The sequence below is a fragment of the Martes martes genome (genome assembly GCF_963455335.1).
Source record: "Martes martes genome assembly, chromosome: 17".
NCBI lineage: Eukaryota > Metazoa > Chordata > Mammalia > Carnivora > Mustelidae > Martes > Martes martes.
Window position 1 is genome coordinate 24,469,525 of NC_137905.1, and position 72,089 is coordinate 24,541,613.

The 72,089-nt window shown below is 37.0% G+C and overlaps 1 pseudogene across 1 annotated transcript; it reads right to left on the reverse strand.

Moving 5' to 3' along the window:
* Nucleotides 1–23,118: 23,118 nt before the first annotated feature.
* Nucleotides 23,119–23,576, reverse strand: LOC308357999 (small ribosomal subunit protein uS19-like; annotated as a pseudogene). Its single transcript has one exon. The product of its transcript is annotated as a small ribosomal subunit protein uS19-like (transcript).
* Nucleotides 23,577–72,089: the final 48,513 nt, after the last annotated feature.

The following is a 72,089-nucleotide window of genomic DNA, read 5'->3' on the forward strand; positions in this document are numbered from 1 at the left end:
CAGAGACTATTAAAAATAACAACAATTCGCATGTTAACAACATACTGAACACTTCCTAGATGCCTCTAGTAAGTATTGTAGTAACTGGGTTAACAACTCTATAAAGCAAGTCCCATAGTTTGATCTCTCTTTTTACAGAGAAGCAGTATAAGTGCATGGAGGTAAGTTTCTTTCCCAGGGTCCCAGAACTATCATGGCAGAGCTAGGACTTCAAGCCAATCAGTTCAACCTCAAAGCCTAACACAGCTCAACCCTGACTGCTAATAAGAGGGTGAGGAGATAGAAACTACAACTTATTAGGAATCAATAAAATAACTCATGTCTGCTGATCTCCAGGCATCAGGAGAGCATCTGAGCTGGTAAGGGTTATGGCTAAAACATTTAAATATTTAAACAGAACAAAGTATTTTTCCCACAAAGACATTTATGTGATTCTAGACAGTAAAGGTAAGAATAAAATATCAAAGTTGTAAGAAGTAGAACTGGCCTAATAAAAGGGATGCATTGATTCAACAAATAAAAGTCTTCTCTTTTAGGAGGAAGTAAATAAAATCAGATAACCAGAATTTTCAACTGTAAGCCTTCTATCACAATCATATGATTGACCTAAATTAATAGCTTCTAGGGTAATAGTGCTTAAGAAATAGAAAAAGGTATAATTACATTTCAACTAAGGTTTAAAAAGCTTCACCTGAAGTAAAAACTAACTACAAAAGTGACTTAAATATTTCTAGCCCCACTATGACCTAGAGCCACTGATAGAAGAATATGTCAGTGGAGTATGGTCTTGGGTATCCTCCAGGAAAAAAAAAAAAGAATATTGAAAATGATCTCATACAAATTTTAATAGGTCAAGTAGTACTTCTTACAAGTTACGTAAGTCTCTGAATCTGTTTCTTCACCTAAAATACAGAAATCATGCCAATCTTGCAGAAATACCATGTGGTTTCAAGTTAATTTACATGCAACACCTTTCAGTTTCTGGTCTATAGGATATCCTAAATATTGTCATGTTCTATATGAAAATGAATAGCATAGCACTGACTTAATGACAGTTTCTAAAGTTGATAAATGAAAGGAAGGTACACTTACTGGCACAGAGCACCATTAATTTTGTTAGCTTGTTTTTAATTAACTTTATTATTTTTGTAAATTTGTAATAGAAAGTTACATTGAAAAATGTATCAGATATAGAAATATGTAATCACTGGTCCCACGAAAGCAACCAGTATATATAAGCAGTATATATATATATATATGTGTGTGTGTGTGTGTGTGTATGTATATATAAGTACATATACATATATATAAGTATATATACGTATATATACATATATATACTGCTTAATATATATAATATATATAAGTATATATATACTTACATATAAGTATATATATACACACTGCTTATACGTATATATACATATGTGTGTATATATATACATATACTTATATATAAGTATATATACGTATATAAGTATATGTATATATATACACACATATGTATATATACGTATAAGCAGTGTGTATATATATACTTATATGTAAGTATATATATACTTATATATATTATATATATTAAGCAGTATATATATGTGTGTGTGTGTGTGTGTAATATTGTAATAGAAAGTTACATTGAAAAATGTATCAGATACAGAAATATGTAATCACTGGTCCCACGAAAGCAACCAGTATATATAAGCAGTGTATATATATATATATACGTATATATACGTACATATACATATATACGTATATATACGTATATATATATATAAGCAGTATATATATATACTTATATGTAAATATATATATATCAGCAGTATATGTGTGTGTGTGTGTGTGTGTGTGTGTGTGTGTGTGTATATATTTCTTCACATTTTATAATGGATTGATCTCTTTTTCAAATACAAAGAATTGCGGCACCTGGGTGGCTCAGTGGGTTAAGCCTCTGCCTTTGGCTCAGGTCATGATCTCAGGGTCCTGGGATCGAGCCCCACATTGGCCTCTCTGCTTGGTGGGAGCCTGCTTCCCCCTCTCTCTTTGCCTGCCTCTCTGCCTACTTGTGATCTCTGTCTGTCAAATAAAAATAAATAAAATCTTAAAAAAAAAAGAATCATTAATTACAAAGAATTATTTCTGGTCAGCTAAGTGCCATAAAGCATGGACTTGCTTTAAGGATTCAGGTGTCTTCATGTTAGATCAAACTGGAACTGACCAGTATTGGAAATGACCTGTGTTTTGCCAAAGCCAAAAATTATAGGTGTGCATTTAATTTAATTTTATAAATTTATGGAATCTAAGGAGGATATAAATAACCTACAGAAAAGTTGGTTCACGATACATGAAGACTTTGCTTTTTATGCAGGATGAGGAACACTGGTGAAGTAGAGGGAAAAGAAGGAACCCCTTTTGTAAGCTGGGAGGTCCAGACTTTTTTTTTTTTGAGATGTTTTATCTTCAGGTGGGAAATGTCTAGGCACCAACTATTAACTGACTTGAGGATTTCTCTAGTAAATCATAGGAGTCCTTTCTTTCTATCTTATGCATCTCTTAACATTCCTGAATAGGTTCTTCAAAATTAGAATCATATGTCCTAGCTATCTGCATTCACATTAAATGTTTCAAGGGCGAAGAGGAGACTCTGTCCATACTACTTTACATCACATATTACTGAGGTGCTAATTTCTCCATCACTGTAAAAGATCATAATTATCTCTGGATTTTTTTACTGCTATATGATTCACAGATACAAGCCCGGACACTGATGTCATGTATATTTTATTAATACCTCACCAAGCATCAGCAAAGATAACTGTTCATACCTCCAGAATTTTTTATTCATGTTTATCCACAATGGGTGAAAGCAGCATGCAAAATAAATGAAGAATGATACCACAAATGTCTTTAGAGAGATATTAGGAGAGAATCAGCAGAGAGGCCTTATGAAAGTTGTATGAGCCATGTATTATCTATGCATATGCTACAACGGTCCGAACATTTCGTATGTCATGCTCCATACCAGCCCCAAATAATATATTTGACACATAATGAAGTTTTAACGTGGGATGGGGAACTAAATTCTGCCTTTATTGTTATTTTTAAAAATGTATTTGCCTTTAAATGTGTTGTTCATATGAAAAGTCTCTGCATACTTTCACAATCGTTTGAAATCAGCCCTTCCCATGGAAACATCAAACAGCTATGCTCCATTACCATGTGTAAGCACGAGCATCATTTTGTTAGCCCAAGTAGGGCTCAACTTCCTAATGTCATTCATATTCCTTTTGTCACAGTGTTACTAATGAATATTGAAGCTGAAGACAGAAAATAAAGTGCCCAAGACAAGGTCGATAGGTTAAAACAGTAGCATATTAAAAAATGCCCATAAAATGTCTCTTTGAGCCCAGGAGTCATATGGTGAAGTGGAAGATGAAGAGGCCCCTTTCACATAGGAAGGCATTTTTCTTCTAATTAGCATGTGTCAACCAGGGCTGAGGGGAAAAATGCATGATGATATTTCAGACAATGCAATGGAGACGCTATCTATGGAGTACAAGGTTAGCAAAATCTATAAGGGTATTTATACACATTTATTTTTATTACTATTTTTTATGTCTTTGTCCCTTTGTGAATGTAAAGGATATGGTTTTCTCAAAACAAAAGGTCAGAGCTGGAAAGGAATTAGACATAATTTAGTCCAGTCTCTTCATTTTTAAAGATGAGGACGTTGCAGTCCAAAGAGGTCAAGGGAATTGCTTAAGTTCACATAACGAGCAAGAGTAGAAATGAGGAGAGAGATCTCCTGTTTCCAAGTGTCAGTCCTCCCATTTTGTTCTCTTCTGTGACCCGAATGACCCACAAATCAAGTACATATTCAAAGAAAACTTCAACTATGATACCTTGAACATTTTATTGACCCCACTACTGATGATGAATGGTTTCAAATGTATCAACCATTTTCAGACTGAATTCTAATATTACTCTATGTGGTCTCTGCAGCAAGTGAGGTAATACAGAACAGTTTAAATGCTTGACCACTGCAGTGAAGTGGGATGTCCCCAGTTTCAAACCTAAGGTCTGCAACTCCTATTTATGTGATCTTGGACAAATTACTTGCTTTCTCTGTGTCTGAGTTGTTTCATTTGGGAAATCATACTCCCAAACTCCTATGGTTGTTTGTGATGGTTAAATGTATGTACATGAAATGCTTATCAAACCATTTAATCCAAAGTTAGTCCTCAATATATATATTAGCAGCTATTATGATTTTTAATTCTTTTTAATGATAATAAAGAGAGCTTTTCCTACCTTGTACTTGGACATAGCCTATTAGACTGAAAAATTCATCTACCTTCTATAAGACAATAGTTTCCATCCCTGGACAATAAAGAGGTGTAAGAAGAGATTGGTCAATTTTCATATATAATTGAACAGAAACCAAAAGATTCAGTCTCATTGGCTTCAAATGCATAGGCAGATGGTCTCTTTTGACATACTGGATTCCAAATCCTTTTTCAGTCTTGTAAAGTTCAATCAAATGAAAATCACATTTTAAGTCATGGTACAGGGAGTCAAATATTTGGCCATAGTTGAAATGTATGGGTTAGCTCAACCTAAATAACCCTTGGAAAATAATCGTTATCAGATCAGAGGGCTTCTTTTATGAAAAACTATTAAACAACCTATTCTGGTGAGGTGCTTTGTGGCATAATATATTGTTAATACAGGTGGTTTCTGGATTTTAGGAACATCCCTTCACCCACCCAGCATAAAGAATTTAACTTCAGGGGCTGTCCACTTACTCTGTAATCATCCTCTATATGTAACTTCCCAAGCTGTATTCTGGAAAGAACTGCTCAGAGGCCCCTTGAGCCACTCTCTTGATACATATAGGGTAGTTAGTGGATTCCAACTCCAGGAAATCATGGAAAAAGCATTTAAAAACAATTAGTGTGAATGCGGAATTGATAAAATCTTTCCAGATAGTTTCACTGTTTTTTTGGTTTAAGTGCCACATAAAAATCTGCATGGTACTTATCATGTTTCCATTAAATAAGTCATGACACTAATGGAATAATGTTTTAGTAAAAATGATCCAACCATAGGCACCATGAAACTATCTTCTTTGTTCCACTCCCTAATGTTCAAATCCAAAGGCAGTACACCATTCAGAATAGCCAGAGGCCTTAATTACCAAACAGAACACTTAAGCTCAAAGCAGGTTTTGAACTGAGAAACAAACAACTAATTGATTTACAAATGACTTGAGGTCCAAAACTTAATTTGTAAGTAACTCAGGGACTTAAATATCCCATGAGGACTATTGACTGGTAGAATCATAAAATAATCATAATAGTAACAATTTATAATGAAGATAGGCCGACAGATTAGTTTTCCTCCTCAAAGGAGACTCTGCTATAGTAAGCTTTTAATGACATTCTCTTTGATTAATGTTTGCATTACCTACAATTTATTGGTCACTTGCTCAGCTGAATCTTTTCAGGAAAAGATTACATATAATGATGTTTCCTCGGTTATATGTCCATAAAACATATCCAGATTACAAACTGGACAATAGAAGACTAATTAGTACTGATGAGCAGATGTGTCTGCCGAGGTGGTACACTAAGACAGACAAACTCACAGCTTAGTTCCTGGAAAATAAATTTATTTGTGATTCCTCACAGAATACCTGGATGGGCATTTAAAGTCTATCCCCAAGGCCCTCTTCCCATATTACAACATCAACACATCAGTCTTCAGAGTTAGATAAAAGGAATCTGATGAGGACCACGTTAACATTTATGTTGAGCTTAAATAAAACATGAAACTAACATCTTGAAAGACTCTGAGTTGAGCAAGGCAGCATTCATACCACGCTATTCAAGAATTATTCATGAAGCTTCAGTGCTTCTCAAGATTTTAGTTGCTTATATCTGATTTTACTTAAAGTTCTTCCTTGCAATGATTGTTTTCAGATATTTCATCTACTGAGATAGGAAGTGTGCAATAACAGGAAGAAACAGTTTGAGCACCTAATGATATCTAAATGCCTTAATTGCCTGATCATCTTCCTTCCTGAGTGTTAAATATCTCTATTTGTTGGAATGGGGAGGGTGTTGATGAAGGAAAGGGGAAGGTTTACATTTCGGAAGAACAGATTAAACAGAATGATCTTACTTAGAAAAATTAAGCCTAATAATCTCTCGGGTTCAGAGTTCAGTAAAGTCTTGGTCATTTTCTAATGACTTTGTCACACATATCTTGGCTTTATCTTTAAGCAAAGACCCAGAGAACACATACCCATTGAACAAGGTTGATAAGGATCCATACTCAAAACTTCCTGGCTGTAACTAGAAGAGAAAGTAATATTTTTCCTTGGGTTTTTCCTCCTCTTTATTCAGAACTTCCTCAGTCTTCAGAAAGAAAGTGAATGTTACAAATTGACCCACCCTGACACCCTTCAGTCCTGAAATGGCTCGGTCCCACCTGGTCTCTGAGAATTACTTGTGGAGCAAGTTTTATCTCCCAGTAAACAACATTCCTCTTCTTCCAAGAATTCCCCATGGTCCTAATTTGCTAAGTCAGAAACCAAAGACCCCTTAGTGACAACAGAGGGTTATATCTATTTCTTTAGTGGTTTATAGTTTTCAAGGCACTTCCACATACATTTACTCATTTGATAATGATGAATATTTAGCTCCATTGAAAGCATATGTTAGACTGGGAAAGGGACTGTGGCAGATGTGACATTTATGGGATTTCACACAGGGCAGAAATTAGCATGAGGAAGCCAAGGCTGTTCAAGTGTGTAAGACTCATAGTCCATAATCAGAGACAGAGTGTCATTTGTATTTACATGCAAGCAGAACTGGAAATGTTGATCATGAAACATTCAGCAGCATTACTTTTCTCTCTCATTTTTTAATGTTGGCATGCATTTTTAACTCTGGTGATATGCAAAATTATTTGTGCAAATTTAAAAGATAGAAAGTGTTTTGACCCAAACTATGCATTAGTTAATAAAAAGAAGAAGAAAAAGAACACCAAGCATAAAAATGTAAAATTATTCTTTCAGTTGGAGTGTTTTACTCAGTTTGAAATTAAAGTTTATTGGTGGGAAGGCAGACTGAAGCAGTTTTTGTGATTAGATGTATATTATGGTATTTATACTTTATAATGACATATAGCTTTTCTCCTATGACACTCAATTCTCTATCATTTTTTTCATGCTGAATTACTGTATCACAATGCTAATGCTTTTTATGAAGAAAAGATCTATTGTATTTTTCAAAGCCATACAAACTACACCTAAAAGATTTTATTTTTCAGAAACAAAATGGTAAATATGTCTCTCTAGATCTTAAATTTATATACCCTTTATAGTTTTTTATGTGAAAATGTGTATTCTATCAAATAAAAAATGTTCAAGGACATTTTTCTGTGAAAATCTGATTCTGAGTATTATGCAGATCTTTTTAAAATACAAGTTTTGGTATAATAAATCATACATTCAGAAAATGTACACAACTAATAAATGGATTAAGTCAACTAATTTTTGAAAAGTCAATATACTTGTTCAATCACAATGCAGATCAAATTTGTACACTACTAGTGCCTCGAAAGCTTCCTTTATGCTCCATCCCAGTCATCATGACCTCTAAAGCAAACTATGCCTACGACATCTTAATATAAATTAATTTTGCCTGTTTAAAAATTTATACCAATGGAGTCATACAATATCTATAGATTTGACTATTTTTCCTAAATGTTTTATTTGTGATATTTATCAATGCTATGACACAAAGAATATAGCAGGGGCTGCAACCTCTTTTCCATGGGATTTTTCTAGCTCAAGTTACTGTGAACAATCTCATATGTATTGATATAACCTTTTTGTTTGTTTCAACTTTAACCACTCTGATAGGTTATAGTGGACCTGTTCATGGTTTTCATTTGCATTTCCCTACTGACGAATGGTGTTGGATATCGGATAAGGTGCCTGACAAAGACTTCTGCCTTTTGTACTAGATTGCCTGGCTTTTTCTAATTGAATTAATGGAGTAAATTGACAGAAGAATTTATAACTCAATTGCTAGATAGGTAGATACATGATAGATAGATAGATAGATAGATAGATATAATGATATAAATAATGAAAAAGTCCTATTTACTCCTGGTAATATTCTTTATTCTGAGATCTATTTTCTCCAACATTAATATCACTACTTTAACTTTCTTTTACTAGCATCTTTTTTTCCATCCTTTCACTTTTAACCCATTTGTGTCTTTATATTTAAAGCCGATTTTTTTTTTTTTTTTTTTTGGGTAGGCAGCATATAGGTAGGTCTTGCTTTTCTTTTTTTTAAATCAAATAGGACAATCCTGATTTGAAAATGGCATTTCTAAACCCTTTACATTTAAAGTGATTATTAATATGGTTGAATCTAAATCTACTATCTTCCTTTTTCTTGTCTATTTCTCAGATTTGTTTCCATCCTCTTTTAATTTTGGATCAATGACTCCATCATACCACTGGTTTGTTTTGTTTTGTTTTGTTTTTTCATTTTGAATAGATTACTTTGCTGTATCTTCCAATATGCTCATCTTTTACAATATCTAATATGCTGATGATCACCTTCAATATATTTTCCATTTCAAGTACTGGCTTAATCTCCAAAGTTTGATTTGGATCTATTTTTTATGTCTTCTGTGAACATGTCCAATTGTTCTTTAGTTTCTTAAGTATATGGAATACAGTTTTAATAATTTTGTTTTATTGCATTAGTCAACTAATTATATCATCTGTGTCAGATGTTAGCCAGTTTCAGTTGACTGTACTCTTTATTATATGTCATTTCTGGGCACTGTTCCCTCTGAATCTTTTTAATGGTTTTATGCTAGCTGTCATTAATTTCCTTACATTTGTGTACTATAGGTACCTGAACATAAGAGGGACCTGTGAAGATATCTGGAGTCTATCTCTGGGCAGCTATCTCCTTTACAGTATTCTGCCATGCAAAATCTATTTGTCTTTGCCTTCCCAGATTCCTAACCCTGACTCAACTCTTAGCTTGATTGGCTTTTTCTAAATTCTTCTTCCTTTCACCATGACATGGAAGCTTTCTACAGGCAGTAAGTCTGGGCAACTGCAGGTATCACCTTGTTTTCCATACCTTTGGGAAAACTAGCCTTCACGGCCCAATCTTGGCTAAAAGTCTCTCTCTCTCTTCTTTTTTTTTTTTTTTTCAAGATTTATTTATTTTTTTATTTGAAAGCATGGGAGAGAGTCAAGGAAGGAGCAGAGTAAGGACAAGCAGACCCCACAATGAACAAAGAGCCAGATGCAGGGCTCGGTCCCATGACACCAAGATCAAGATCTGAACCGAAATCAAGAGTAAGGCACTTAGCCAACTGAGCCACCCAGGTGCCTTTTTAGTAGCTGTTGATGAATGCGTTAAAACAATAGTTCAATTTGTAGAAATAACATTTATGTATAGAAAAGGACACATCTCTTCTTTTGTTAGGCTGCTTGTGTGGAGGACTGGTCAATTTGTTGGTCTGTGAGTAGGTTTTGTTTTGCATTACTTAAGAGTTCACTACAGTTTTCAAATGGTTTGAGGGTGGAATCATGAACCTTCCTTTCGTAGGCCTTAGGCTCTGAGAGTCTGAATGGTTTCTCTCAGCCACTGGTATCACCTCAGTGCCTACTGATGAGTAACAACTGCGCAAGAGAAGAGAAAGAAACCCTAGAAAAACCCAAGCCCTTACACCATCGAGATAGAGGGTTCCTGTAGCGGTAAAGTAGCATGAGAACTGAAATAGATACCTGCTAAAGCACATAGGTTAGGGTAGAAATATGAGGGCAGCGCTGCCTGCAAGAAACCCCCAGACACTCTAGGCCTGGCACTGTGTACCTTTCTTACTCCTGTTCTTTCCTGAAGGCACTTAGTGAAAAGAATTGTCAGGGTAAGGCAGAGTGTCTTTTCTGTCTGTGGCTCTCAGGGATTCTAAATTGCCATGTCAGTTCATCCTTGAACTTTAAAAATTCATTACAAGTTAAGGTGTTTGTGTTGTATTTTTTAAAAATTTAAAAAAAATTTTTTTAAACTCACATCTATCTATCTATCTATCTATCTATCTCTCTATCTATATTTTTTTTTCTTTTTTCTCCTTTTCTACTGCTCCGCTAAGGGTGACAGCAGCCATGAGTTTCTTCTCTCTTAGGATGGGCTCAATACTTTCTCAGATTCCTGGACATTCTCAGGTCTTTGCTGGGATTTACAACCGGGATTTTGTAGGTTATCCATAGTATCACAATTGCCAAGATAGGACATTCTCTTGCAACCTTCTGTATCCTCAGAGAAAGCATAACTCTCTGTCCAGCTATCTTTGATCAAATGCTGCAATGTATATGTAAAAGCACAGAGTATAAATGGTGCCATCTTTCCTCAGAGATCATTGAGCTTTTGTTTGTCTGGCAGACTACTGGAGCATAGCCTGATTGTCTTGATCCAATTAGTAGTTAAATTAATTCAAAGTTAAATTTAAGGCCGTTCCACTTCCTGTATGCCTAACTCCAAGAATAGAACTTTTCTAGGATTTAAACTGAAAGCTTCATGTGTTTACCAGGGCTCATGGTCCCCAGCAGATCCTAGAGCTTGTCTTCCTTCTTTAGCATTGTGAGGTTCCCAGCACTCTGCTAGGTTTTTTGTTTTGTTTTGTTTTGTTTTAATTATGGTCAGTAAGCCACCGTATTGTACATCATTAGTTTTTTATGTAGTGTTCAATGATTCATTAGTTTTGTATACCACCCAGTGCTTATCATAACATGTGCCCTCCTTAATACCCATCACCCTACTACCCACACTAGGCTTTTTAACTTCTAAACCTCAGCTTTCAAAAAAAATTTTCACCTCCTATTCCTTGAATTCAGAAGTTCGCAAATACCTTGTGATCAAACTAAGTAAAATAACAGATTGACTTTTCATGATTCTTCCCCCATCCCCACCCCCGGATCTTTGTTCCTCAACACCTAGAAGTCTTGGGATCTCCCATTCCTATTTTGGGGGTGTTTTTCCAGCCCTGGAAGTCTGCTATGAGTCCTGAAGTACATCATTTTATTTCTGTGCCTCGCTCTGAGAATCAGGAAATGCGCTAAGAGTAAAAGAACACATAAAAATAGTAGCAAATATTTTGTTCAACTCAATGCACTCTTTTTCTCCTGTAACTGGTTTGTTTTCTGATGCCGTCAAAAACTGTTCTATGGTCATTCTGAGTGAAAGATGTGGTATGATACTAGACCCTCTATCAGAGCCTAAAGTGACGATTTTAGCGATAATTTATAATTCAAAATTGTTTTCATATTTGATGGCTTAAACTTCCCACATCATGAAAAGTGATGTGACAGCCAAAGTAATCTATACAAATTTCAGTTTGTTTTAAGTCATTGCATAAGAATTACACTAATACAAAAAGTTGTATTTTCTTAATAAAGATGTAGCAGCTGTCCACTTTTGTCACATATGTTGTAAATAAGAAGATCTAACTTTAACATTGCCTGATTCCTATGACTTGCCCAAGTTTATACCAGCTAACAGAAACTGCTAATTCAAAACTCTAAGTATCTGCTCAATTCAAACTTACATTTATTGCAGTTTTATTTTAAAAATAAAATAAAATAAAATTTTATCTTTTCCTGACATTAACAAATGGAATATTTATCCAAACATTGGGCCAACCTGTAGCAATCTCCAATTCTTCTTTTCCCTTACCGATCACACTAATTCATGTTTTCAGTCCTATGAGTGCCTACTCATTCCAACATTTCTCAAATGTATTCTCTTCTCCTTCCCTCCCACTGCCATTGCTGGGGCTTGGATCCCCACCCTTTCTTGCCTTAATTATTATTCTCTCTCCTAATCTGGCTCCCTGACTGCCCTCTCAGGGCATTGATCTTAAAACTGCTACTTTGAGTTATCTTTTCAAAACATAAATATTACTATTTCACTCCTATTTTAAAGCTTGTTAAAGTTCAATGCATAAAATGAAAAGCAATTTTTTTTTTTTAGGGCAGTAGCCAGTTTGTGTAGGGGTTTTATAACTCAGGCTAACTTTCTTGTCTGAATGTCTGTCCCCAAACCCTATTAGCTACAGTAAACTACTCCTAAATTATATTTACAAGCATAATTATATGTCTTTGTCTGAAAGGCTCTTTGAGTACAAACCCTTTCTTTTCTGAGTCCTCTGAGACTTCCTCTGTAAAGACTTTCCTTAACAGACTACCATTATACATTCCTTCCTCTGTTCTTCCATGGCTCCTTTAGATGGACCTACTATAGGACTTATACATGGTCTATTTGTGAATGTTTATTATTCTCCAGGGATGTCTCCTAATCATTTTCTCAATTTCATCTCTCATTCATTGATTGTATACAGGTCCATGACTCGATCTACAATGTATTCATCAGTTATTCTTGTCTCTTCAAATTCTCTTTCCCTTAAGCTTCAGAATGCTATGTAAATTGCCTTTTTCAATCCCTCTGCTCGATGTTTTACTTATTCCACATGTAAAACTGAACCTGTTATCTACTGATCCTGTTATGTTCTCTATGTCCCCTAATTGTATTACCAGATACCCAGTTTCTTTAGCCAAGAAAAATCTCCAGTTTCTCAATTCTTCCAATTCATTACTGTCCTTTAGTTCCTATATGCATTAACTTGCCAAATTCTGTTGCGCCTGTATCAGAAATGTTATTTAATTCTGCTAACTTCTCTTCATTTTCACTACTATTAGTCTACTTCAAATCATCATTATCTTCTGAAGGGTCATCATTCTAGTAATGTCACAAAGGTTATCAGTTAAAGATGGATCTAATATAACTTCATCTGCTTAAGACCTTAGTAAAATGTCCAAAGATAAAAATTTAGCTCCCAAATTTGATGCAGAAGATATTGAATTAGTTTTCCAGTTTGATCTTGCTTTCACTGCACCCCCTCCTCCTAAAAAACTTTGTATTTACTAACATCCAACAAAAGACATCATATACTCACATTATTTTTTTTCTACCTGAGAGCATGTCTTTCTTCAACTGGCTAATCTTCTCCCATTCACAAGAGGTTAATCACTTTTAAGCTTCCCTGTGAAGACATAAATAATCTCCACAATCATAAATGGTTGCTTCATTCATCCCACAAATATTAATTCACTGTCAACTTTGTATTAGGTACCATTATACGTGCTTAGAACACCTCAATAAATAAAACAACGATTTCTGTCCTTGTGAATCTTATGTTCTAGTGGGAAAGAAAGAAGGGGATTGGACAGGTAGGAGTTTTCAATGATGTGACCAATGAGATGGCCTCCTTGAGGAGGTGACATGTAAACTCAGACCTGAAGGAGCTGAGAAAGTAAAGCAAATGAACCCCTAAGGAAGTGTAGTCTAGGTAAAGAAGCAAGGTAGTACAAAGAACCTAAGGAGGGAGAACATGTGCCATGTTTGAAGAACAGCAAAAACACTGGATTAGAGTAAGTGGAGGAAAAGAGTAAGAGATGGGAGTCATGAAGCTATACAGAGAAAACAATTGTATATGGCCTTGTCAGAATTCTTACCTTAACCCCGAGTAAATTTGTGAGCAATGAGGATTTTGAGTAATAACAAACTACCCTACATTATCAAAGGATAAGGTTGATTGTTCCTAAATAACTTGATACTCATCTTTATTTTAATACTTAACATAATGTATTTAACTGTCATACCGAGTCTCACTTATCTATGTCCCCATATTCCAAAGTTCTCAAGAACAAGAACCATGTTTTCTCTTTGTGTCCATAGATAGATTATACACACCCAGGACACTGCATGTGGCCACTAAGTCCAGATGTAGATTTAATTACAAAATATGGCCTGTATAGGATATTTCAGGCACAGAGATAGATGCTGTTGCATAATAACTCAACTCACAATAGAAGTCAGAGGTAATTTAATGTATGTACTGCTGACAGCACACATTCAATGTAAATTGCTATTTCATTCGCCTATGGATGATAAATAATCATCTTCTGCTACATGCTCCTGAAATATATCTTTCCACATATCACCTGAAATCCCTGTATGATCTGAACAAGACCAGGGATGAGGAGAAAAAAAGGAATTTTGAAGCCCGAAGAACTGTTATTGTCAGACTTTATGTACACTTTAATGTTTTATTTTTCTACAAGAACCCTGAGTGGTACGTAATACTCTTTTCATTTTCATAATGAAAATGGTAATGCTCATTAAGAATTAGAATCTGAACCCAAAACTATCACTTGCAGAGTTTCAATGTCTTTTTGTCTCATTACTCCATTCAGGAGAAACTCTCTACATTAGAGAAAATTTATGCATCTATATTGCAGAGATGGGTATCTTGACATATATTCATAGACCTAAGCACACTTCTATAGCACTTACATGAAAAAAAAATTACTACCACATTTAGGAAAACTGCCTTGTATTTAAAAAGAATGGCTTGTGTCACTGGCCAAAGATGAGATTTTGGCATATCCAAAGAACTGAAGATAGGTCTAGTAGCTTATTTTCCTCAATCTGGAAATTCTGACTACTTCAGTAAGATACCTTATCAATTTCTCACTTTGGCTTAATGTGCCTCTTAGGATGCTTTGAAAGATACATGGGGCTCTAAATTGTAACCTTGGTTCTTTTTACCTTCTCATAGTAGAAATAAACCTCAGTGATTTTTCATTCTCTCTGCCTCTCCTTGTTACCTGAGTGCTCTCCTCGTCCAAGGCCACTCTATTCTCACCTGAAGAATAGTGCCTATCACTTCCTCAAATGGCTCTAGTGAGGGGCAATTCTAAGAGATATATAAGAACAATCTGAACCAACAGTGTATGTAGAGACAGGTAGATAGATATACATATACACACATGCACACATACATACATATACAGGAAAGGCTATTTGTGTGTATGTGTGTATGTATTTATATATAGTTGTTAAAAAACCCTAAACTCCAAGATAAGATAAACTGAGACTGGAATCTCAGCTCTATTATTTGAGTAGCATTAACATCAGCAAGTGGACATGCTCCCTGAAAATCAGTCTTCACAGGAGTACTGTTGACATCCTTAAAAGTTATCAAAAGGATGTAATGATACAAGAAAAAGGATATAATGATACAATAAAATTAAAAGCAATAGTGGAAGCTAATATTTCTCATTTGGTAACGGTAGTTTTTTAACAGTTAATGACTAACTAGGACATACATGTTAATATCTAGTATTTCCATGTGCAAACTGCATTAACTTCAGCAACTGAGTACAAAGTACAGGGTTAATATATAATCAGTTTTCATCATGGAGCACTGTAACATAATCATTTATGCAAACAGGGTATCAGACTCCTTTTTTAAAATAAAGTCATTGCTATACACTGAAAATCTCACAGAATGGCAATGCATCGCCATTTTAAAAGAACTTGCTTCTCAATGCTTCCTCTTGGCAGTTGACTATTCTTTCCAATTTTCTGTGATTTACACATCTGTCCTGTGTGATGGGAAGCCATGTCCATAGGTGGGCAGAGGTGCGCCACACATCGATCTCTGTGACATGCCATTAGCCATCTTCTTTCACTTAATACTATCTGACGAGTCTTGACCAGTTCAATTTTCCCACCGAAGACACTGTGTTTAATAGAATTAGAACTCCCCTGCTCTCATGTCACGTTTTATGTTTAGGCAGATTCAAAGTTGTCTCTTCTTAATTCCCTCTATTTTAGGTCATTTTAGCTAATTCTCAGTTCCTTTTTAATCCCTATATGAAATGAAAAGCAAACACTTCTACTAGCCTGGGTAAAATTTGTCAGTCATTCTTTTGGGAAGTTTAGAATGCTAACTCAACCATGATGTTGAATTGTTCAGAACCCTAGTAATTTGGGATGTTTATCTTTGTTGTTGTTTGCAGCAGAATTATGAATTCATACTTGAAAACGCATCATTTTAGTTTTGTCAATGGAAAATAATTTCAGTTTATTTTGAAAGTTCTTTTTTTCTCTAAATTGACATATGGTAGGGTAAGAAAGTTGTAGTGACCCAGAATCAACTCCTTTCACAGAAAAAGTCTGCAACTTTTTTTGTTTACAATTGAATTTTTTTTTTTTTTTGCTTACTCAGATGAAGTTTCAGCCATAAAACTAAACATCTATTTGTAAACAGACATCAACATTTCCCTGATAAGCAGTCATTTCTTCAGGACTTCATGAATAGAAAGGTTACTAGGGAAGTAGAAGAACAAATTTCATCAAAAACGTTTTTATTGAGAAATAAACACAGTATAAGTCATAGCATTAATATACATTTAATGAATATTAGTTTTTTATTTCTTTCCCTTTTTTTTTTATTAGTTTTTTATTTCTTTTTCCTTTTATTTCCCACTTATGTGATATGAGTGCATTGTGTAAAATCCCTCTCTATGCCCCAATGTTTTTGTATGAGCCAACAAACACTTCTTTATCAAAACTTAATCTTTTTCATCTTCCTGTGAATTTCTCTCTCTCCGAAGTCTCAGACCCCTGTCCTTCTCCTTAGTTCAAGATGACATATATACTTCATTTTGCTGATCTGTCTTTGTAATCTCATGTCTATTTTGATTTCCCATATGTACAAAATCCAATTTTCTTTTCATCTATTAACATTATCTACTGTCAATGTAATTCTTAGACCAGAAGAACCTTGAAGTGTAGAGTAAAATTTTTTCTTCGCTACATCAGGTTGTCTGAAGTTTTTCTTAATTGATGTATTTGTTTCCTCTTGCCGCTACAATAAGTTAACATAAATTTACCTATTTAGAACAACATCAATTTATTATCTGAAGATTCTATAGGTCAGAAGTCTAAATGGGCTAAAATCAAAGTGTTAGTAGGACTGATTTTCTTCTGAGAGCTCTAAGGGAGAATCATGTCCCTGCCTTTGTATATTCTAAAGGGGGTCTGAATCCCTTGGCTTGTGTCTTTTACCTTCCTATTCAAAGCCAGCAGCATAGCATCCTCAACTATCTCTCTGACTGACCCTCTTAGAAAGCCCTCTGCAATTACATTAGGCCAACTAGAACAATCATGGATAATCTTTCCACCTCAAGATCCTTGATTTAATCATATCTTCAAAGAGCAAAGTTTTTTTTGCTATGCAAGATAGTATATTCAGAGGTTCCGGGGATGATGACATGGATATTTGGAGGGATAATATTCTATCTACCACAGATGATAACCAATCTCATATCTCTCATTATATTTCCATTAAGTGTTGAGACCACTTTTACATGTAAAATGTAATACAGATTTATACACATTATTTTTTGTTGTGGTTTCATTTCCTCATATCCCTTAAAATTTAAAATTCCAGGAAACATTGAAATCTTAATCTCTTCAATTCTATTTTGTGATACTTGAAGATATCCCTACTTCTTAGACACCTTTTGATTCCTACAATGTCCAACATGAGTTCAGTTTGTCAAATTGAATTTAAAAGTGTTGTGAATGACTATGTTAAACTATGAGTCAGAGCAACAGAAGCAATGAATAACAGAGTTACTTTGTTAAGTGATTTTGTTGTTACCAGGTGGAATAATTTTGGCAATAGTATAAGCCCAATCTGTGATCTTTCACCAAAATTAAGTCTGGAAAGTGAGTGGTAGAATATTTTCTAAACAGGTGTGTTTTTCTAAGACAGGATACAGTCAAATTTGAGAGGCAAATACTTATCACAGCTGTTGAGAAAAAAAATTAGAGTCATTTGAGTCTAATCTTTAATCTTAGTTGCTTTCTAAGATCATTGTTGGGATCAGAGGGTGATTAGTGTGCTTCTGTCTCATATGGAAAGATTTAAACTCTCTACAGACTATAGTCCAAACCACTGACAATAATTAGCTTGTTTGCTGCCTATGCTCAGAATTAAAGTAGGAATTAGTCATAAAGAATAACAATATCCCTGTTCTCAATTTCTGGATGGGAGGAGAGTTTTATTAATTTGGGGACTATGGTTAGGGAGAATAACAGAGAACATGATATATGATTTCTTCAAATTCAGAGAAAAACGGCTGAGTTTTTCCACTGATCATGATCATCACCATGCCTCCCACCCATAAGCATTTCAAAGACCTAGAAAGATATTCTGAATCTGAGAGAAAGTGAAAGAAAACAACAACAACAAAAAAAATTAAAGGAGTTTCTGCAAGGAGAAACTATCCTGTTTGGAAGAAATAAAAACACAATATTTTAAAGTTCAAAGTACTGTCCTATTTGTTTCCAAGAGTAACACCCATGGCCTCCCTAAGAGACATTCACTAATATCCTCAATTTTCAAATACAGACACTAAGCAAAAGAGGTTAAGTGACATGAAAAATGCAAAATCACAAATATGAATAAATATTTATGTGTCTAAAAAGAGCATTAAGAAAACTCATTAATTTTTAAATAAATAAATTGTTACATTAGCCATCAAAAAATACCCATCATATTGAAAACATGTTTTAGATTAAGTTTTCTGACTTTGCAATAGCCGTTAAGTAGGCACTAATGTTTGCTGAAAAAGGATACTCAATTTTAAACTAAGTAAGTTACTCATGGCCAAATTATTAGAAAAGCCAACTATAAAAAGTCTTCCAACTTAATATAAAAACTGACATTTTAAAGCTTTTTAATGTATTTGATGTGATGTACATTTAGACCTCTGAAAATCAATGTGCCTGACTAGTACCTACAAAGATTAAAAATAAAATTTACCTCCTTCCTATTTAATGTATTTTATAAAAATTTTATTTTTTTTTTCAGGATATCTATTTTATAACCTGCTGTCATCAGTTAACAAAATATAGTAAAGTTAAACCTCAGTTACAAGGAGTAGGATTCTGGGCAAAGAAGAACAATGTTTGGACAAGACACAATAGTATGTTTCTGAAAGACCAGTGTGATAGTTACATACATGTCAACCTGGCTGGAATACAGCACCAGATCTGGTAAAACATTCTGAATGTTTCTGTGAGATATTTTGTGATGACATTAACATTTAAATTGAAGAATTTTGAGTAAAGCAGATTGTTCTCCATAATATGATGGGTCTCATCTAATCAGCTGAAAGCCTAAATTAAACAAAGCTTGACCTCCCACAAGAAAGAGGGAATTCAGGCAGCAGAGGACCTTTGGGCTTGAGTTGCAGATGCCAGATTTACCAGCCTCTGTAATTGTGTGAGCCAGTTCCTTAGCATAAATCTCCCTAAATATATATGCACACTCAATTGGCTCTGCTTCCCTACAGAACCTTGACTAATACAGAGAGAAGGGGGTGATTTATGACCCAAAAAAAGATGAAATAGAACACACTATTCAATACACCACAAGGAAGAGTGACTTGCATGGGTGAGACAAGGAAACTAACATCTCTTAGCTACCACGAATTTCACTTTTTGCTTCAAAATTTAACCCCCTTAGCCTTCTTTTTTTTTTTTTTAAGATTTTATTTATTTATTTGACAGAAATCACAAGTAGGCAGAGAGGCAGGCAGAAGGGGGTGGGGGAAGCAGGCTCCCTGCTGAGCAGAGAGCCAGATGCAGGGTTTGATCCCAGGACTCTGGGATCATGACCCAAGCCGAAGGCAGAGGCTTAACCCACTGAGCCACCCAGGAGCCCCCCCCACCTTAGCCTTCTTAAGAGATATTGTCACTTTCAATTTTCAAGTATCAAAGCCTGATAAGATGATATTATTTTAAATCTCTTTTAATATAGATAATAGATCATGAGATATCTATATTTATATATAGATAGAGCAATAGAGAGCATGAGGCTCTATATATTAAATATATATTAAAATATATATAAATAAAATATAAAATTAAAAATATATTAAAATATAGAGCCTCATGCAACCACAAAATTTCAAATACCACCGAATACTACCACTACCATCTAACCAGATATTTTTAGGTATCAAGCTCATATGTCAAGGACAAACTGTTACATTAAACTCAAGATGCATTACTAGTATGTTTCACAGTTGAAGATCCCTAGAATTCATGTAGAGTGTCATAAGTACAAGTGACATATATGGCATTCAGGTATCATTTATATGTAGTTCTAAATCACTGCACATATAGCTGAGTCAATTACTGAAAATTAACATGCTGGGGGTGGTGATTTCATACCTACAGACACCATTCGGGCTCTTGCAATGGAAAGAAACCTTCTCCAATGGCCCCTCTGTAGCTGTGGTTTATTACCTCGATGATTTTGTTGCTTGTTGTAACCCAATATGTATGTTAGTATACCTTAAGGAATAGGTTGTCATCCGATTTATTAGTTGGAGTATCTTACATCTTTCAATGGTAGGGAAAATTTTATATTGACATATCCAGAGTTTTTATTGAAGTTATATTAGTCCTATCTATCAGAGATATGCTAGAAAATCTATAACTTCCACAAAATGTTGCCCATGTGAGCAATTCAGTTTATGAAGTGCAATCTTCTAAGGCAGGCTTAGGGCCTCGTGATTCATTTTTCAACCTATGTGATGTTAATGATTTTGTCAAAATAAAAACTAATATACAGTTCTATGTCCATCATCAAATTATGCCATTCAATTTATAGCTTACACTATGAAAAAAGACATCCAGATATGGAGGTCTGAGGAGCAGGAAATAGCTCCAGTCTATGCAATTCTCCTTCCTTTTGACACAGATATTTGTAGTAGGTGAGAAGTTATTTGGCTTATTATTATACTGGGAATTTTTTAGAACAGAGTAATGACATTGTTTCATTATGTCAAACATGTAGATATCTACCTAGGGTACACTGCTGGGCAAAGAAAATGATTATTAAAAAAATGAAACTATATAAAACAAGAGAGAAAAAGGCTGAAAGGTCTTTATCTCCTTGTTTAAACCAATCTTAAATCCCATTTTCTAAACTACTGAACAGTAATTCCCAAACACATTCATTTTTCTTAACCATCATAGAATATCAAGAAGCATTCTTGCAGGTTGTGTGTGTGTGTGTGTGTGTGTGTGTGTGTGTGTGTGTTGTGAGCTCATGCATGCACAGATATTTTAAAAGTCTGAGTATAATTCATATTCTATCTCCTTTTTTACTCACTGTTTTCTTAAGAATTAGATATTGCTAAATAACATCAAGAAATGAAAACTTTAGTAATAAAAAAGGAGAAAAATAACACGGTTCTCTGTTTAGAGGATGTGATTTCTGTAAATAAAGTTTACACTGGTTATTTAGAAAATGGTATTCCTAAAACAGCCTGATGATAAGTCTAATGTATTTTAACATTTCAAATTGATGAAAGTAAGCAACCTTACTTTTCAAGTAGAATTAATTTTCTGAGATTCCTTTCTTTTCTCTTCCTACAGAGTGACTCCTTTAATATTTGACAATATCCTTCCAAGATCCTTTATGTTAGTCTTTTTGTGTACCACTCTGAGACATGCAGGGAAGTAGACCTACTATGTAAACCCCACAAGTATTATACCAGGTTCATTTCAAAGGCACCTATGTTGAGATGTCTCATGATCATGCATGAAGACTTTTATTTCAATATTCTGAGAAAGCAAATACAGACTGGAATGACTCAATAACTAGCCCAGAGCCTCACAGTTAATTAGCAGAGAATTTAGAGTCATATGCAGACTTGTCAGATTCAAAGGCCTATGTTCTTTGTGGAATATCACACACCTTTTGGAAGTTGCAGAACGCCAACTGTAATGGGGTAAAATCACAGACACATGTCAGATTTAGCATTTATCACTAGGATGTTCAGTGCAAAGAACTGATCCCCCTCTGCATGCAAGACCCTGCCATTAATCATTTTGCCTTTTTCTCACACTCAGCACACGACTCCAAAAACAAATCTCACGTGGGAATGGATTTTACATTTTCAATGAGCTCTCTGTTCCTGGATGTATTAAAACAGATTCACCTTTAATACCGTTCTTACCAAACCTTTTTATTACTGGTAACTAGTCAGAGTTTATCTAGAGAGAGCAAGTAAGTATTAAAAGTAGAATCTTAGGATTCATCATCAACATTATGGCTCATGAGCAATGAAATGCTGGGGACTCTGGGAAATAAAAGTTGCTACACAGATAAACTAAGAGGTCAGAGGATTTCATAATAGAAATACTCAAGGGAAAAAAGAGTCATCTTTCAAGTCATATATAAACATACCTCCTTTCATTGCATTTTGCTTCACTGTGTTTCACAGATACTGCATTTTTTTACAAATTAAAGGTTTGTGACAACCCTACATCGAACAAGTCTAACAGCATCATTTTTTAAATAGCATTTACTCACTTTGTGTCACATTTTGGTAATTCTCACAGTATTTCAAACTTATTCATTATTAATATATTTGTTATGGTAATCTGTGGCCAGTGATCTACGATGTTACTATTATAATTATCTGGAGGCACCAAAAACTATGCCTTATATAATGGCAAATTTAATTGGTAAATGTTGTATGTGTTCTGACTACAGATATGGTGGAAACAGTAAGAGACCCAGAATTAGAAGTGGAGCCTGAAGACGGAACTGAATTGCTATAATCTTATGATAAAACTTTAAAGGATGAAAGGTTGTTTCTCATGGATAAGCAAAAAAGTGTTTTTTTGGGTTTTTTTTTTTTTTTTTGAGATGCAATCCACTCCTGGTGAAGATGCTGTGAAGACTGTTGAAATGACAACAATGGTTTTAGAATATTCCATAATTAAGTTGATAAAGCAGTGGCAGGGTTTGAGAGGACTAACTCCGAATTTGAAACAAGTTCTTCTGTGGGTAAAACGCTATCAAACAGCCTCACATGTTACAGAGAAATCACTCATGAAAGGAAGAGTTGATCAATGCGATGAATTCCACTGTTGTCTTTTTAAAGAAATTGCTACAGCCACCCCAAACTTCATCAACCACCACCCTGATGAGATAGCAGCCATCAACAAGGAGCAAGAGCCTCCATCAACAAAAGGATTAGGAGATGCTGAAAGCTCCAATGATGGTTAGCACTTTTCATCAATAAAGAATTTTTTTTTTTTTTAGAGAAAGCTGTGTCTTTATTGGCTGAATAGGCTACTTGAGAGGAATGAAGTGGGAGGAGTGGGTGGCCCCAATGCTGGGCCTGTCATGCTTCTCAGATGTATAAGTGATAGAGAACTTGCCCAGGTAGTGGCCAATCATCTCGGGCTTGATTTCCACCTGGATGAAGGTCTTGCCATTGCAGACACCCACCATGCTGCCCACCATGCTGCCTCTATCCACCAGGCTGAATGATCATGTCTTGCAGGTGTGTCTTCAACACCTCAGGCTTCTCTATCAGGTAAGCCTCCTCCTTGGCTTCATCCAGGTGCTCCAGCAGTGAGTGCTGCTTCCTCTGCAAACCCCGGTTCAGCCTCTGCTGCTGGGCACAGAACAGCACAGAACAGCTGCATCAACTGCTCATAGGACACGTCCAGCAGTTGCTCAAGGTCCACACCATGGTAGGTGAACTCGCAGAAGGCGTGCTTTTTCTTCTGCTCTACTTCTGCCATTTTGTCAGCTCTTTGGAAAGGAGTATTTTTTTAAGTAAGGTCATGTACATTGTTTTTCTGGACAGAATGCTATTGCACACTTAAATGTTATTGCACAGTATAGTGTGAATATAAATTTTATATGCACTGGGAGACTAAAAAATTCATCTCACTCACTTTATCACCGTATTTGCTTAACTGTAGTGGTCTGGAACCAAACCTGTATTATCTCTGAGGTATGTCTATGGTGCAATAAAGAGCATGAAGCAAATGGATGCCCAATACAGGTAGAGGATAATACCAGAGAAGTTTGAGATAAAAGGGAAAAACTACAGAATATAGATCAGAGCAAATATTTTTCTGCACTAGATCCTAAATCCAAAGATCTCAGCTCAATGGATATCAAAAGCATAAGACCCTAGACGTTGACCATATCACCGAAAGGCTGGGAATACTCAAAATTATTTTAAATGGTAGGCAGATATTGGAACCAAACGTCATTGAATTGCTGAGGAAGTTATTTCTTTCCCCATTCCTTCTAATTACATTAATAAAGAAGTCTGTGTTCCATGTTAACATGCCTTTAGCACTCTATTAACACTTGTTAATTTCTCCCGTGGAGTAATGTAAAGTGTCCTATAAAGATACATTTATTTACACTAAAAGTCAGTTTAAAGGAAATTAAGTAGATTTTGTGCAGATATTATGAAAATCATAATAATGTACTATAATCATGGAACTTGGGAAACATTGCAATCTAGAGAAAAGGAAGGTGAAATACTAAAGAACCTGAGTCCATTAGCAAACTTTAGGGATGAGCTTCTCTTTGGTTATCTCTGAAATTCATGGGATGAAATGACACTGGGGTCAGACACGAGGGTCAGTTGAGGCAAAAAAATAATTGGTTTGAATTCCTGGTCATCCAGTGAATAGCAACCCCTGACGCAAAGATAAATGAGATTTAATTCCTGACCAACCCTTTCCGCAGCATCACAGTATGCTTGCTCCCAATTTGTTTTGTCTCTCACAGAAATTTTCCATTGCAACAGGCTTTCATGGATAGTTCTAACCACTACAGACAAATTTCTTCCAACCACAGACTGTCTTTCTATTTCATGAGCCATTCACAGGACCTCTAATCACTCATTCCATATTTATGCCAGGCAGTCATTTTCTCCTTGGAATGTCTCCTCCATGTGAAATACACTGAGTTCTTTCTGTCATTCCCCAATTTTCCTTTCACCATTTTGACTTCTCATCACTGAAAAAAATTCCAATTTGTCCATATTTTTAAGGATTACAACCAGAACTGAATATACTATTTTAGGTCTATCAATATTATTTTAAAGATCAGAAAACAGATATGACCAATGGAGCACTAAAATAAGAAAATGCATCTACTTTTGTTTCAGACCATGATCACACTGGCTAGCTTTGTGTGTTCTACTGATGACTCTGAATGAACTTATTTTTTCTTAAAAATGTGGAGACAGAACATAGCTTAAGTAATCGTTTCTTTTAAGCTCATGGCTTACATAATTAGGAAGTAAATGAGGGGCACCTGGGTGGCTCAGGTGGTAAATCATCTGCTTTCAGCTCAGGTCATGATCCCAGGGTCTCGGGATTGAGCCCCTGTCCTGGGATGGAGCCCCATGTCCAGCTCCTTGCTCAGTGGGGTATCTGCTTCTCCCTCTCCCTCTGCCTGCTGCTTTCCCTGCTTGTATTCTCTTTCTCTCTCAAATAAATAAAATCTTTTTAAAAAAAAGAAAAAGGAAGTAAATGAAAAGATTACCCCTTCCCATAACCGCACATCCTTACCACTGTTCTCTAAAACTCTCGGGTAATATAAGTAAGGATTCCAAGGAAAGGGGCTGTGTGGACAGTAGAATATTAGATTGCAATATTCGTTACATGGCTTTCTATTTTTCATTATTTTTTTAAATACCTCAGCCTCAGAGAAAGATTTCATAAAGATTTTATAAGTTTCCAAATCATTAAAAAAAAAAAAACCAAAAACTTCCTACGTTTCTTTATACCAGTTCTTTCTTTTCCCAACACACCATAATCACTCACTTATATATGATGATGCCATTGTGTTACTGGTGGGGCAGAGGAGAGGGAGTACATCTTCGGCAGCCAAATCACCTGTTGATGCACATTTAGCATTCGTCATGATATATCTCTCCAATACTGCCAGGAGCAGAAAACTGCAGGTTAGTTCTTAAGCTAAACCTCACAAAGTACAGATCTCTAATTTTCGATCAGAGGAAGACAACTATCCATCCTTTCTAACTTCACCTTTATTTATAAAGGACTGTAAGTGGGCACTGGTCGTGGAAAGCAATGTCTTTATCCTAGAGAGGTTGCTCCAACACCAGAGTGAAAATAACAGAAATCTCATCTGTGAGTGAGGGGATGTTCAGAGCCATTCTGCCTCAATGAACTCACAATAAAATTGGGCCAGTCCTGTTCCAACGTAAATTGCCTACCAATCATTACAGGGAACTTGTAAAAAACACAGATGTTGGTTCTCTGCCTCTGGAGTGAGGCCTAAGGATCTGCAATTTTAACATACTCCCCCCCCCCCCAGAGAAGCCATGCCAACTGGTCCGGAGACCACACCTGATTGTTAAGGGATTAAAAGAAAACTGGCAGATTTGAAGTTTCCCAGATTTGATTCCAGTTCTATTCTAATCATAGACTACCACAGATTTCATTTTCAATAAATATGTATGGAACATTTGCAATGTTCCAGGCACTGCTTTAGGTGATGGGTATTCAGCAGTGATTTTTCCCCCCTATGCCCTTTACGCTTTGGTTCAAATAAGTAGGTCTCTACTTAAAGACCTCATTGCAGTAGGGCAAGCCTTTCTAATACAGCTTTGACATTAAGGTTAAGAGCAAGGACCTTAAGAATTACAAAGATTTGGTTTTGAAAGCCGGCTCTGTCACTTAATCACCTTGACACCTTGGGTAAATCAACCTCTGAGCCTCAGTTTTCTCATCTATGATGAATTAAAAGATACAATGTTTGTAAAGCATTAGCATCAGGCCCGACATGGGTAATATTTAAAAAATGCCTATTATTATTACTCTTGTTCCAGTCCTGGCATCCATGGAGCCATAGAGCAAAACAGAACCTACAGGTGAAGACATACTTAGTGGTAATCTATGACGGTCTGGGGCACAGGGGACCAACAAGTAACAGTTGGAGGATCCCAAGAACTGATCCTTAGAGGTATTTACTTCCCCATTCCAGACATGCTCATGTGCATCAAAATGGACTTTTTCTCTAATGACAAACATGACCACATCTGAACTGAAGCTACGTTTACAGACAAGTCTGCCTGTTATACAAGCAGTGGAATGAGACATATAGGAAGGGGTCATGATACCAAATCATGCCATGAGATTTCATAGACAGGGATGGCTCCAGGGATATTACAGGGAACTTCCTATACTATGGGTGAAATGCTCTGGGGAGTGTAAACCTCAGAGGGCTGGAAATGACTGTAAGAGCAGAAGGCGATATTAGAATGAGGAAGGGAGAGAAGTGACAGGGATCCCATCACTAGAACTGAGGAGAAAGGGACATGGACCTCAGGTCATAGCAATAATCCAGTTGCTGATCTACCCAATCACCAGCTTCAAGATCCTAAAAGTTAGGACCCAAGATCTAGGGAGAAATGATCTAAAGGGAGGCAAGTGAGAGCCCCTCAGCTGGGATGAGTGCTAAGTGAACTGTAACCTGGGCTGCAGTGTTCGACAGTCATGCAAACTGGCCGTCTGGATACGAAAGCACCTTGTCCTGTGCTATACTGCGTGCTTACTCCTGGAGACAGAGTCATTTTAAGGGTTATTAGAATACCATAGTAGGTGAGAGAACTGTGTGGTCAGAACAAAGCACAGGAAAAAAAAATATGTAAGAATGTGAGTCAAAAGAAATTTCCATTTATTATTATAAAGGTTAGTCTGAGGATAATGACTGTGATAAATTCATAGCATTCTGAAATATTGACTTCCTCGCATTACAATTTTGTGGGTGTCCTTCTACTCTCTCTTATTAATCACATGTCTTTAAAAAAAAAAAGGCACAAGTGTATGTCTGTCTAGGTGACCACGGGAAGAGAGAGCTAACTGACAGAATTGTGGTTTAATGCTAGGCTTGGATGGCAGGGAAAGATGATACAGGAGTGAATAATCAAAGGACAGACAGGTAAATTTCAGAAAACAAAAACAAAAACTAAATCAGGTTAAACACTTGAGGACAGGAGGGAGAAACCCAGAAGCCATATTAAACCCAAGAAAGGTGATTAAACATACAGAGCCTCTGTGGTTTTGAAAACTTTCACAGAGCTGAAAATCTTTACTAGGGAGCTTGGCTGACTACAGATCAGCGAGAAGGCCAAGCGATACTGGCAGCAGCAATTAGAGATCCACAAGCTAGAGTAGGAAAAACGTGAATTCATAAGAAGAATGAACTTCTGCTCTTGTCCTCATTTGCCTTTCTGATCTTACAGTGGAGTACAGCATATGAAGGAGTTTAAGAGACTGTGGCCACATGGTAAAATGTCAGAGCACTTGGCAACTGTCAGCTACTTGAAGGGTATGTCTCCCCCTGGCTCATTAATCTTACCACAACAATATCTTGTGTACACTGGCATTTTGGAAACTTCCCCATTAGTCCTCTCTGATAATCACCCAAAGTGAATTACTATTCCCTAGTGTGACTTTATCCTGCCTTTTTCTTATAACCACTCATGAATATACCAACAGTAAATGGGTGGAAAAATGGAAAAGGTGACTTGGTAATTTTTTTTGACTCTTCTGAAAATGTCATGTCCTCAGCTGGAAATATTTGAGAGGTCATTTTGCTTCAAGTCTCCGTGTAATAAACCATGTCCACCTTTCTTTATATCTTCCTTTTTCATGGTTTTACTTGGGCTTGGTCCAAATTAAAGTGGAGGGAGAGACACTGCTTTCATAGTAAATTGTGGTCCAGGGAAGACATGTGAACTGAATGAATGAGGTCCAGTAAAGACATGTAAAATTGATAAATAAAATGCACTTGAATGTACTGTCGAATTGTCTCTTTTCTTCCTCAGTGTTTACGGCCCACATTTTTAAAGAACACCAAAGAAAATGTCATCCTCATTATAAAAAAGAAACATAATCTGGAGAAGATGTCTGAAATGCAGTTACATTTAGTACATAAACAACTGTGCTTTATGTCTTCTGTCGTCTACTCTCTAAAATTTTTCTTCTGAACTCTAGGCAGATTCTTTCTTTGTGACAAAATAAAAACTCTAATGGAAGTGACCTACTGGTTTACCTAGGTCCCATGGTCACCAGCTATTGGAACAGAATGTCAAAATCAAAAACAACTTGTGCCATCAGGAATTCAGTTTTGATTGATTAGACAAACCCAAACCTCCTATCTCTCACCCTCCTCATAGATGGACATAGGCTCAAATCTTATTTGATTTTTCAAACATCTTATGCTCATGAACTTAATAGCCATAATCGCTATCAATTGAAAATATGAAAACAATTACGGTTTCTACAGAAGACAGTGGAAAATCTTTGTAGCACACATTTTGCATTATGCAAGTCAGAGCTGATGTATCACTTTGACCTCTGTTATTCATTTTATCTTCTCACCAGTGGAAATAAATGATGCAATCCCATTGTGCAGGTAAAAGAAATAGAGTTGCTTAAGGCCAAATAGCTTCCATGTAAAGAATCTAAAGTTCAAACACATAACTTGACCAATGGGCTGAAAGTTGTCTCATGTACTATCTCAATCATTCTTCAAAAAAGTGTCATAAAGTAGGTACTTGAAAATAGTCATTCTACAGACGAGAAGCAAAAAAAAATCAACAAAAAAGCAACTGGCTCATTCAACTAATACTATTTTAAGGAGACTCAAGTTAGACTTGGTTTCATTCCAAACCTTAGGTTATCTTCTCTACATCATAGGGAGATAAGTAGATTCCTTTTCTATGTATTGAGGAATGGGTGGAAAACCATGAAGCAGTAGAATCGAGTGGCTAAGAATGTCAGTACTAAAATCAGATCTCCATAGTTAAACTGCCAGTTCCACCAGCTTGTCCTTGGGACAGTTTACTTAATTTGTCTATTTCAGCATTCTCGTGTATACAGTGAAACTACATACGGATACCCTCACAGGGACATTATAAACAGCCAGTGAAGTACTGCATGTAAGCACCTGATGCAGTGTCTGGTGCACAGTATAGTGTCAATAAGAGTTTTCAGTGAGTGGCATGAAAACAATTATTCTTTGTATTTTCCCTCCAGAATGGTTGAGAATCTAGTACATTCAGTATCTAAATCAGTACCTTGATTCAATAACTCTCCTTTGAAGGGCAACATGACAACCATATTGAACCCCTCCTATGTCCCTGATAAAGTATTATCTCAATGCCTTGGAGAGAAGGTCAGCACAACTAAATGTTTGCCAAGAGAAGTCTGTGTAGGAAGCAGAGATATGTTTACTAAAAAGGGAATGAAGCTCGATTTCAGAGCTTCTCATCTGCAGGTGCCCATTTGCTATAGTGAGCCCAGCACTGTAGCCTCATGATCATGTTTTTATAAAGTCTGCAAAGTAAGACACTTTAACCTTAGTCAAGACCATCATTTCTTTCCTTCTCAAAGTGTTCTTTGTCTCACTTCTCCCCTGGGTTAGAATTGAGGTGCCCTGTGGACATTTTTGGGAACCAGATACCTGGAGACTCTGGTGGTAGGTACTATGTGGATTTAGCAGAATATATTTATGTGGTTCAGTTGCTTTGTGTATGATAGCTCTTGCTAGTTGTCTCAGTGGAGGGCCTTTCCAAAAATTTACCTACCCTCCCACTGACCATAGCACTGCACTGATGGGTGTGGTATCATGATAGAAATATGTGCTTTGGTCCCCAGCACCAGAATTACATGATAAAAGAGAGAAATAAAATATCTGAAATTTAAAGCTTGTCAACAGAACATTTTTCTAACCCACACATGTAACTTAAAAAAAAAAAAAAAAGGATTTTGTTCTCCTTGTAGCCCAATCATACTACACTTTTTATTCCATCAAAAATGTATTTGGCAATGCAAGAAAAATAAAAATCCATCAAACTTCCTTTAAGGAAGATTGAAATTAACTTTCTATCTACTCTATAAGAGAAAATAATCAAAAACTTTCATAAGATTATGCTACCAAATAATTTAAGAAACAAAATTATTATGGAAGTGTTTCAAGGAATTAATTTTTAAAATATGCTATTCTTTTGCATTGTGTTATATTTGTAATCCTTTTTGGTTATATTCTGATGTGATTTCTTTACTCATTCTAAATAAACACTGTATTTTGTAGAGATGTGAAGTTATGATTTTGCATTTTTTATCTTTAAGAAGGCTCCATTCATATTGTAAAACTTTAAGACCTATAAACCTCAATGCACCTGTTCTAGAATATCATCCAAATATATAGAAATTTGGCTAAGTCTTTTCAAGTTTTTGAGGGTGAATTCTCACTCAGGCAACTTAGCAGGAACCAGAAAAGCAAAAAAGGGAAACACAAAGGGGAAAGATGGCATCATGTTAGGTGTTTGGTTGGCTCTTTTTACTTTCCTTTTGGGCTCTTTGAACTACTTTACCTGAGGCTATATTGCAGAGCTCTGCAAGCTCAAAGAATGAATATCCTCTCTTGATTTGTCAGAGCTACCAGGGGGGCTCTTTGGGAGAAAGGAACTACATGAAGAACAAACAAGTAAATACACACACAGACTTGAATAGGCATAACAAAAATTCAAAAAGGGGTTGAATAAGAAGCAATAAACAGAATCTATTGGGAATGAAGAGACAAGAAATGTTTCTACTACTTAGAATAATGCTTCTTTCCATTACTCTCCCACCATCTTCATTTGCTGCAACCATGTTATTTTTATTAACATCTTCAGTAAAATATTCAGGCAATAAATGTGTGTTAATGGCAACCACGTGCCAGGATCTGAACTGTGTTGGGATATCACATTAAGAAAAATGTAGGCCCTATATCCCCAAATTCAGAAATTGGAATCCTCACCCCCAGTGTGATGGTATTAGGGGAGGGGACCTTTTTGATCACATCATGAAGGAGAAGCCCTGATGAAGAGGTTAGTCCTCTTATAAAAGAGACCCCAAACAGCCATCTCTGAACAAGGAAGCTGGTCCACATCAGACCCCAAATCTGCCTGTACCTTGGTCTTGGACTTCCCAGTCTCCAGAACCATGAGAAATACATGCTTATTGTTTAAAAAAAAGGGGGGGGGTCCTATCCATGCAGAACATACAGCGAATGTGAGAGATAATTAGAACTACACAAAAATCACAAAGACATAAATCACAGCACTGATACGTACTAAGGAGTGGTATAGGATAAGGGATAGACAGGTGGGTGTGACCTAATCAGAAATGTCCAGACAGATCTCCTAAAGTATGTAATATTTTAGCTAATTTTTGAACTATAAGTTGAGGAAACAAATGTTAAGAATAAGTTATAGGATGAGAGGGAATGATGAATATCATTTCTAGCAGTAGAATATAGGGGAAAGCCACAGAGCATGAGAGAAGGAAAGAATAAGTCATACTTTAAAATAATGATTAATTTGTACTTTAAGAGAAGTAATTTTATAGAAAATAGACTGTATCAGGTAGAGGAGTACCATCATCATCATCACTTTCATCACCATCATCACTATTATGTCCACAACCACCCGTTTGAGCCCCACGTGCCAGGCACTATGCTAATTTTTTAACATACATTTTGTCACTTAATCCTTACACAAACCTACGTTCATTTGTTTGGTCACTCATTCATTCATTCATTCTTCCATTCAATACATATTTCTTAAATGCCTAATCTATACCAACCATTCTGATGGTTAAGCAATATTAGGTATTTGACAAAGCGGATGTAGAGTCTTCTTCAATGGAAACTTAATTTGTAATATTGGATTGATACCTGTTACTTGCTATTTTTTTATACTTCATTTGACTCCATGTGCTAAAATTACTCAATTCTTATCTCACGGCTCATCTCTGGAGGGTATCTCAAACTCACCAGAGAGGACAAACACACATAAGATTCAGGAAAATGGGAAAGAGGAAGAGAGAATCATGCAGGAATAGAACGGGCTGAGAGAGTGCTCCCAGACACAGGGATACTTAAGGGTGAGGGCAGACTCTTAGAGGTACTGATGGGCCCTGCCACATGAAGGATTCCCACAGATGCCTGAGTGCCCATCCACCAGCTAGTGAACTGACATACTGTGCCCTGGCCCGGTACAGGATACTGAGAAGTGGGGTCTGGTTTATCCCTTTCCTGCAGGCTTCCACTGCAACCAACAACAGATGACTACCCATTATAGATCTTGAAACCTCCATGCCAAGACACATGTGGTAACTGGACTGGGGACAGGCAAAAGACTTCTCCCTGATGAGATGCAGTTTTTGGTCAACCACCTGCCAGACACACCCTTGTGCTGGAGCCTAGAGAGAGAATGATCACTATCATGTCCTAACCCAAGAAGTCACAGGGCAGCGTGCCCAACCCTGACATGCTGTGTCCATGCCCACTTCCTAGCCAGAGCAAAGAATGAACGCAATCATGGGTAGGAGAGAAGAGGAGGTTGGGCGGGCCCAGGGAACACATGGCAGGGAGGCAGGCAGCCAGGAACTCATCCCAGCGCATTGCTGTGAGGCAATACTATATGTGAGCTGAAGTTCCAAGCCTGGTTATATGCTCTGTTGTCCCACTGGGTTTCATTTATACGAATTCCAAGTTGGCAAATGCAGAACACTGAATCCCAAGTACAGAACACTGAATCCCTTCTAAATGTGAGGTCTGGTCTCATGCCCATGAAGCCCACTCAAGGTAAGAGGCAGAGAGTAATTATGTACAGAGGTTAGGTAGTTTTCTCTGAGAAGATGAGACCTGAGTGATGAGAAAGATCTAGACATGGAGAAGGAGGAGATAATTATTACCATTATAATAGACTGAACGCTTGTGCTCCCACCCCCCAAATTCAGATGTTGAAACATAACCCCCAAATGATGTAGTTTAGAGGTGGGGGTTTTGGGAAGTTATTAAGTCAAGAGGTCAGAGCACTCATAAATGGGATAAGTGCTGATGCAAAAGATACCTCAGAGAGCTCCCTTACTTCTTCCACCATGCAGAAGAAGCACAGTGAAAAGATGGCCTTCTACAAACCAGGAAGGAGGCTCTCACCAGAAGCCAAATCTGCTGGCACCTTAATCTTGGATTTCCCAACTTTCAGAACGGGGGGGGGGGGGGGATGGCGGGGGGGGAGGGAGGAAGTCTGTTGTTCATAATATTCAGTCTATGGTAGTTTTCCTTAGCAGCTTGAATGGATTAAGACACCCCTTCCCCTTTTAGAAGGTTGAGCAGGTAAATTAACCTGTGTGTGACAAAATCCACATCAGCCCAACTCCAAAGCCTTTGTTTTTAACCAGTGCTATGTCTCTGCTTTTACTTGGGAGATCTGTATTTTCCCTATTAGACAAAGTTTAGAAAGAAACTAAGGATGGTTTTTTTTGATAAAGAGCTATGCATGAAACCAGGAAGAAATCTGTCAAAAAACTGCAGTTTTAATTCCCAGCTCAATGAAAACAAGCAAAAGAACAAAACAAAAACTAAAAATCTGAACACCAATAAAACTGCATGACTTACGTATCAATTATGTAAGGATCACTATAATCAAATCAATTAACATATCCATAGTTTTCTGTGTTTGTGTGATTGTGTGTGTGGGTGTGTGTGATATTTAAGATCTATCCTCTTGGCAGATTTCAAGAATAAAACACAGTATTCTTAACTATTGTTACATGCTGTATATGCTGTACATGAGATCTCTAGAACTTAATCTTGCCCAAATAAAAGATTGTACCCTTGGGCCGACATTACCCCATTTCCCCTCTCCCAAGCCCTAGGCAACATCAATCTGTTCTCTGTTTCTATGAGCTTGTTTTTTTAAACATTCTACATATGAGAGGAATCATACAATATTTGTCTTTCTCTGACTTATTTCACTTCATCTTAATGCCTATAGCTCCATCCATGTTATCACAAATACAGTACTGCCCTTCTTTTTAAGACTGAATAACATTCCACTGTATATAGAATACCACATTTTCTTTATCCCTCATCTGGTAAAGGACATTTAGGTTATTTCCACATCTTGGCTGTTATGAATAATGTTTCAATGAATGTGGGAGTACAAACACCTCTTTACATCTTGATTTCAGTTCCATTTGGATATGCACTGAGAAGTGGGATTACTAGATCATATACTATGTAGCTCTATTTTTCATTTTTTGAGGGGATCTCCATATGGTTTTCTTTAGTGGCTCTACTCATCTACATTCCCATGAGCAGTGTACAAGAGATCCTCTTCTCTACATCCTCCCCACCACTAGTATTTTTGGTCTTTTTGATAATAGTCACCCGAACAAATGTGAGGTGCTATCTCACTGTGGTTTTTATTTTCATTTCCCTGATGATTAGAAATATTCAGCACTTTTTCCTGTACCACTAGCCATTTGAACTTCTTTTCTTGTTTTGAAAGTGTCTCTTTAAGTACTTTGCCCATTTTTAATCAGACTATTTGTATTTTTGGTATTGAGCTGGATGAATTCCTTATATTGTTTGGATATTAACTCCTTATTGGATACGTGGTTTACAAATATTTGTTCCCATTCCATAGGCTGTCTTTTCATTGTGTTCTTTTCTTTCTCTGCAGTAGTTTTTTACTTTACTGTAATTCTACTTGTCTCTTTTTGCTTTCGGTGCTTGTGCTTTTGGTGTCATATCCAAGAAACTATTGCCAAAACCAATGTTAAGATTTTCCCTGTGTTTCCCACCTCTCCCCACTTAGGAGTTTCATAGTTTCAGGTCTTATGCTTAATCCTTTAATCCACTTTAAGTAGTATGTGATGTTGAGACAGGTCCAATCTCATTTTTTTGCATATAGATGTCTAGTCTTCCTAACACCATTTGTTGAAAAGACTATCCGTTCTGCATTGTGTGTTTTACTTGTTGAGGACCAGTTGACTATAAATGCACAGGTTTATTCTAGATTTTGTATTCTGTTCCATTGGGTCTATTTATATGTTTTTATGCCAGTACCATGATGTTTTGATTACTGTAGCTTTATAATATAATCTGAAGTCAGAAAGTGTGGTGTATCTACCTTTGTTCTTCTTCATTAAGGTTGCTTTGGCTATCAAGATTCCTTTGGGTCTCCAAATGAATTTTTGGGTTGCTTTTTCTATTTATGTGAAAACTCAATATTAACTGTTTTTAAAAAACACATATATAACTTTTTGTAAGAAACAACAACTGCAATAAATCCATATGCAAATGTTGCTTTTTTTTTTGCTAAAATATTATCCTTGACTTGAAGTCACCATATCATAAACAAAGATGTTTCAAGTTTCTAATTTTTATCTTAGTCTTAATTCCTTCTATTTCTCTTCTCACCCTAACACTCTAAATTGAGCAGCTGATAATACTTATAGTTGTTTAAATCTAGCATGTCATTCCATGTAGGTCTTGAATTTTTGTACATGATATGTCTCATCCATTCAATGTCCTTCTTCCACTTTGTACACCTAAAACACAGTAACAATATATTCAAAGTCCAGCTGAGAAGTCAACTTCTCTGGAAATAGACTTCCTATCCCCAAGAAATACTATGTTTTTTTATTGTATAATACAGATTTATTTATTCTTGAGCTCTCTGCCTTTATTGTTTCTATCCGTACCAGTCCACTTTATTAAAAATCCCTTATGTGCACAAATCACATAAACTTGGTGTTTAAAGGGTTAACATTGTGCTTAATTCATAGTAGGTGTTCATGTCATATGAACTGACTTATACTCTGCCAATAGAATATTGTTTATTGGCCACATCCCTCTGCCTAAAAAGCCAGTAGCTCATTGTAAAAAAATTTTTCATAACAAACTCCATACAAATGCATCAGACAGGCCATATTTTGAACAGCTGAACAGGGGAACAAATAAAGAAATGTCTCTGACTGTAGGCCATTTTGATGTTGGAATTTTCTTGCCAGCAATGTTCCCAATTAATGTTCAAGAAAAGCCATTTGTTTTGGACAATCATTCAATGATACGTTTTGTTTTGTAAAAGAATAGTATTTGACTCTACAGAGACAGAAGCAGACAGACAGAAGACAATAAAATAGTTTTCTTTTTTATGTCTATTCTCAAACATAAAATATACATCAAGGGTAGTTTCTGAGGTCTGTTTGTTTTCCTGTATAGTTATTATGCCCATTAGGCACCCATGAAAACAAGCAGAATGAACAACCAAAATATTGCAGAGGAAAGAAAAGCCCAAGCATCTAGCAAAAATATATTATTTAAAATAATATACTTCATTTTACATACTACCTATATACTGTCATTAATGCAATATTTTTATGAATATAAAAACAAATATAAACATAAAAATGTGTGTGTGCTTCCATTGTGACAGGCACCAGGCTAATTAGTTTGTATACAAAAGCTCATTTATTTCTCACAACAATCTTGTAAGGTCAACATTCTTATTTCACAGATGTTAAGATTCGAGCTCAGAAAGAGATTAAAAGATTTAAATTTTGATTTTCTTGATTTCAAAGCCGATGTTGTGGGTCTACTAAACACTAACAACCAAAGTGATAATATGAAAAACAATCTTAAAGCAGAAGAGCAATCAGCACTGTAACTTGAGAAGCTTATACCACTTATTGAGCTCTCATCACATGCTCATTTTTAGTGCTACAGACACACAAGATAATTAAATTCTCACCCCTACCCTACTAACTTGTTATCCCCACTTGACAGAGGCCCAGAAGACATGGGCACAAGGACTACACTGTCTTCACCCCATGGAACTGGGGTTATAAGAACTAGTTATAAGAACTCTAGTTCTTAGAGTTCTTAGAGCTATGTTTCAGAATCATTCATATGTATCATTCATATGTATATTCATAGTCTATATATAGTATCTGTAGGCTTACATATACCCAGGTAAGTATCAATTAACAGTCAAATTTAAACATTTTATGGACAATGTGCTGAATAGCTGTTATCACTGTCAAAATAGCAGGACTGGACATCAGTCTTACCACTATTTGTGAGAGACAAGCAGGTAGATGTGAAATTGATAAAAGGTCAGACTAAATCACACATTGCCATTCATTCCTTTAAGTCAATGGCTCAAGGCTTTAGTCCAACATTCCTGTTGGGTTTCTGTTTTTTGTTCTTCTCATTCTTCTGTCAGTTTTCTTCTGGTTTGCCTGTCTTTCTCATTCCCATCAGCCATCTTTCCTCATCATTGAAAATAAGACAGAGTATACTAGTATTCTTTGTAATAAGCTCTTCACTTAGAAATCAGAAAATCAAACCTGTCCTTTTAACCTATGGAAGGGATACTTACTGCATAGTTACTACGCATCAATATACAGGAGACTTACTATTGAGCTAAAAGCAACTGAAGTAGTCCCCACCCTTACAGAATAGGAGTCTAATCTGGGAGGCAATTAATGAGAGAGTTACACAAAGGAATGATACCTACGGTAAGTGAAACGGGTAAAGATGCTATGAATGAATGTATATGGTACGGGAAATTGCCCTAGCTATGGAATTCTGTCTGAAGAAACAGTTGTTCTTAAAGTGAGAAATATACACTTGGTCATATATACTGATCATAATTTTGAAGGCCTCTTTCCCAATACCCGGTCCAGAAAAGTGAGAAGCAAAGAATAGATTACCCCTTTTGTACCATCCTTCCATGGCTCAGCACGATAGTGGCCCAGCTTCTTCTCATGCTTCCATAACTATTCTCAGCCTTTATATAATTACGTGTTGACAAAATTTTATTCCATAATTTAAGTTCTCTATTTGGTTGGTGAGAGTTATGTTGCTTTTTGTGACATACACACACACACACACACACACACACATACATATATATATACATAAAAGTATGAGAGATATATATATGTATATATCTCTCATACTTTTTGAGATATATATATCTCCTCACATGTAACTGCTAGATAAATGGAGAACATAAACTCGGGCTCACTTTTCTCCTCTCCACTTTCTCTTCTTCCTCCCAGTAAAAAAGAATGTATAGCCATTAACAGTGCAGCTTTTAGAGACAACACAGCTGGACAGATGGCTTGGCTCCATTCTGTAGAATTTGTGTGAACTTGGGCACTTACTTAAGCGTGAGTTGGGCATGAGTTTCCCTATCTACAAGGAAGAGATACAAGTTGTAACTTCCTTGTTGGGGTGTTATTGGGATAAAATGAAAAGGCTCCTGGCACACAGTAACTGTTCTATACATATCAGCTGTCATCACTGACTGGATTTTAGCATACTAGCTGGATCACATTAGCTTTTACTGTGCATCCTATAGGCCTAGCTAGCCTCATCCAATACCTCTCTGGGTATTCTTGTTGCTTGGTTTCATTCTCATATTTAGCACAGGCTTCTTGAGACTAGAGCCATAATCTTATTTTTAGAGCTCCATGCATCCTCCAGAAACTTAAGACTTTATGACAGACTCTTTCACTCAGTCTCTCATTTTCGTTTTTGTATTTCCTCATTTTGTATGTCAGCTCATATGCTCTAGTGGTCAAGGAACTTAGTTCAGGTATAATATTCCCTCCGTGAATGCTTTGAATGATAAATACATGAGGTAGTCTCGAGGGACCAGAAATGATGCCAGTGAGTTCTGCTCTGCCACAAATGGTCTTTCACATGACACAGATTCAGAATGCTTCAGAACCACAGGTAAAAATCACTCTCTGGGTACAGAAAACTACAAAGGACAAGATTTAGTTTTGAAACATATTTACCTGGGAGGTTTGTGCACGTGCTCTTGTTTTGGATTTTCTTATTTTGTAATCTGCATTGTTTGTGCTGACAATTCCTTATGAAAGGGATGATGAGTGACTTCCAGCTGGAAGAGAGAGAAGAAAACAAACAGCTTGTAGGCAAATGCATGAAGAAATCTGGGCTTCTTCTAAAATGGTATGCACATGCTTATAACTATTTAAGTCTCAATGTCTCTACATGGAAGTCTTTCCTGCTATAAATAAGAAAATATAATTTTTTTTAAAAACCCACAAAAATCTTGCCTTTGTTTATGGGCATCTACATTCCCTGTTCTCTATTATAAAATCTCAGGGATAAAGGGACCTGAAAAGAATATCAAGTCCAAACTCTTTTTAGATACACACACGTACGTGTGTGTGTGTATTTTTTAAGTAGGCTCCAAGCCCTGTGTGGAGCCCAGTATGGGGCTTGAACTCATGACCCTGAGATTCAAGACCTGAGCTGAGTTCAAGAGTTGAAAGCTTAACCAACTGAGCCACCCAGGCACCCCTAGATACTTGTATATTTTAAATAGCCCCATATGTCAAAGACTGGAGAGAAGCAAGGATTCCAAGTAAATGGAATGGGGTAGAAGAAATTTTAAAAAGGGTCAAATAGAAAGGGACAGTGGTCTGGGAGTTTTCAGGTTCCTAATGATCAGATGATATATGGCTCTGTTTCAGAAGCATGATAGGGAGTCCATTATTATCATTATATAATAAAAATAATGATCACGGCCTACTGAGTGCCTACTGTGTGAGAAGCACTGTGGTGTGTGGTATAGAGCCACAAAAGCTTCTTCAATACCCATAAAGATGCTATAAGACAGATACTAGCATTATTATTATTTTATGCACAGGCATACTGAAGCATAAATTAAGTAACCTCACCAAGGTCAAACATTCAGCAGAGAGCTGTGATTAAAAGCCAGGCTGTCTTACTCCAGGCCCTTATCCTTAATCACCATGCTCCATCCTCTCCAAAGCAACTGAATTGCAGTATTTTGAACATTGATGTGCATACACTATAAACAGACTCCCAGATTCCACGGGAATAAAATTCTCAACACCTGGTTCAGAAATGTAAGAAGCATTTACCATATTGAAAAAAAAAATTCTTAAAAGGATGCTAGAAGCAATAACAATATCCTTCTACTTATATTTTGTCTTAAATAAATTAGTTGTTGCTATCCCTGGAGAGAAGACTATGCCTGCAATTGTAACCAATATACATTATTTATCAAGGTAAAAGATTTATAATCAGAAGTTCCTTAAATTATACAAAGTGTTATACCTGAACCAAGATACAGTTTATGTATAGAAGCTTCTTCAAATATAAAATCTCATCCAAAAACATATGAGAATTTTCAAAACAAATAAAACAACATTGTAAGTATTACCTTGTGACTAATCATCACTTTTACTCATATTTTACAAACTTGCTAAAGACAGATTTATCTTTGATAAAAATTAAGGTCTATAGTAGTAACAATGAGCAATTAGAGGATTCTTTTTAAAAAGATTTTATTTATTTATTTGAAAGAGAGAGAGAGAAGCAGACTCCTTGCTGAGCAGACAGACTGATTTGGGGCTTGACCCCAGGACCCTGAGATCATAACCTGAGCCAAAGGTAGATGCTTAATCTATTTAGCCACCCAGGCGCCCCAAAGATACTTTCACAAGTTAGTAACAGAGTGTGTACTTGGTAATGATTAAAAAGAAATAGTTATCAATATTTTGTATCTATCAGATATCAATGCTATATTGATTAAACTATTACTTTAACACTTTCCATAACACTACGAAGTCATTGGTACTACGGGATCCTTGAGATTGAAAGGCCTTTGTAAAAGACTAAGGTGTAGAAGTGTCCATAGAAGCCTTCAAAAAAGATGTTACTAGATCTGAGTAGTAAAAGGTGAGGAGAATAAAACACAAAATCAGAAAAGGGAAGTGTGGAAGAATATGGGGCAACTGCTGAGCAGAAATTGTGACTGAAAGCTTGGCGGTCATACCTGTCATACTAGGGAACACAAATGTTACACTGAATGTCATGAGGAGATGGTAATTTGATGATGCTTTTATTTTGGAAAGATCTCCTTGGAAGATAAGAAAAAAATCTACCAATTACACAATTGATATTGAGGAACCAAATACTGCAGCTCTAAGATAGCAAGTTTTGCTGTATGTTATGTCTGTTCTCCTTGGTCACATTTTTTTGTGTATCAAGAAACAGCACAGAATGAGGGCATCAGACTCATGGGTCTTCAAGGAAATTTTAAAATACTACGGCAATATGTCGTTAAGAGACAGAACCTGGCTTAATATCTTACCTATTATTTATTTACTTTAATTGAGACTACTTCACATATATTAATTGTTCAGATCTTAGCTGTATATTTATATGTATGAATTGAAGATACCAGCAGGTGAATGCATATTATGGCTTGTTCATCAGAAGATGTGATGGGTATATGAATTAATTAAAATTATTTTTCAATAATTAATTTATCACTTCCCATGTATAAGCTCATGGAATGAGTTCTATGGGAAACAGAAAGTTTAATTATATGTCGTAGGGAAAGCTGGTGAAAAAACTCAGTTGAAGCTGAAAAGTGCCAAGTGTCATGAACAAACATAATGAGAATTCTATAGTTGTTCAAAATAAAGGCACTACATCATTTCCATCTTTGGAGATCAAAAATCATTTCCAGGAGCAATGGGTATTTGAATTGCACCTTCAGTATTTAGCAGCATTTAAATCAACAGAATACTAGGGGAAAATTAAAATCCCAGGCAGGAAAAAAACCAATGATCTGTTTCAGATCTCTGTGCTTCAGAGAACCAAGACATTGGAGTTAGGGCAAATTCTTCCTCAAGGTCCCTGGTGATCAATTTAAGACTCCTAATGGATAGGAGGAACCCTCCCGATCATCTTACAAAAAAATGCAGATATATTTATGGATATACACATATATCTCCACAAACCTTCAAGGATACCCAAGATATTTAAATAATTAATTTAGAACAAAGGTTATTATTATTAAACAGATGTACCTTCATACGCATTAACTATTCATCCTGTTTGTTTTGGAAATTCCAACCAAAAACACTGATTGCACAGCTAATCTCTGTCAATGTCTGACCTACCTGTGTCAGGAAATAAAAGAAGACTCCTGAGTGAAACAGTTATAACCCACTTTTATATCCTTGAGCTTTGGCAAGGGAGCCTTAAAAAAAACTCTTACTTTAGTGTGTATTCATAAAATCTTGGCATTTCTGGCTTCTATTTCTGTATGTTTAGAGTCCCTACCCTCCCTCGACAGTCCAATTTTCTTATTACAACTACTAAATCTGAATTGGAGTACTCCATTTGTCAAGAAAATTTATTAATTTGAGGGGAAAATACACACATATTTAAGTCAATAATTGATATTTTTTCAAAAGTGATAAAAATATCATTGAATATTTTCATCTTTTACTTTTTTATAGAGTAAATAACTTTTGACATAAAACAGGTCCTAGCAGACTCCAGTATCTGAAATACTGTGAAAAATATCTGGTAAACTGTTCTAGTGCTAGATATTCTAATGAGTAACACTGAAATTCAGTGAAGAAATCTTTTGGTATCTCAACTATTCAAATATTTCTGGACATGTTTATTAGAGTATTGGCTTCTGCTCTTCCCTATCTTCCTTGTTAGAATTAACAACTTCCATGTATTGATCTAGAAACTCCAGCTCCTGAGTTCAGGTATAGTAGGTCAGAGAGAAAGTGTAAATTTCACTCTGTTGGGGAAATTGGACCTTGTTTCAATCTCACTCTTTTGGATTTGGTACTTGATGGCGCTAGTTATACCATCTGAGCTTAATCCTCACAAGTAGGCTTCTTCCTTCTCAGGTGTTCTGCCTAGCACTACACTTGCATGAACTGGGATTCCAGTTTTTATTGCTTTAATCTTAAAACCATAAACTAACCTTGAAGTATCCCTTTCCTTGAGGACCATATTTTCTTTTTCATTCCCACTCTATGTGAAAAACTGGATTCTATCCCATGTCCATCCATCAGTTTTCACCTATTCCTTGTGGATGTTAAGTTATTAGCCCTGGTTCTTCTCACCTCCCTGTGTCCTTGGTTTATACCACATGATTCTATAATTCCTCTTACCAGAGGAAAAGTATAGTTTTCTGCAACTTAAGTTTGGACTTAGCTATGCATTATGGTTTAAAAGAGACACAAATCTTTGACCCACTAAGCATCCATTGATGGACAAATAGATAAGGAAGATGTAGTGAACACACACACACACACACACATACTCTCACACAGGAATATTATATAGCCATTAAAAAGATGAGATCTTGCCATTTGTGACAACATGGATGTACCTAGAGGGTATTAGGCTAAGTGAAATAACTAAGACTGAGAAAGACAAAAACTATATAATGTCACTCATACATGGAATCTAAAAAACGGAATAAAACAAAAAGCAAAATCAGACTTATAAATATGGAGAACAAGCAGACAGTTGCCAGTGGGAAAAGGACTAGAGGAGGGAAAAATGGGTAAAGGGAGTGGGAGATACGGGCTTCACTAGAATCAGAGGCACAGCATGGGGAATACAGCCCATGATACTGGAAGAGCAATGTGTGGTGACAGATGGTAGCTACACTTGTGGTGAACATAGTCCAACATATAAAGCAATTGAATCACTCCATGTTGTACACTGTACACTAATGTAACACTGTATGCTAATCATACTCAAATTTAAAAAAAATAAAATAAATGTTTGAGTTCCCCTCATCAAGGGGTGGGGCTGATTTCTTTCCCCTGAAATCTGAAGGAGCCTTAGTGACTATTTTGTAGCTAATAGAAATAACATGAGGCTATGTCAGTAGAAGTCATACAACTCCTGCCTCATTTTTTGAAATACTTGTTTAAGAATCCCAAGTCACCACCTAGGAAAGCCAAATTTATGCACTCTGTTCAACAGTCCCAGCTGATTCTGTTCTCCAGCTGTCCAAACCCAAACCAGAGGTATGAGTGAAGAAGTCATTTTGAAAGGGTATTTTCCAGCCCAACTATTTAAGGCATTATCTCTTTCAACATCTCAGGTGAGGACCAGATATCACAGGACAGAGCAGAACCATTCCTACTGTGCCTTTTCCAAATACTTAGCCAACAGAATCTGACAGAAAAACAAACTAGTTGCTTTGTACCAGAGAGTTCTGGCTTACCTTGTTTTACAGCAGTGGATCCTTAGAAAACTATGTGGCTACTATGGTTGATAACATATGGGTAGGCATGACTACGTGCCATTTATAAGTCCAGACCACAAGGGGTCTCACTAATTGCATCTTCTTTTTATCTCTCTCTCTCTCTCTTTTTGTCTTGGCCTTCTGCCATTGCTAGAATAGGAAGATGCTTTGGCTAACCTGATATTCCATGGAGGATGTAAAATATGCAGACCACAGTTGGGGGGAGGCAGGCCCGGCTGTCCCCACAGTTTGAAGCACAGCCCCCACCCAACCACGTCCAGACTAGTTGCCTATGAACCACCAGGCAACTTACAGACTCATGAGCAAGAATACGAAATTGTTGTTTTAAACCACCCCTCTGGGGTTAGTCAATTAAACAGGCAGAGTGGTCCCAAAAGTCCAACTTTCTGCCACTAATCACAACTGTTGGACTGTTTCCCATCAAGTAACTAGGAAATTTGACCATGTCCTTTTCTATTTTATACTTTGAATTTTTGGAACTCAGGGACTCACTTGTGGCCTACCTTGTTGTATGTGCTATATAGTCTAGAAGGTCTTTCCTACAGTTGACTTCAGTTATGAAAGAGAATCAATGTCTCTGGAGTATAAATTTGTGGGTAACCGGAATATCTGACAAATGTGCTTGCTTTAATGTCTCCCACTGTGTACCTCCAGTTCCCTCCTTCATACCCCTGAACTTTAAATAAGTTATTTCCTAACCATTTCTGAGTCTTCAAGCACTCTTTTATAAGCAGTCACTGTGCTTCTCTCAAAAGGCAAAGCTTATCTATCTTGTTATGAAATCTTTTTTTTCCCCCAAGGCTATAAAGGCACAAATGCATTGCACGGTTCTAAATCAATCAATCAATCTCTCTCTTTCTTTTCCTCCCCTTCCTCCATGATGATGGGAGCATTTCAGGATTATTTTCTTTACCATCTGTTCTTCAGAAAATGATAGAGACCACAAAGTTTAGGGTTGTACAGACATGTGGGCTGATGGCATCAGTATTCCTTGCTCACACACAGCCCCCCAAAGCTCAAAATTGTGTTTGCCAGTAAATTCCAATTGCAAAAGCCAGATGGAGAACTGAAATGTGATGGAGCAAGATGTTTAATTCCATTTCAAATGTTTAATGACTTGCCATTCGTAGATAAAAGATCAGAAAATTAACGTAAGGTACCCAAGTCAGGAAATGTGGTAACATTAGGATAGAATCTATAGAATAAATTTTTCTAAATGCCTTGAGTGTCTGAAAGAAATATCATCAACATTATAAAATGGAAATGCTGGGAAGGATCTTTGAGAATACCTACTGAATTTTATAGATGAAGAAGCAGACTCAAGGTTAAAATGCTGCATAATTCTATTCAATTCAATTAAATGACAGGGCTAGCACCTGATCTGAAGTAGACATTTTAGGACTTATTTTTTCCTAAATTCCATTAGGAAGAGGTAGAAAAAGAGACAGGAGAAGCATTTGTACTGACAGGAGAGAAGAGAACAAGGAAGAATGAAGCAGAAACAGAATGCTATTCATCAAAGGAGAAAAGAAATTTCATGAGGGGACCACCCTTGTAGAGAAGGAGGGTAGGAACCTAAGAACTGGACTTTTTGCCTATCCACTGAGTGTCTTATTTTACTTTCCAACAATTTTGTTTTTAAATTAGGGTGATTAACTTAAATTACAATGGGTGGGGGAGCCCAGAAGACAAGAATTACTTTCCCAGAATCTTAACACTCAACTAGACCACCCTAATGCCAAGATTCATGGTATTCTTTTTACTACCAACTCCAGAAAAGAAGGGGACGGGCAAAGGAGACCCACTGGGAGACACCAGAATAGAATTGTATTGAAAGCACATGTTTGCAGGTCAATAAAGGAGAATTGAGTATCTTGCTCAACTATCTACCTGCTGCTTCACCGTGAGGAACAGCCACACTGTGCCTCTCTTTTCCCATCTCTCAAATGAGGATTACTATAAGGAGTGAATGGCATGAACAGTTAAAGCAACCGGCAAGTTTTAAGCACTTTTTAGATGTGCAGATGCTTAGATAGTTTTAAATGTTACACAGGAATAGAATATAAAGAGAAAGAACATTGCTCAAAACAGACAAATTAACTAACCAAACAACCAAACCAAAATAAAAACAAACCAAACAAACAAACAAAAAAAGTTTAATAGCAACAAATTTTTTTTTAAAAGTTTTCATTTAAATTCTACAGAGTTAACACACAGAGTAATATTAATTTCAGAAGTAGGATTTAAAGGATTCATTACTTCCATACCTCAGCCAGTGCTCATCACAACAAGTGCTTTCCTTAATACCCATCACCCAACTAGCCCATCCCCTGGCTGACCTCCCCTGAAGCAACCCTCAGTTTGTTATCCATAGTTAAGACTCTGTTTTATGACTTGCCTCTCTCCCCCATCATATTCGTCTGTTTTCTTTTTTTTTTTAATTAAATTTTTTATTTATTTTCAGCGTAACAGTATTCATTGTTTTTTCACCACACCCAGTGCTCCATGCAATCTGTGCCCTCCCTAATACCCACCACCTGGTTCCCCCACCCTCCCACCCCACCCCTTCAAAACCCTCAGGTTGTTTTTCAGAGTCCATAGTCTCTCATGGTTCACCTCCCCTTCCAATTTCCCTCAACTCCCTTCTCCTCTCCATCTACCCTTGTCCTCTATATTATTTGTTATGCTCCACCAATAAGTGAAACCATATGACACTTGACTTTCTCTGTTTGACTTATTTCACTCAGCATAATCTCTTCCAGTCCTGTCCATGTTGCTACAAAAGTTGGGTATTCGTCCTTTCTGATGGAGGCATAATACTCCATAGTGTATATGGACCACATCTTCCTTATCCATTCATCCGTTGAAGGGCATCTTGGTTCTTTCCACAGTTTGGCGACCGTGGCCATTGCTGCTATAAACATTGGGGTACAGATGGCCCTTCTTTTCACTACATCTGTATCTTTGGGGTAAATACCCAGCAGTGCAATTGCAGGGTCATAGGGAAGCTCTATTTTTAATTTCCTGAGGAATCTCCACACTGTTCTCCAAAGTGGCTGCACCAGTTTGCATTCCCACCAACAGTGTAAGAGGGTTCCCCTTTCTCCACATCCTCTCCAACACACGTTGTTTCCTGTCTTGCTAATTTTGGCCATTCTAACTGGTGTAAGGTGGTATCTCAATGTGGTTTTGATTTGAATCTCCCTGATGGCTAGTGATGATGAACATTTTTTCATGTGTCTGGTAGCCATTTGTATGTCTTCATTGGAGAAGTGTCTGTTCATATCTTCTGCCCATTTTTCGTCTGTTTTGTTTCTTAAAATCCACATAAGAATGCAATAATATGGTATTTGTCTTTCTCTGACTTATTTTGCTTAGCATAATATATTCTACCTCCATCCACATTGTTACAAATGGCAAAATTTCATTCTTTTTTATGGTAATATTCCTGTGTGTGTGTGTGTGTGTGTGTGTGTGTGTGTTTTGTGTCTGTGTACACGTATATGTGTGTGTATTTGCGCTCATGCCACAATTTATCCATTCATCAGTTGACATTTGGGCTATTTTCCACAACTTGACTGTTGTTGATATTCTTGCTATAAACATCAGGGTGCATGTGTTCCTTTAAATCAGTATTTTCGTATCCTCTGGATAAATACCTAGTAACGCAATTACTGGACTGTAGAGTAGTTCTATTTTTAACTTTTTGAGGAACCTCTGTACAGTTTTCCAGAGTAGCTGCACCAGTTTGCATTCCCACCAACACTGTAAGATGGTTTCCCTTTTTCCACTTCTTCATCAATGTGCGTTCTTTCTTGTGTTGTTAATTTTAGTCATTCAGACAGGTGTGAAGTGATATCTCATTAGGGTTTTGATTTCTATTTCCCTGACGGTGAGTGATATTGAACATCTTTTCATGTGTCTGCTAGCCACTGGATGACTTCTTTGGAAAAATATCTATCCATGTCTTCTTCCCACTTCTTAATGGGATTATTTATTTTGGGGGTGTTGAATTTGGTATGTTCTTTATAAATTTTGGACACCAACCCTTTATCAGGTATGTCATTTACAAATATCTTCTCCCATTCCATAGGATGCCTTTGTTTTCCTGATTGTTTCCTTTGCTGTGCAGAAGTTTTCTACCTTGATGAAGTCCCAATAGTTCATTTTTGCTTTTGTTTCCCTTGCCTTGAAGTTGCTGTAGCCAAGGTCAAAGAGGTTGCCTGTGTTCTCCTCTCAGATTTTGATGGTTTCCTGTCTTACATTTAGGGCTTTCATCCATTTGGGATTTATTTTTGTGTATGGTGTGGTCCAGTTTTCCCAACACTGTTTGTTGAAGAGACTCTTTTTTCAATTGGATATTCTTTCCTGTTTCATTGAAGATTTGTTGATGATACAATCGAGGGTCCATTTCTGGGTTCTCTATTCAGTTCCAATGATCTATGTGTCTGTTTTTGTGCCAGTACCATACTGTCTTGGTGACAACAGGTTTATAATATAACGGTTTTGTTTTTCTTTTTCAAAATTGCTTTGGCTATTAGGGGTCTTTTATGGTTCCATAAAAATTTTTGGATTTTTTTTCTAGCTCTGTAAAAAATGCCGGTGGTATTTTTATAGGGATTGTATTAAATGCATAGATTGCTTTGGGTAGTATAGACATTTTTAAAAATACTTGTTTTTTCCAATCCATAAGCATGGAATGTCTTCCCACTTCTTTGTGTTATCTTCAATTTCTTTCATAAGTGTTCTATAGTTTCAGAGTACAGATCTTTTACCTCTTTGGTTAGGTTTATTCCCAGCTATCTTATGGTTTTTGGTACAATTATAAATGAGATCAATTCTTTGATTTTTCTTTCTGCTGCTTCATTACTGTGTATAGAAATGAAACAGAATTCTGCACATTGATTTTGCATCCTGTAACTTGACTGAATTTGTCTATCACTTCTAGCAATTTTTTTGGTGGAGTCTTGTTTTCTACACAGGGTATCATGTCATCCGCAAATAGTTAAAGTTTGACTTCTTCCTTGGTGATTTCAAAGCCTTATATTTCTTTTTGTTATCTGATGGCTGAGGCTAGGACTTTTAGCATGACGTTAAATAACAGTGGTTAGAGTAGACTTCCTTGTATTGTTAGCAACCATAGAAGAAAAGCTCTCAGTTCTTCTCCATTCAGGATTATACTAGCTGCGCATCCTCTGAATATGGCCTGTATGATGTTCAGGTATATTCCCTCTATCCCTACTTTGTTGAGGGTTTTTATCAAGAATGAATGCTGTACTTTGTCAAATGCTTTTTCTGCATCTTGTGAAAGGATCGTATGGTTCTTATCCTTTCCTATATTAATGTAGTGTACCACATTGATTGATTTGTGAATATTGAACCACCCTTGCAGCCCAGGAATAAATCCCACTTGATTGTGGTGAATGGTTCTTTTAGTGTACTGTTGAATTTGATTTGCTAGTATTTTGTTGAGAATTTTTATATCGATCTTTATTGGGGATATTGGTCTGTAATTCTCTCTTTTAGTGGGGTCTTTGGTTTTGAAATTAACGTAATTCTGGCCTCAGAGAATGAGTTTGGAAATTTTCCTTCCATTTCTATTTTTTTTAACAGTTTGAGAAGAGTAGGTATTAACTCTTCTTAAAATGTTTGAAAGAATTCCTCTGAGAAATCATTTGGCCCTGGACTTTTGTTTACTGGGAGATTTTTGATTACTGATTCAATTTCTTTGTGGTTATCGGTTTTTCAAATTTTCTATTACTTCTGTTTCAGTTCTCGTAGTTTATATGTTTCCAGGAAATTATCCATTTCTCCCAGACCACCCAATTTGCTGGCAAGTTTTTCATAATATTCTAATTTTTTTTTTTTTTTGATGTTGGTTGTGGTCTCTCCTCTCTCATTCGTGATTTTATTTATTTAGATCCTTTCTCATTTCGATAAGCCTGGTTAGGGTTTTTTAAAAAATCTATATTATTAATTTTTTCAAAGAACCAGTTCCTGGTTTCACTGATCTGTTCTACTGTTCTTTGTTTCTATATAGTTTATTTCTGTTCTAAACTTTATTATTTTCCCTTTTCTGCTAGCTTTAGGCTTCATTTGTTATTCTTCTACTAGCTTCTATAGCTGTAAGGTTGGATTGTATATATGAGACTCTTCTTGCTTTTTTTAAGATTTTATTTATTTATTTGATAGAGATCACAAGTAGGCAGAAAGGCAGACAGAGAGGAGGAAGCAGGCTCCCCGTGAGCAAAGAGCCTGATGCGGGGCTCGATCCCAGGACCCTGAGATCATGACCTGAGCCGAAGGCGGAGCTTTAACCCACTGAGCCACACAGGTGCCCCTCTTCTTGCTTTTTGAGGTAGGCCTTATTGCCATATACTGCCCTCTTAGGACTGCCTTTGCTGCACCCCAAAGGTTCTGGACCACCATATTTTTGTTTGTTTGTTTAATTTCTTCAGTTTCCTGGTTAACCCTTTCATTCTTTAGAAGGATGTTCTTTAACCTCTATTTGTGGTCTTTCCAGTTTTTTTTCTTGTGGTTGACTTCAAGTTTCATAGCATTGTGGTCAGAAAATATGTGTGGACTGATCTTAGTCTTTTTGTACTGGTTGAGACCAGATTTGTGACCCAGTATCTGATCTATTCTGGAGAATGTCTTATGTGTACTCAAAAACAATGTCTAGTCTTCTGCTTTAGGATGAAATGTCCTGAGTGTCATTAAAGCCATTGTTTCTTATTGATCTTCTGCTTAGATGATCTGTCCATTGCTGTGAGTGTGGTGATAAAGTCCCCTACTATTATTGTATTATTATCAATAAGTTTATGTTTGTTATTAGTTGTTTTGTATATTTTGGTGTTCCCAAGTTGGGGCCATAAATATTTACAATTGTTAGATATTATTGGATAGACCCCATTATTACAATATAACGCCCTTCTTCATCTCTTGTTACAGTCTTTGGCTTAAAATCCAGGTTTTCTGATATAAATATGGCTACTTCAGCTTTCTTTTGATGTCCATTAACATGATAAATGGTTTTCATTCCCTCACTTTCAATATTCAGGTGTCTTTAGAGTCTCTTGTAGGCAACATATAGATGGGTCTTGTTTTTTTGTTGTTGTTGTTTTTGTTTTGTTTTATCCATTCTGACACTTTATGTCTTTTGATTGGAGTATTAAGTCTGTTTACATTGAGAGTGATTATTGATAGATATGAATTTAGTGCAATTGTATTACTTGTTACATCATTGTTTCTGGAGATTTTCTCTGTTTCTTTCTAGTCTTTGTCATTTTGTTTTTTTCTTTACCACTCAAAGAGTTTTCTTGTGGGTGGTTTAGTGGTCACAAATTCCTTTGCCTGGGACATACTTTACTCCTCCTTCTGTTCTGATTGACAGCCTTGCTGGATAGTGTATTTTTGGCTGCAGATTTTTCCCATTCAGCATATAGAATATATCAGGTCTTCTGACCTGTCAAGTTGCTGTGGAGAGGTCTTTTGCTAATCCTGTGTTCTCATAAATTACGGACTTCTTTCTCTTGCTATTTTTAGGATTTTTTCCTTATCTCTGTATTTTGCAAATTTTGCCACAAATACGTCTTGGTGTTGGCCTACTTTTGTTGATTTTGATAGGAGTTCTCTGTGTATCCTGGATTTGGACGTTTCCTTCCCCAGATTGGGGAAGTTTTCAGCTATAGTCTGCTCAAATAAACCTTCTGCCTCTTTCTCCCCCCTTCTTCTGGGACTCCTATGATGATATTGTTATGCTTTATGGAATCACTGAGTAACCTAAGTCTACATTTGTGATCTAATATCTTTCTTTCCCTCTTCTTTTCAGCTTCATTCTTTCCATGATTTTATCTTCTAATCACCTACTCATTCTTATGCTGCTTCCATCTTCGTGGTCATTACATCCAGTCGGTTTCACATCTTGGTTATTTTTTTATTTCAGCCTAACTAGTTTTTATCTTTTATCTCTGTCGTAAGGAACTCCCTGGTGTCTTCTATGCTTTCCTCAAGCCCAGCTAGTATTCTTATGATTGCTGTTTTAAATTCTGGATCAGTTATATTATTTATATCTGTTTCAATTAGATCCCTGGCTGTGTGACCTTTCCCTTTTTTTGGGGGGGGGTGATGAATTCCTCCATCTTGGCATTTTTGTCTGGGTCTCTGTCTTCTTCTCTGTGTTAGAAAAACTGGTTATGTTTCCTCCTCCCAAGAGTAATAGTTTTATTAAGAAGACGCCATTTACTGTCTAGGGCCTGGTGCTTCAGGAAGTGTCTCTGGTGTATGCTGTGTGCACTCTACTGCTGTGTTTTGGCTGCTCTTTCCCTCAGGTCAGTCCTCTGCAGAGTTTCCTCCTTGCCTGCAGTGAGGAGTGTCTGGACCTTGGCCAGAGTGTGGTGAGTTTTAACTAGGTGTGCTGTGGTTTGCTTGTTAAAAGAAACTTGATCCTATTTGCACTAGAGCTGAAGGTGCAGCACTCTATGATCAGTAGAACTGGTGTGTTAAGGGGGGTTTATCCTCATCTACTAGGGGAGGGGCCTACTGCTCTTGTTCTCAGGCAACCTGCCTTAGTAAAGAAGCATCTGCAGTTTGTGTGTGGGGGACAGGGCTTGGTGTAAGGGGTTTAGGCCTCTGTTGTTGGTACTGCGCTGGTTACTGAAGTTATGTTGAGGGGTAGGGGAGGGAACTGACAGCATCCCTCTCTCTCGTCCCCAGAGAGGGGGAGTTTGCACCTGCCACTGTTTGGGAAGCCCTCCCAGAAGAACAAACAACTTCTCTTTGTGTGCCCTAGGTGTCTCTCTGATCCCTGCATTCACTCTATCTGTGTCCAAGCCATCTGCCCATCCCACAGTCCAGTGCACCTGTGTTCTATTCCAGGCAGCCTGTAAAACTCCAAAATTTAGGGACCCAGTGTGGCAAAGACCCATTCTGGTCCTCTATGGGAGGGTCTCACTTAGATGGTGCTGGTGCAAACTTGTTCCATAAGGGCAGTTACACCAACATGCAGGAACTTGGAGTTCAGAGTAAAGCACAGCAAAGAACAGGTGTCCAGATTAGCTACCCTAAGCAGGTATCTCTGTACCTATGCAGAAGGAGGCAAAGTGTAATGGCGCCAGCTGCCTCTTCTATCCTCAGAGAAGCAATGCCACCTCTCCCAGATACACTCTAAGAAGGGGAAACTGTCTCTCTCAGTGCACCCCAGGGAATCGTCAGATCATGCTGTCTGTTCCTGGACTTCTGCCCTCCTTCTCCACAGGAGCACTGCAACACCCACTGGGCTCAACACCAGCCATGGTGGGGGCCTCTAAAACTTTGAGCTCTGCTGGTTATAAAAACGCACAATGATCACCCCTCCTTTCCCCAATCAATGGCTTTGGGGAAGTGTTTCCCTTGTGCAATCCCCTGTATGCTCCTCTCTCTCTCTTGCCTCTCTCTTATCCTCAGGGCCCCTTCTCCTCCTCAGGACCCATAATTCTTTTCTCCCCCAAATCGTATCTCTGCACCTCCTACCTTCCACAATGTGGCCTATACTCTCCCTCTAGTTGTGCAGTTTGTTTTGTCAGTCTTCAGATCAATTTCTTGGGTTTTTAGAATGAATCAATATTTATCTAGCTGTGTTCAAGGGACAAGACAAGGCTAGGGTCCTCCTACTACCCCACCATCTTCCCATTTTTCTTCAACAACAAAACATTTTTAAAAGTGTGTGCAATGGTAGTTCTAGCATTTCCTAAAATCCCACCTGTGATGCTGAAGCTAGCATTTGTGGCAGTTATATAAAGCTTTGATTGTTCTATAATTCTATAATTGTTCTATAAATTCCAAAGCTTGTTATGCCACAGCTATGAAACTTTGGGCACAGTATTTAATGGAACCTTTATTCTTGCCTGTCTGATGCCAGGCTGCTGCATTCTTAGAGAATAACATTTAAAAGGAAATGGGCTTTGTGCAATAGTTTGTCATACAAGGCTATTTCTATTTATGCAAAATGCAGCAGTGTTTAAGAAAATCCCAGTCATTTGAGAGTATGGTCAACTGGGATTCCATTATTTGGCATTCCATTACCCTGGGTGCACCTGTAATTTGTAAGGTTTGAAACTTGTTAGTGTCTTGAATAGAGCATGACATATAACAGTATGTATATGGCATGTTATATTCCTATATAACTTAAAACCCAAACAGGCTAAACAACAAAGGTTGATACAGGGAAGAAGACATCAAGATTTGAAATTTGTATCAAGTTTAGTCACCACAACCTCCCCTCCCCTCCCCGCACCGGGCCCCAACAAGGTAGCTGCAAAACCTAATTTCCATCTCTTCTGAGGCTGATACGTCATGGACTGAAGTGCAAGGACTTACAGACGCTAATCACTAAGTGAGGCAATCTGAACCCACAAGTCTGACTGCTTACTCTTTGGAACCAGTCTACTCAGTTTCCAATACCAGCTCTGTCACTGTATTGACTGTGTGATCTTGAGAAAGTTATCTCATCCCTCCTTGTCTCAGTTGCCTTAGCTATATCATGTGTCAGGGTCAGGGGAGGTGACAATACCTTCTAAGATTGTTTTAAGAATTCAAAGATGTCATCTATAGAAACAAATAGAACAGCATCGGCCACAAAGCAAAGCACTCAATATATGTTAAGTATCACCAGTCTTACTCTAAGAAAAACAGGGAGCCATCTAAGAGTGAGGTGTGAAGCTTTAAAGTGACCATGATTTGTAGGTAAAAGGTATTTCTGCCTATAGAGGTACATGTTAATCATACAATGTGTAGAGAGCATAAGAACATGATTACAGTGGGGGCCAAGTAACAACAGAAAACTGACTTCCACTAGATATGTGGATCCTATCATTTCACGGAAGACAGACCCAGAACTTAAGACCCTACAGAGTATAAGCACAAGGAGACCAACAAATCCTCTAAGAATAAAGAATGTCAAAATCCATCATTTTTAAAGAGTTCCAAATATGAAATTAGGAGATGAAAGGGCTATTAAGTTCACTTCTCTGTGTAAATTTTTCTCGCATTAAATATGAAAAAAACATCTTAAAGACTAATGGAGACAGTGCAAAGATATGGTAGACTTGGGAAGCGGCATGTGTATGGGGGTAGGAGGGTTCTAAGGAAAGTCTACGGTAGCAGTGGTCAATAAAATTTCCTACAATTATATAAATGCCCTATACCTGGACTCTCCAGTGTGAGAGCCACGAGCCACATGTGACTATAATGTGACTTAAGCATAAGAATAACTAAATTTTAATTTAATTAAAAGTTTAATAAACCTGGGGCACCGGGGTGACTTAGTTGGTTAAGCGGTTACCTCTGGCTCAGGTCATGATCCCAGGGTCCTAGAACTGAGCCCTGCATTGGGCTCCCTGCTCAGGCAGAAGCCTGCTTCTCCCTCTCCCTCTGCCTCTCCCCCTGCTTTTGTGCACTCACTCTCTCTCAAATAAATAAAATCTTTAAAAAATATTTAATAGGGGCGCCTGGGTGGCTCAGTGGGTTAAAGCCTCTGCCTTCGGCTTGGGTCATGGTCTCAGGGTCCTGGGATTGAGCCCCACATCGGGCTCTCTGCTCAAGCAGGGAACCTGCTTCCTCCTCTCTCTCTGCCTGCCTCTGTGCCAACTTGTGATCTCTGTCTGTCAAATAAATAAATAAAGTCTTTTTAAAAAAAATAATAAATAAATAAATAAAAACTATTTAATAGTCCTGGGGCGCATGGGTGGCTTAAAGCCTCTGCCTTCACCTCAGGTCACGATCCCAGGGTACTGGGGTCGAGCCCCACAATGGGTTCTCTGCTCAGCAGGGAGCCTGCTTCCTCCTCTCTCTCTCTGACTACTTGCAATCTCTGTCTGTCAAATAAATAAATAAAAGCTTTAAAAAAAACATTAAAAAATATTTAATAGTCCTACATGGCTAGAGGATACCATATGAGGCAGTGGGAGTCTAATAAAGGACTATGATATCTCCACACCTAAGCAAACTAGTATATTTCAATGCTTTCTAGCTGTCTGACTTTGTCAGTCATTGGCATTCCTACAAATGATAAGAGGCTTAGAATTCATATTTTCTATAAGAATAGGAGCAGATATTTTCTTTAACAGCATGTAGGATAGAATTCCAGAGAATAAGGTGTTGTTACAAACCTTCTCTCTAGAGTTATAAGCACTGATGGTTGCTCTTTCCTTTTAGGGTCTCCATTACTTAAACACCAGGCCCAATAAGAAAGAGAGGTTGGTGAGCAATTTTGAAAAATGTCTAAGTTCTTGTCTCAAATTATCCAGAATCAGTGTGCTCATTAAATTCATAAAGATACCACCTTTCACTGGATGCCACAGTTAAGAAACAACACAATAAATGTGGTAAAATAATGACACCGGTTATTTATTTTTCAGATACAGCACACTTCAGTTACTACAGTGTGATCATTCCTGCTCTTGAAGAATCTCAGAAGATAAAACAGCAAATACACTTAGAAGTGAAAGCACAACTTGAATTTCTGGGAAAAAGAACCATAATCAGGTATCCAACACTTCAGGAAGAAAACATATATTTCTGAAATATGTAAAATAATCAATGAGGAAGTCAAGCTTTCCAAACAATTCTTACACTTAAAATGTAGTGTCAAGTCTCAATAAAGGTATCAAATGACAGTCGATTCTCTACCCCAAGCTTGAGAAGGACCAAGCTCTTTTCTCTTCTCTTTGAGCTCTCTCTTTCCTGAAATGTTCTGGACTAGACCCCATCAGAGGAAAAATAAAAAGCCTCCATTTTATTTTAGCCACTATTATTCTTGTCACTAATTCCTAATGTATGCAGAATAAGATCATGTTCTATTCACTACTGATTTGGGTTGAATATTGGTTTCAAACTATATACGTGGTAAGGGGATCTAAGTCATTACTCCTTTTATAACTGACAGAATTTTCTTTCTTCCCACCACTAACAATGGATACTTTTTTTGTTTTTTGAATACTTACTACGTGTTGTACACTATTCTGAGTGCTTTATACAATAAATTCATGAAATCCTCAAAAGTAACCCTATGGAAGAACTAATATAATTGTCCTTAATTTGCATACAAAGTGTTAATCACCAAGAATTTAAACAACTGTCCATAGGTCAAAGGGCTACTAAACACTGATACTGGCATGAGCCACAGGATTTGTTGAGTCAATAAATAGCTCACCCCCTTAACTGCTAATGCCAAATGGTTAAGGTATGACTAGCATGGCATTATCCATGTGGGGAAGTAGATCCAGCTAAAATGCAGACCAATTCTGTTGGTTTTTTCATCTTCCAAAGACAAATTTTCAGTACCTATGCATCTCAGAATTAATTTTTAATGTATTTCACTTTTTTTATTTGTATATTCATGAACTTCTCATTTTTCTCATATGAAAATTGCTGTTTGAGTATCTCCTGACTACTTGCTTGGATTTTGTTGGCATTATCATTGTCAGCATCAGAGCTAATTCATATTAACAACTTTATGTATATTAGATCTCCACTCAAAATTTTACAATACTTATCTCATTCAATATTATTATAAGGTAAATTGATGGGTACAATGATTATCCTGATTTTACAAATGAGGAAACTGGGAGCTCAGAGTACTTACATACCCTTTCCAAGTTGTCACAGTTACCAAGGAATTAACCTGTGTCTGCTTTATTCTACTAATTTTACAGGGAAACTGTACACATATAGCCCTGGTTGTAATTTTGCCTGTGGACGAAGCTGATCATTCTATCTAACTGTGGTTTTCAACCTGCAAATATGCAATTTCCTGCTTAAGTCGTAATAAATATGCAGTTATTAAGAACATGAAACTTTCTCTCCCTGCCTCAGACTGCATTTATTGCATTTTTCCTCTAGGCAAGTAAGAAACATGCATTAAATCTCCCTCTGATAAATGGTTCTCAGAACTGCACTGATTCCTTGCTTTACTTGTGTCCTCACATAAAGTGCTGCAGTTAAATGGTGAGCAGGGCAAGTAGCAGCAGAATATGGACTGGCAGTGAATAAAGAGAAAAAATGAGAGTGGGCAATAGTCTTTGCCAGTGATGGAAATTGCAAAGGCTAAATAGGAATTTCGACTCCCTTTTACCTCCCAGTGAACAAATGCACAACTTTTAACATTCTTCCTTTACATCTTAAATCTCGGAAGCTTGGTATCATTAAGTGACTCAGTGCAATAGTCCTTCAAGAGAAATTATACCCCATCTAAGAAATAGTGACAAATACCAGATATAGTACGCTCAGTTTACTCAAACCACTGCCTTAGAAAGCAATAACATTTCCTGCTTTGATTCACACTGTGTTTCTCTGCATCACACACTAGTAGACAGTTTATCTTATTCGATGGCAGCTCAATATAAGACTGAGAGCTATAAAGAATTTATTCTATACTGCCTCCCCAAATTCTTTTCTGGTAAAACTGTTAGAGCCTTGTTTTATTTAACTTTAGGACTCCTCCTCTGCCTTACTGCTCATTTCTCTTATTTGATGATTGTTTTATTTCTCCCACACTCTGAGAAGAAGAATTTCCAAGATGACGACCACTGGGTAGAAAGTCTTTTATACTAATTTCCAAGATGGAAAAGTCTTAATGACCATCCCCTAGATTCCTATAAAATTTTAATCTATACATACGAAGTATACATTCTCTTTTGGTAGATATTGTTTGTCCCGATGAGAGCCATTTTCCTTCATCTTCCCTCCTTTCTGGCAGAAATCGATTTCCACCTTAGAGACAGAAATTTTGGTCCCTCTTTACAATCCTTTTCTGCAGTTAAGAACCATTAGGCATTAAAATCCTGGGCAATGAAACATACAAATGTCTGCTGAGAGCTTGTGTGAAAGATTTTCTTCCCTGATAAAGACATAGCTCCAAGTATTCCACCTTCTTTCTTTCTGTCTTTGGAGGACATGTGTATGGGTATGTGACAACTATCTTGTCACCAGGAGCTTACAGGATTGAATAAGAACAATCAAAAGCAGAGCATCACAGAGACAAACAGAAAATTTTGGAATCTTGATGGCATTATCGAGCTGTTGACCTAATGCTGCAACTGCTTCTCTCCAGACTCCTTAATTTGTGAATAATTAGCTATCTTTACTATGTAAGCCACTTTCAGGTTTACAGACATCATTTTTCCTTCCAAAGTGCAGTAACTGCTGCATCTACATATCGTAGGCATTGGAACTATGTCAGGAAGACACAGAAACAATCCCCATACTCATGAAGTTGCAGACATAGAACCCTTTTCAGGAAAATGAGTGCTCATTATTAATCTGATCATGAACATTTTGCCTCTGGCCTCCAAAGATTAAATGTGTTGGAAAAAAGAAAACAGTAATGATTAGCAGTTTGGCTTTGACTCTTTCGGTTATCAAGTTTATTATCTGTAAAATAAAAGTGGGAGGCAGGGAAAGATGGCAGAGGTGTAGGACACCCTATTTCACCCAGTCCCCTGAATTTAGCTGGATATCTACCAGACCACTCTAAAAACCCATGAAATCAGCCTGAGATATAAAAATATATATCAGGATCTATACCAACAGAATATCTCTGGTGGCCGGTTTCAAGGTATGAAGCAGGGAGCCACGATTCTGCAGGCAGATATCAGAATATAAATGAAGGGGGAGGGACCCATCATAAGCACTGGCACCAAGAAGGTGAAATAACACAGGGGCACAAAAGCATCCCACGCTGGGAACCAGGCACAGACTTGCAGACAGGTAGCAGCATGGAAAGGACTTTAGGGCAGCCCCCTAGACTGAAACCTGGAGCTGCAGGGGTGCATGTGTGAACTGGGGGCATCTGGCAGTTTTAGAAGCACAAAGGGCAGAGACGTGCCTGGATATGGAAGCAAGGGCTGTGAGTGCTGCTGTGGATGCACAACCCAGCACATTGTGGTTTTTAGCAGCACAGACAAAAATGGAGTTAGTGTGTCCTGGAGGGCTCTCTGGAGATCAGACTGCGATCTCTCTGTTCAGAGACAGAAGTTTGGACACAGTCATTTCTGCTCTGACTCCTGGAGTGGGGGGATGTGGAAAGCCACCAGAGAAAGATGCCAGAGAACAAAAGACCACCAAAACCAGTTTTCACTGAGCCCATCCCCCCACACAGGGCAGGGCACCTGTGCCCAAACAGGGTTACCTAAGTAACAGCACGGCAGGCCCTTTCTCCAGAAGACAGGCTGGAAGAACAAGAGGCTGACAACTCTAAGGTCCCTATAAAACAGGTGTATTTTACTTGGGTTATGGTCAATAATTTGGACTCTGTACATTCCCTCAACCACCCCTCAACAGAATGAATAAGAGGAGGAACTCCCAAACCCAGGAAAAATTCAGAGACTGTGACCTCTGCCACAGAACAATTGGATATGTGTACATTGGTAGTGTATATAAACAAGATGTCAGACTTCAGTAACAGTTATGCAGACAATACTAGGATGGAGAAAACCACTAATGGCAACATAGATTCTCTAAGGGCAGAAATGAGAGTTGATCTGGCAGAACTTAAAAATGCTACCAATGAGATCCAATCTAATCTAGATGCTCTAACAACTAGGGTAAATGAGGCAGAAGAACGAGTTAGTGATCTAGAGGACAAACTGATAAAAAAGAAGGAACAGGAGGAGGCCTCGAACAAACAGCTTAAAATCCATGAAAACAGAATTAGAGAAATAAATCGTCATGAAAAGTTCCAATGTCAGAATTACTGGGCTCCCTGAGAGGGTGGAAAGAGAGAGCTACAGAGAGAGAGAGAGAGAGAGAGAGGGGACTAGAAGATAATACTTGAACAAATCATAGCTGAGAACTTCCCTAACCTGGGAAATGAAACAAGCATTCATACTCTAGAGGCAGAAAGGACCCATCCCAAGGTCAAGGAGAATGGACCAACACCTGGCATACAGTAGTAAAACTTGCAAATCTTAGAACCAAGGAAACCATCTTAAGGGCAGTTAGGGGCAAGAGATTCCTTATATACAGAGGGAGGAACATCAGAATAACATCAGACCTGCCCATAGAGACCTGGCAAGCCGGAAAGGACTGGCAAGACATATTCAGGGTACTAAATGAGAAGAACATGCAGCCAACAACACTTCAACCAGCAAGGCTTTCATTTAGAATGGATGGAGAGATGAAGAGCTTCTAAGATTGGCAAAAACTGAAAGAATATGTGCCCACTAAACCGGCCTGCAAGAAATATTAAGGGGGGGGGTTCTATAAAAGTAGAAAGATCCCAAGAGTGATACAGAACAGAAATTTATAAAGAAAATCTATAGAAACAGGGAATTCACAGGCAACATGATGACAATAAAATCATATCTTCCAATAATCACTCTCAACATGAATGGCCTAAATGGTCCCATAAAACAGCAAAGGGTTGCAGACCGGATAAAAAGACAGGACCCATCCATATGCTGTCTACAAGAGACTCATTCTAAACCTAAAGATATATCCAGACTGAAAGTGAAGGAACAGAGAACCATTTTTCATGTGAACAGACCTCAAAAGAAAGCTGGGGTCACAATGCTCATATCAGACAAATTAGATTTTAGTTAACAACTGTAGTTAAAGAAACAGAAGAACACTATATCATTCTTAAAGGGTCTATTCAACAAGAAGATCTAACAATTGTAAATATCTATGCCCCAACATGGGAGCAGCCAATGACATAAGCCAGCTATTAACCAAAATAAAGAGACACATTGATAATAATACATTAATAGTAGGAGACCTTGACACTCTAGTCTCAGCAAGAGAAAGATCACCTAAGCAGAAAATCAACAAAGAAACAAAGCTCTGAATGACACACTGGACCATATGGATCTTATAGATATATACAGAACATTCCACCCTAAAACAACAGAATACTCATTCTTCTCAAGATCACACAGAACTCTCTCCTGAACAGACCACATACTGGGTCACAAATAAGATCTCAACCGATACCAAGATTGAGCTTATTCCCTGCATATTCTCAGACCACGGTGCTTTGACACTGGAACTCAAACACAGAAAGAGTTTGGAAGAAATTCAAACACTTGGAAGCTAAAGACCATCCTTCTCAAGAATGTTTGGGTCAACCAGGAAATCAAAGAAGAACTTAAAAAATTCATGGAAAACAATGAGAACAAAAACACATCAGTCCAAAAACTAATAGGATACGGCAAAGGCAGTTCTAACGGGAAAATACATAGCCATCCAAGCCTCACTCAAAAAAAACTGAAAAATCCTGAATACACAAACTATCTTGACACCTTAAAGAACTGGAAAATCAACAACAAATTAAGCCTTACCCACACACAAGAAGGGACATAATTAAGATTAGAGCAGAAATCAATGAATTAGAAAAATCAGAAATACAGCAGAATACATCAATGAAACTAGAAGCTGATTCTTTGAAAGCATAAATAAGACTGATAAACCACTGGCAAGACTTGTCCAAAAGAAAAGAGAGAGGACCCAAATTAATAAAATTATGAATGAAAGGGGAGAGATCACGACTAACACCAAGCAAATAGAAACGATCATCAGAAATTCTTATCAACAGCAACATGCCAATAAGTTGAGTAACCTAGATGAAATGGATACATTCATGGAAACCTTTAAACTACCAAAACTGAAACAGGAAGAAAGTGACAACCTTGAATAGACCAATAACCAGTCATGAGATTGAAGCAGTGATCAAAAACCTCCCAAAAAACAGGAGTCCAGGACCTGATGGATTCCCTGGGGAATTCTACCAAACATTCAAAGAAGAAATAATACCTATTCTCCTACAGCTGTTTTAAAAAAAAGAAACAGAAGGAAAACTTCCAGACTCATTCTATGAGGCTAGCATTACCTTGATCCCAAAACCAGGCAAAGACACCAACAAAAAGAAGAATTTCTGAACAATATCCCTGATGAATATGGATGCCCAAATTCTCAACAAGATCCTAGCTAACAGGATCCAACAGTATATTAAAAAGATTATCCACTATGACCAGGTGGGATCTGTCCCTCGGATACTAGGGTGGTTCAACATTTGCCAATCAATCAGTATAACAGAACACATAAATAATGGAAGAGACAAGAACCACATGGTCCTCTCAACTGATGCAGAAAAAGAAAAAAGAAAAAGAAAAAATTTTGTTTCTAAAATTTTATCTTCTTCAGAAGTGTTTTGGAACCTTTGTGTCAAACAATGGGCATTACTAAATTTAGATATAATGCTATAACTATCAGAATTCTTCAACCCATTTTCAGTAAAGATTTGAATCTTTTAAAGTCTAAGAAGGATTTAATTCAGAAATGAATATAACAGAAATGTAAATCAGAACACATTTAATAATGACATCAAAGGGAACGAAAGCAGCAACTCTACTTCCTAGATGGGATTTTGTTTCTGGGTGGTTGGGACAAAGCCACTGTTAGCATTGAATATGACATAGAATTTAAGGTCAGGTAAAGACAGAAATGACAGGACGAGAGCTCAGGGATTTGCACAGAGGTGGGATCAAAGGGTGATCTGCAGATAATCAATATAACATAAAATTGCTTCCTTAAAATGCTGAGTCCTGGGCCTCACCCTTAGGTCTAACGCAAATCATCTTCAGAGGTAAAGTATGAAAATGTGCATTTTAATAAGAGCCTCAAGTGAGTCTTCCCTAAGTCCATGCACTTTTGGGAACCATTGCGCAAGACCTACTCTGTCATAGTGTAGCCACCATCCACAGATGATTCAGTTTAAATAGAAATTAACTAAATAAAAGATTCTAAAATTCAGTTTCTTGGTTTTACTACTGTCTTTTCATGTGTTCCATAGACACACATGGATAGCAGCTACCATGTGAGACACCACAGACATAGAACATCTCTACCCTCATAGAAAGTTCTGTTGGACACAACAGCATTATTGTGCATATAAGCTACATTCCCAATCTATCAGCATCCCTTCCTCCAAAAATCAAATCCCCTTCTGTATGCTCCATTCCCTTTCCCCATAAAAGTATTCTACCCTTTCTCTTATCTATACTAGAAGCCTGTTTCTAGCTATTTCTTTCATTTTAAAATAATACCACCACCACCACAAATGAAATGCTATTGATCAATATTGAATACCATGAGACACTACATCCATCACTTGATATTTACTGTAATTCTAATTTCATGATTAATTTGTGCAACTCATTTAACATCTACATTTTACTGATGATTAAAGTGTAAATCAGAGACTATTCATTCATTTACTCATTTGTCAAGTATATAGTGCTTACTATTGGTTAGGTAATGTGTAGAGGAGTGTGCAGCATTATATATACACAGAAAATCCACAAAAATTGCTGTCATCATATTTTCATTTTTGTGTACAAAGGCAAGCAATAAACAAGCATATAAGTAAACTATTAAATAGTGTATGTGCATGTGCACACACAAACCTATATACATACACACACATACCCCATTAACAAGTATGCAAAGATGCCTTGGTTTTATCAAGCTGGCAAGCATGGGACAAGACTTAAGTGCTTCTTCTCGAGTAATTACCATTGAAGTACTTGTTCTAGACTTGAAGTTAGAAACTGGGATAATTGAGGGACACATTTAAAACGCAAGAATCTTCTGAGGCTCAGTGCTTACAGCCTGTTTCCCTGCGAGCCATCTGCACAAAAGCCTTGCTGCTCTCCTGGGAGCAGATACATCTCCACTCCTACCAGCAGCTGTCAGAGAACTGGCAACACCTACCCTCTGCTCATCATACTTCTTCCTGCTTAAAACTCTGACTTTGCATCTCCCCACTAAACAAACAAACAAACAAACAAACACAACCAAAAATCTGTCACAACCTCAATTAGTTTAGATTTCTGTAGAGGCAGAAAGAGGGATCGTCTTCACAAACTTTATTCGTCCCTCTTTCATTTTAAAGGGTGCTTTTACATGGGGCTCACCTGACCAATCTTACGATAATCTTATTTTAAAGCCACCCGATTAGCAGCCTTAATTCCATCTGCAACCTCATTATCCTTGGCCACATAACCTAACATGTTCACAGGTATTAGAGATTAGAGTATGGACATTTAGGTTCGGAAACACCCTTCTGCCTACTACTACTACAGCTTTTTCTCCCAAAATAATAATAACAACAAATAAATTACAAATTATCTTGACAGCCTTTCAGTTGTTTCATTGAGAACTTTCTAACTTTGCTGTACAGGGAACTAGGTCATAACTCAGAAGTAGAGAATATGGTTCCTTGTTATGCCTTTGCTTCTTATAGAATAAGAATTATGCAAATGTCAACATAAAATAGATATAAATAAAGGGAATCAGAGGCAATGAACCCTTCCAAGTAATATTCTGTGGGAGAGAGAAATACAGTTGTCCTTTTTTTTTTTTTTTTTAAATTTTCCTTCCTACACATCCTGTTTCAGTACTTTCCCCATGGCTTCACTTACTATCCTCAATTTCAGCGATCCTCATGCTCACATAAAGAGAATATTGATGAGGGCAGTGGGAGACTAGAGTTTTAATCCCCGCTCTTCCACGGGATAACTGCAATTCCCCAGTCAATTCACTTTCCATCTCTGAAATGTGGTCTTCCCATACGTAAAAATTAATGAATTAGACTATATCCATCACTTATCAAAAAAGAACCATGGTACAGATGTGGAACATGGCACATGTATAAAATATAATTCAGTCCTCAATGATCTATAATTGTTATCTCTATTTTAGAGATTAAAGAAATCGAGGCTGAGATAAAGTAAATAACATTCCTTAGATTAATCCAGTTTATACATAATAAACTATTAGGTTATCTCATGTAATATAAAATACTCTCATGTAATATATTTAGAATTCTCTCATTTAATAATCAGAATGCCATTCTGCCACTCAAATGGAAATAGGTGCGAATGTGGATAAACATAAACCTACACACAATAAATAATTCATGTCTTTGCAATAAAGTCATTCTAATACCACAAATTCTAAGCGATGTATTCAAAAGTGAGGGTAGCAGAAAGCTCAATTTCCAAAGCTGCTGAGTCCTTGCTGCAGGCAGATTCTAGCTCTGATTAAATTAATGCCTGCCCAAACACAGGAACAGAGCCAACCTGAGAATCAATGTCAGATGAAGCTTTCAGCTCTTTGGATGCAACTTTTATTTTTCAACACGGAATACAGGCAAATTCTTTTTATCACTGTAGAAAGTTAATAGGAGCATTTGGATCAAACACATTCATGTTAGAGACTAAAGTGCTCAGAAAATGTAGCTACAAGATAAAAAAAAAAAAAAATCTGAAGAAAACCGTATCTGAACATCTATGTCATAAGTTGCTCGTTAAAAATTACTAGAGGCACACTGGGCATTATCAACCCTTTGAGGCTTCCTTTTCATGCTTGTCTCATTCCACCACACTCACTATTACTCTGGTGAGATTGGAGCCCATCTGTTATTTAAACAATAATCAAAGCTAATAATTATAAAGTATTCCAGGTACCAGATAAGTAGGTGTATGTAGGTTTTCTCATTTTTTAAAAAAGATTTTATTTGAGGGAGAGAGAGCACAAGTGGGTGGGGGAGAGGCAAAGGGAGAGGGAGAGGGAGAAGCAGACTCCCCACTAAACAGTGCAAGCAGATAAGGGGCTCAATCCCAAGACCCCGAGATCATGACCTTAGCCAAAGGCAGACGCTCAACTAACTGAGCCACCCAGGCACTCCTAGGTTTTCTCATTTTTCTTAGCAATTTTATAAAGTAGGTTCTATTATTATCCAAATTTTGCAACTGAAGAGACAAAGGCATAGAGGAGTTAAATAACTGACCAAAAATTGCACAGCAAAGAAGATGTGGGGTAGCCCCGTTCTCTCATTTGAGAGCTCATGCTGTATACAGCTTCAGTTTGCTAGAAAAATTTCATCCCACTGAATTGAAATGCCCTATTCCCTTTCTGTTATTGTTGTTCCTTTATCCATTCTTGTGAGACCTTTAAGAAAATGACACCATTTCTTTACTTTTTTTCTCCTCATGCCATCCTTCACTGACAAGACAGAATCTTTCCTGTAGAAAGTGATCAATAAACCATTTTAAGATTAATAAATCAGATGTGGAGAAAAAGGAACCCTTGTGCACTGTTGGTGGGTGCAGCCAACCATGTCAAACAGTACAGAGATTGCTCAAAAAATTAAAAAAGTAGAATAGCCATAGAATCCAGTAATTCCACTACTGGGTATTTACACAAAGAAAACAAAAAACACTAATTCAAAAAAATATATGCCCTCATGTTTATTGCAGCATTATTTTCAATAGCCAAGATACAGAAGCAACCCAAGTGTCCGCTGATAGATGAATGGATAAAGAAGATGTGTTATACACAATGGAATATTACTCAGCTATCAAAAAAGAATGTAATCTTGCCATTTGCAATGATGTAGATGGAGCCAGAGAGTATTATGCTAAGCAAAAGAAGCCAGTCAAAGAAAGATAAATACTGTATGATTTCACCCATATGTGGAATTTAAGGAACAAAACAAATGGTCAAAGAAAGAAAGAAAAAGACACCAAAAAAAAAAAAAAGAAAGAAAAACAAAAAACTCAGACTTTTAAATACAGAGAACAAACCAGGGGTGCCAGTGGGTGGAGAGGATGGGTGAAAGCAATAAAGGAGATTAAGAGCATGCTTATCTTCATAAGCACTGAGAAATACCCAGAATTTTTGATGATAATATACATCTGAAACTAATATAACACTGTATGTTAATTATACTTACATAAAAAGTGAAATAAAACCCTAAAAATTTATATTAATAAATCATTCTAAATGGAAGAGAAAACTCCATCCAGAGACTTATCTCCATGTTTGTCATCAATTTTCACCATCACTCCACACAGCAAAACAGCAATCCTAACAGTCCATAGCATATCCTTAACATTTATTAACACACAATTTAAAATAGGTAAAAGAGAAATTACATTTGAAACAACAGGTATTTTTTTCTTAACTAAGCACTGATTACAAAAATCTGTTGGTTAACATTTATTAAGTATTTAACTCTCGGGGCACCTGGGTGGCTTAGTGGGTTAAGCCTCTGCCTTCGACTCAGGTCATGATCCCAGGGTCCTGGGATCGAGCCCCGAATCAGGCTCTCTGCTTGTTAAGGATATGCTACAGACTGTTGGGATTGCTGTTTTGCCTGCTTCCTCCTCTCTCTCTCTCTGCCTGCTTCTCTGCCTACTTGTGATCTCTGTCTGTGAAATAAATAAATTTTTTAAAAATCTTAAAAAAAAAAAAGGTATTTAGTTCCTGTATGCATCTCAAGTGTCACAGGAATGACTTCTGCCCCTCAATTTGCTTTTCAGTAATCATGTTTCTAAAACTCTGGCCTTTCTGAGATGCTATTGTTTTATTGCCATTTTGGAAGTCTAAGAAATTGGAAACCTGATATGTAACATTTACTTTAAGGATATGGTTGGGAAATCCTCTTATAAACAACTGTTTAACAACTGTAAAATACAACAGTTGAGGATTATTTAAAGACCAGTGATCTAAGCATGGGTTTCTCAAATAAAGAAGGCACCAAAACTATTCTAAACTCAAGATGAATAAAGTAGCTAAGTCTCCTCAGATGGTCCATGTTGGCCTGGAGAAATGAATACATGTATGCAAAGACATAGATCAAGAGAAGGGTGACCCTATTAAAGTTCCTAACAGCTAGAGGAATAAAGTAGAGATTCTTCAAGCTTCACTGGAAATTGCATTTGGGGTTTTCTGGTGCAGTATTTCCCTATTAGCTATTACTCCCTACATATCCAATAATGCTAATCAGCTATAGCTTTGAATTTTATCAGTTAGGTGACTACAGAGGACTGTGGCTTTCTGGAAAAGAAAGACTAATACTAAACCCAACTTATCTGATTGAAAATCAGTAACAAGAGTATAAATTATGAATTCCTAAGTCACTACACATATTAACTTGATTATTAGTATTGTCTTTGTCATTATTTCATTATCAGTACCATGGTGTCAAGATCTGTACAGGCATTGCTCAAATGGTTTTGTTAACTTGCAAAAGAGTTGCCATAACTATTTCCTTTTGATACTTGAGGATACTGAGTTTAGGAGAGATGAAATAACTCACTCGAGATCACACAATTAATTTACACCCCCTTCTATCCACATCCTATACTGTTGTTCTTTTGCCGCTGAATCTGGGTGACCTGGATAATTTTGGTCAAGGGAAAATGGATGGACGAAAACACAGGACTTAGGATGTTTGTGAATATCATATAGTTCGTATAATCACTAATCAATAACCAAGATGTCCCAAACACAGCAAATGCTAAGTAATAGTTCACTACTTCCTTACTTGCACGTTCAGTAAAAATTCCTTCCTTATCTTACCTATTCATCTGTACAACCAGGAATATACTGGAAACATAATCTATGCCAAGCACCGAGCTTATACTGGTAACTAAAACAGAAAACATCACTGTCCTGTAGAATACTTTGATTTCATTAACAGACTAATATTACCTAAAGCAATTTCTAAGAAACTAAACTGACTCAAAGGCAAGAGTTAAAGAAATTGGCTGCTACATAATAAACAGAATTAAGGACAGTGAGGAAGAAGAATAAAACAGAATCTTGGACTCATGAGCATCAGGATTCCTTGCTCTTTTCTGAGACTATCCAGTTAGATTTTATTTTCATATCACATAATTGTGCTGGATGTGCCAATTTAATTCAGAAGTCTTCCATATAGTTATGTTACTTTGCATGATGAACCTGTTGTAGTTAAACTCTCCATTTACCTCCATGACATTCACCTCTACCTGTGAAAAACAAAACACTTTCAGCCTTGGTCAATGCGCTGCTCACTAAAAATATAAAATGTCCATTTTTACTTCTCATCTTCCAAATACTGTTCTGTTTTCTCTGCTTTAAAGTCAATGTCATAGGTATTTGTCCTTTCCAATTTGACCATCAAACATAAGTCTTTACCATGATCTCCCTGGCTCTTATTTATTGGCACTCAGATTCCACTTGACTGGTTATAGATTGTTTGTCCCCTACCTATTATTTAAAAGCACATATTTCTACATAGTGGATTTCCTAAGCTCAATCAATTTTATTTAACTCATTTTTAATTTCCTTCATGCCTAGCCTTTAAAAAAAAAATCCAATACAATATTTTGTGCTGTGTCATCTGAAAACTTGCAAACTGATTAAGCTGCGATCACAGCCATGTGCAGTATCTCCACTTTCTTTCAAGTTTAGGACAGCAAGGGGACAATATTGACCAGTAATTCTAAAAGAGAGCCAATATGATGTTTTAAAAAGGGAAAAGAACAAGTACTCAGAAGATCTAGATGCATTCTAATTATGCCACTTCTCAATTTAAGTCCTTCAATGATTCCCCATGGACAACCAAGTTAAAGCCCAACCTCCTTAGTAATGCCTCTAAGGCCATCCTGGTATTTACTCCAGGGCCTTCTTCTCTAGCCCTCAGTCTTGACAAATTTACTACAGCCATGTTGTGGGTCTTCATGTTCTCACTTCACCCTGGTTCTTTTGTTATACTTGTTACTATCTCTCTCTGGAAATTTGCCAGAATAACTCCTGCTTGATCTTCAAGATTTAGTTTAGACATCACTTCCCTCCTAATGGCATGTGTTCACCACAAGTTTCCTAAATTTGTGTAAGATAAGAAATATCTCAGGAAATTCCCGATCTATAAAATGAGTGTTTTTGGCATTTCAGGGATTTGTTTTAATCAGGTATGGTAAGACAAGCAGACACAGAAATGACTGTCATGAAACGTTTTATATTCACAGATCCCTAGAAACAGAAGGGTGGAAAGATTCAGAAGGGAGTAAGCATCATTAAGAGAGTCACTCACGGTAGAGTCAAAAGTACCTTGAGGAAGCAGTACCTACGCGTATTTCCTGTTTCAATTCTTAGAGCACCACAAACTTTTGACTTTTTACAGTTGCAACCCAACCATCTCCTAGAACATGTCCTTTTTGATTAAACAGAGATAACAGAATGCCTGATAGCCAAAGAGCCAATCATGTATCAGTCATTTGAACTCTGTCAGGACCAATCATAATTCTTTCAAAAACAATTTATGTATAAATCTTGTGGTTTTTACCTTTATAAACCTGCACCTTCTGCTCTCAATTTAGAGCACACTTTTCAATTTCTGTTGACTCTGGGTCTCCCATATTGCAATCCTTAAGATCCCAAATAAACATTTTGGGCTGCTTCTCAACTGACAGAAGGTAGGGCATGCCACATAGACCCA